Source organism: Notothenia rossii (assembly GCF_949606895.1).
Source record: "Notothenia rossii genome assembly, chromosome: 6".
Lineage (NCBI taxonomy): Eukaryota > Metazoa > Chordata > Actinopteri > Perciformes > Nototheniidae > Notothenia > Notothenia rossii.
Window position 1 is genome coordinate 3,412,666 of NC_136909.1, and position 72,089 is coordinate 3,484,754.

The following is a 72,089-nucleotide window of genomic DNA, read 5'->3' on the forward strand; positions in this document are numbered from 1 at the left end:
TGGTTTCTGTAAGAGATTTCTGCTGAGAGAGGAGGAGAACAATATCATGGAGATAAAGACATTTGAGCAAATTCCAACCTTTTAGGCAAACTGTCGAAATAATCAAATATAAAATACGACGAGTAAAGTTTAAATAATAACTAATTTGAGCAATACTCCATGTAATAATAATTAATCTGGTCAATATTCTATGTAATAATAACTAATCTGATCAATACTCTATGTAATAATAACTAATCTGATCAATACTCTATGTAATAATAACTAATCTGAGCAAGACTCAAGCTGCTCCAAGGTTGGAGATGTGTGTGCCTGCACCTCTGACTGAAGCAGATTCAATTGATGGCACAACGCTCTAAACTGCTGCTCTTTCTGTGCTGTCTCCACAGCTATTCGGGCGTCTCGTGCCTGCTGCTGATCCATATGTGCTCGTAGAATATTGGCCAGGTCATTGATGGTGAGCTCCATAGGCTCACCCATTTTTGCGGACCCGTCCCGGCTTCAGCTACTTCTGAATCAGACTGTTCCTCCAACTCCTACTGCTGATCCCACCACTGCCACCATATGCGAAGGACCAGGGTACGCAAAAATCAGGAGTGCAGGTTGAGGTGCAACAATAAGGATTTTATTCACCCAATATGTCCAGTTCTAAGATGGGTAATAAAATCAATTAGGTTTAAACAAAAATGTGTAGATAAAAAAAGACACAATCTAGCATTTAAGGGATAAACAAAACGTCAAAAAAATGGGTGACATCCTGTGTGCTCTTCTGCCCAAGAGCAACTCACATACCCCCCTTTATCTTCTTCTTCTTCTTTCGTGTTTATTTAACCCCCTTTATCACCACACTGCAATACTTTATAGCACTACTGGCCACTCCATTGTTGCGTGCAGGGGGATGAGGCTCTAAAAAGGGGTGGCTTAAAATGAGTGGCCTCTTCAGACACCCCTCAAGGTTTGAGAGGAATGGCGTAGTCCAATTAGCTGACACATCTATATAAAGGCAGGGGTTTGCCATCAGCTCAGCCTTTTAAGTGGAAGCGATTCGCCATTAAAGAAAAGAAGAAGAAGAAGAAGAAGAAGAAGAAGAAGAAGAAGAAGAAGAAGAAGAAGAAGAAGAAGAAGAAGAAGAAGAAGAAGAAGAAGCTCAGCCTTTTGCCAGGAGCAAGGTGAGCTGCAAGACACTGACAATAGGATTACACACAACACAATTAACAATAGATATTTTAAACAAGATTGCGTGCACTCAATCTAACAAAAATAAAGCTGTTTGTCAATGTTTCAAATCAATGTGTATTTCTGATTTAAACAAAAGCATAACCTTTAGGATGTGTCTTCGTTTGTGAGGCTTGTAGCCCTCACACATTCCCCTCCTTCTCGAATCACGCCATGAGAGCGTGATAGGAAGTCCGCAGTAGTGTTGTCCTGGCCAGGAATGTGCTGGATGGTGTAGTTATGGCTGCATTGCCAGGTACCATCTGTTGATGCAGCTGTTGGCATCCTTCATCCCTGCCATCCACTTCAGGGCTTTATGATCAGTTTGTAGGATGAACTGTCTTCAGTAAACGCTGATTCAGGTTTAGTGTGTCCCTCTTCACCACACGAGTAACAAATGAGTCTCTTGTAGGGTTTAACATTTGAGTTCACCTCCGTTGGTTTCTCCCTTATAGGAGCCTTACCCCACGTTGAGTCCAACCTCTGTGTTGACCGAGACACACCTTGCCCTTTTGAGTCCTCAGATGTCTTCCAGGCAGTGAAGCTCCATGGCTGCTTCTTCCGCCTGGCAGCGACAAACACATCAGCCAGGTCAGCGGCATGCAGCCGTTTTAGGGTTGTGCTCCCTAATCCAAACCTGTAGCTCTGGGGAAAGCATTCTAGTGGTTTGTTTGAAAAAACTAGTGACATTTTAATACATATTGAAAAAAAGGGCTCCAAAAAAGGCATATAACCTGGCCGGCTTAGCCAGTGTGTATTTCTTCAAGCACCAAGATTCATAGTCTATAAAGTACAATTCTGGGCCATTGATTGTGTTATTTCTCCAAACACATACTGTACAGTAAAAATGCCTGTTTTGAAGCCTTACAATGGTGCAGGAAAAGGACTTTATATTGTATTATACTTAAAGACAGGGCTATTCAGTTAAGAGAAGAGAAAAAAAGGAAAGACAATTGTTATATTGTTTTAATCTCTCCAGTTTTAAACAATATTTTTGGTTTACTGTCCTATTGGAATGATTTAAAACATGTTTTTATTTATCCTAATAATTATAAAGGAGTGCCTTGGAAATATGTGTTTACATAAATTGTGGTCAAAACGTTTGAGACCCACTGAGATAACTTAGACCAAAGTGAACTATCTAAACCCTCAGAGTCCTTTACCTCACTGAGCCGTAGTTCTCAGTCTGACAGGAGAGAGCTCTCCCTCCACATTATTGTAGAAACAGCTTCTTTTATCCGTTAGCGCAACAGAAGCTAACAACAAGCAGTATAAACCAGTGCATGAAGTAAAGTAAAAATAATCCATTAGAAGTAAAATCCTCATATCATATTATTGTTTAAAACCTAAAAAGACCTCCTTACATAGATGTTCTTAGTAATTGACTGCGGGTGTCCTAGCCTCCTGCTTTACGAAGAATAGGACGTGCATTATAAACCTGAATATATATACACTACATTTAAAGTAATTCAGCCACTTTAGGGGACCATGGGACTCACATCAGTTAGCATCAGAAGTAAAAAGGCAAAAGCGTTTAAAACTACCATTTATCAAAGTATTTTACTTAAAAAAGCTGCAGTGTGACCCACATTAAGAGTCGTGTTTACAGAGTCAATGTTACCCAACACAAGATCAAAGGTTCCTGTTTAGCTACACCTCCCTTTTTTGTCCCATCTGCCAAATATTGAAAAATAACCAACATAGATTTATTGCTTTATTCCGGGATGGTGAAACTTTAGAAGATCCAACACTGGACGAATACGTAGATTATATTTCCCACTCATGGACTTAGGCATCCATAGCCGTGGGAACATGTTTCAAATGGGGGGTGCTGTGGGGATGACACCAGGGCTGGTTCTGACCAATTTGCTGCCCTATAGGCAATATTTTAATTGGCAATGAAAAACCTCTACAAAAGACCAATACACAACAAAACGAGAAACGTATTGACATGGTGGAGTGTCCAATAATATCCTTCTCAAGAAGAAAGGCTTTTTAATGCTTATTAAAAATAGCAGAAACACATGCATTCTTGTACTCAGGAGGGGACCTTGACTGAGGATTACTGGAAAACGACATAGTAAAAGTACTTCATAGTACTTGTGGGAGTAAAATAAATGTTGCCATTAGTTCTTTGTGAGTTTTAAAACTGTTGGACTCAGTACTAGTAGTATTGAGTCCAACAGTGTCAAACTCACAAAGAACTAATGGCAAAATTCATTTTTTCCCTCGTCAACTTAACAGAAGTGGCTTGATTTTGTTCTCAGGAGGGGACATTGACAGAGGGTTTGTTTTTTTTAAACAACACACTAGAAGTACTTCATTGTATTGTGGTAGTAGGTGTAAGACTACTGAATACATATTTACTGTGAATGTATGCAAAAATGTATGGCATATAGCTATCTAACAGAAGTTAAATCCATTTCTCACTTATTCTGACAATGTACTTAACCCCAAATAAAAGAACCCAATAAAAAGAGTTGTTAAATAATAGTGAAGTCACGTTGTAATAACAATAACTCATCTCTCTCGATTTTTATTTTTCAGCTTTGCCAAAAGCCACTGTGTCAAGTGTCCTTCTTGGTTTTGCCGTCCGGAGTTGTCCAATATGGCGGACCATCTCGCACATGCGCACTGCAGATCGGGCAGGGCTGCACATCGTGTAGTGACATTTGCAGCGCTTTCTAACCTGGATCGAGGAGGCGTCTCGTAGCTACGGTTCTCTCTCTCTCTGTGTGTTCCTGAACAAGTGTGTGTGAGCTCCAGCACTACTGATCCATCATCTGTGTGTCTGGGTAAACCTCTGAATGGACTCTGTGCTCTTTTTTTCTGGAGCTTTTACCTCGGACTATAGGAGCTAGCTTAGCATGCTAGCTGGAAACACGTTAGCAACACTAGTCAGATTGAGAGTTTGACGGAGAGAGAAACGGTGTGTTTAACGGAGTCTGCAGGAAAAGGTGATCTAGTAAACATGAGTAAAGCCCAAATGCACGAGGAGGAGCTGTCTCTTTCCAAAGAGGAGAACGAGAGACTCCAGAAACTACTGGACGCTGTTTTACAGCCTCAGCTTCGGATACACAGAGCAGGTATGTTCCCTTTACTCTTCATTAACACTTTAAACTCTTCAATAACACTTTATTATCACATTAATAACACTTAAAGGTGGGGTAGGTAATTCATTTAAGAAACACTTTTTGTTAAATTCCATGGAATGCTCTTAACATCCCGATAGCAATGAATACAGTAAATGCTTTGACAATAAATACATTAAAAAGAGTCATCTGTGGAAGCTGTGGGGCTGTAAAAAGCACGACAAGTTTGGGCACAAACTGCAACGTGGTTTTGCCAGATCTCGCAAAAAAAAACATTAATTTTATTTTATAATACTTTTTTTCCCTTCTCCATGTCCCCTAGGGGGCTCCGTATAAAACACCATCCACAAATGCATTTAAAATATTTGCAAACTCTCAAATACATTTGCAAATGTAAAACGGATCTGCAAATAGGGAAAATATTTTCACAAATAAAAAAAAAGATCTGTGAATACTATAATTCATTTACAAATAAACAAGAGGAATTTGTGAATATCTCTAACATTGACAATTTCGATCAGGCATTTGTGAATCCATTTTGTATTTGTCAACCAAAAATGTGCTTGTGGATCTCAAATCTCTGCTTGTGGATCTCAAATCACCAGACAGCATCTACAGTAAGACCTGCAAAAATCTAAATGTTCTAGGGGGAGGCCCCCCCATCCTTAGTGCCATTTCGTCCGCGCGCATTTTTCAGGGCAATCTCTATTGGGCTCAGGGCCATCTGTAAATTAGCTTAGATAGCCCACAGGGCCATCTCCCAAAATCCTTAATGTCATGCACTGACTATGCATTCTGGTACACTCTGAGAAGAAAATAAATAAATCTATTACTACCCGACATATTAATAATATTTTATGCCATTGTTTGTTTTTCACTTTGTTCTGACATCTTGCTGCAAGAAGAGTAAATAGGAGATAGTCTGTGTGACTCACTTTAAATTGTGGGTAAGGGTAGATAGCTCCCATTGTTCTGTGACCTGTCAATCATCAAACCGGGGGTCATATTTCATTATGTGTTCATTTTTATCTGAAGTTGTACCCATGGATGTATAAAGAAGAGTTCTACCGCAAAGTTATTCTCCGTGGGGACTTCCGGCAACAATCTTGATTCTGATTGGCCAGAAGACTCGAAAAAACATCAGCAAAGATATTTTATTGAGAAGATGATCACTACGTGACAGGAGTTTTCAAAACCGTTTATGGTCTCCGGTACTTCCAGTCCAACGCCGATGGCATGCACAGCGTTAGAAAATCTGGCCTTCAAAATAAAAGTTTGACTTTTTCCCCAAAAAAAGAAAAAGAAAAAAGAATTCCAATTTATTTTCTCACTTTTTTTTTTCTTCACTCACACATCCGCGACCCACTCAAAACGGGTCCGGGTCGCGACCCACCAGTTGAGAACCACTGCTCTAGACTGAATTATAAGATGAACCAGCACAATATTATATTGTACAATTTCATTCTTCATTTCACTTGTTTGTTCTTGCTTGTATTTGCTCGCGTGCATGCCCTGCATAGCTATAAGAAATGTTGTTGGTCAAGACACTTTCCATCTGATGAAGGCAAATGCCTTCCCAGATGTAAAAAAGTAGAAAACATTACATTCAGTTGTAACTGCCAAAACAAACATTATTTACACTATTATGGCCCCTGTTAAAAATGTTTGTAAGTTGGTCGAACGAATGCCTCCTCATCCGGAAGCTGAGCGAGCAGCAGTCGAGAGGAGCCGAGCGCATCCGCGAAGCACACAAAATGGCGATGTCAGAGTTCCCGTTTGCCGGCAAATCTAAATCTCTTCGGTCAAAATAATTTCTCTTGAGCGCAATACTGCTTCAGTTGCGCCACTTATGTGACAGACAAGAATAGTCAATTCTAATGTCTAACACTTAATGTGGAGAAAGAGATTTCCTGTATGGGTTGATTGTGCGTTGATCTGTTGGTAATGCCTCGGGGTTCCGGTGGGCATGTAAACAAATGCATAATACTTTTTGGCCTCACCCAGTTGCATAGCAACACTTATTGTTTAGGTGTCTTTTTAATAAGCAGGTAGTCATATCATTAGCTAGAACTAGCTGGATCTGATCGATATGGATATAAACGCGAGTGAAGTCTAATCTGACGGGAGAGAGAGATCAGCTGCTGCTGACGAGTCGAAACGCAGCTCCGCATGATCACATGCAGCGGTGAGCTGACAAAACATATACTTCAGGTTAGAATATCACACGTAGCTATTTTTAAGTACCTCTCAAACTACCGTAACTAGTTATAGATATATTTAGTTTTGCTGTCGGGTCACTCATTACTGGATCCGCGAGCTGCATGATACTGGCATAATAGATTTTCCAATCGGGCAACCAGCAGGTGAGGCTTCATTGCCCGAGCTAAATACTAGATGGCTTAATGTCGAGCCCTGGATACCAAGTCAAGAATTGCGATTCCGATTTTTTTTTTTGATACTTTTCTTAGAAAAAAGGGAAACAGTCTTAGATGTAATTATTTTTGCTTTATTTCACACCATAACCATAACACAAACGTTTAAACAATGAGAACAATAAATGACAAGAATTTGTATTAAAGGTCCCATGTCATGGCCATTTCCACTGATCATAATTCCATTGTAGAGTTCTACTAGAATAGATTTATATTGTGCAATTTTCCAAAATCACTTTGGTTTCTCATACAGCATCTCTGTAAACTACGTGTATTCACTGAATTTCACTCTCTGCCTTTAACAGCTCGTTGTAGCTCCAGTAGCTCCAGCCCCCACCCTCCCTGTGAGCACAGTGTTATCTGATTGGTCGGGACGTTGTTAATCGCACTGAGCTCCGTGGAGGTGTTGTTTCCTTGTTTAGCGACAGCAAAACACAGCCAAACTCACCCTGAGCACACACAAAGTCACAGCCTAAGTAAAAACAATAAGTGTGTCTTGATATTGAGTAAGAAAAAGTTTGATAAACGCTGTGAGAATGGGTCTGCAGAGAGAATGGGTCTGCAGAGAGAATTTCGCCGCGATCCCAACTGTCTGTTATCAGCCTGCAGCCAGGGAGGAGAAATCAGCAGAGCTGCCTGCACTGAGTGTGTGTGTGAGGAAGTCCGTGGATTGGTCAATTTGGACCAATCAGCGGTTCATTTGGTTCCGGGTAACGCATGACATCATGCGGTACCTGGAAGAATCAATGGACAGTGACGTATCTCCGAGGCGTTTTGGGGAGGTCTTCTCTGTGTTAGAGTTTTACTCGCTACAGGATGTACTTTGAGGGTTTTGACTCTGCAGACCGTTTACATGCATAACAACCTTCATAACACACAAGGGGACGGGTAATAACCAGAAAAGCATGACATGGGACCTTTAAATAAAATTAAGCATCATCTCAAACAACTTTTTTGTTTTGTAAACAGTTTTATAAAATATTGTTTTGATATTTTAATATTTTATTAACATGTAATAGTACAGTAATATGAATAATTATTGACAAAATGTATATTGCAGATGTTAGCCACATTGGTAAGTTAGCTAAAAAGATAGTAAGTAAGTAAAGTAAAACTTTATTTATATAGCACCCTTCTCAACACGGATGTACAAAGTGCTTTACAGTACAGTACACAATTCAAAGTACAAAAGGCATAAAACAGCAGCAGGTAATACATAGGATAAAACATACGATAAAACACCAATAAAAAAAAGACAGCCACTAACTCACCTCCTCCGACGACCCAAAGGCCTGTCGGAACAGGTGGGTCTTTAACTGCCCCTTAAAAATCTCTACTGAGGCCGAGGTTTTTATTATCTGGGGGAGTTTGTTCCAAAACCTTGGGGCCACCACCTCAAAGGCATGGTCCCCCTTAGTCTTTAGCCTGGTTCGGGACACCCTTAGGAGGCCTTGTTCTGAGGAGCTCAGGGCCCGGTTTATGGTGTGAGGGTGGATCAGGTCATTCATGTAGGCTGGGGCTTGGCCATGGACAGCTCTATATGTGAAGACCAGTACCTTGAATTGGGTTCTGAGACGGACAGGGAGCCAGTGCAGGGCAGAAAGGATCGGAGTGATGTGGCATGTTCTTTTGGACCGAGTCAGTAATCTGGCTGCAGCATTTTGGACCTGTTGTAGCCGGTTTATTGATGTTTTGTTAAGGCAGGAGAACAGAGCATTACAATAATCAAGCCATATTAGACAGTTATCATTGCCATTAATTGCCTCGTCAAACTACGAAAACGTTCGTTTGTCACAAAATAAATTACACTTGTTTGACTTAGATTTGAGGGCATGGGCTTGAGCATGATGTAATTATGTTATCACATTCGCTAATCTGTCTGTCTTTAGATTCTTTAAACAGCTCTGGATGCCGGTCGGCGAGGTGCTTAGCCAAGTTTGATGTGTTGGCTGCCTTGGTTTGCAGGGATCTAAAACATGTCTTACAGACAGGCCTCGTGGTGTCCGTAGGCTTGCCCTCACTGTCAGAGATATAGCTCAAATACTTTCAAATTTCGCTTCTGGTGTCTTTTTTGTCAACAAGCCGAGGCGCAGCGGCAGTTGCACTCCCATTTGCAGCCATGCGTTTTCTCACATGCTCTGGCAGCTAGCGCGTGAATGAGAGAGGGGAGGGACTGTAGACACGGCTGCAGTGCAGGGAGTGGAAGCAGAGCGCTGAACACACATGGCTCTTATTAAAACGGCGCTTTCTCACCGGAGTACTTTTCCCCGTCATTCTTAAAGTACCGATACTAACGGGGGGTGCTGCTAGTGGAGTATGAAGCCCTCTTTATCGGGAATGGTCAACGGGGTGGGGGGGGGGGTGGTAGTGCAGAGCTTCTTGACCACAGAGCGTGTGAACGTTGTGATCAGCTGTTTTAGCGCAGGGCTGCTGTACAGACCAACAGCAGCCCTGTCAGTTTCACTCTCTGTAGCGGCAGCTCGATTGTAATTGGCTTGAAGGGCGGTCGTGTGGTTTAAAAACAATAAAATAAAATATTAATACAAATAAAATATTAAAAGATTGGCATCAAAGGACACATAGATTGATAGATATAGAGTTATTAATAACATTAAAAAAAAAAGTTTAACTTTAAAAAAAAGAAAAAGATTCCCCTTTCCCTAAAACTTTGTGTGACCCCCCTGGCGGCCCCCCGGGGGGTCGGTCCCCTACTTTGAAAAACACTGTCTAAGGCCCCGGCTACACGAGGACGATAATGGTAAAACACATATGCAAACGCAATCGCAATCGCAAAAAAAGCTTCCGTCCACACGCAATAGACACCGGAAAGTTTCTGTCCACACCAGACAGCTCCGTTTGGCTCCAACCGCTGGAGAAGCTGCAGTACATATGCCGAGCCTGTACGTGGCGCTGCAACATCCTCCACAAAAGCAGCGAAGAAGCATGGTTGTCATGGTTGCCCTTGGTGTGTTTTACGCGCCGTTAAACTCCAACGTTATTGGTATTTTTATCTGGTACTGGAGATATTTAAAATGTATTGTATATGTATTATTGCTACAAAAACATTATCTCACAGTCTTATTGTCGCCAACTTGTTTCTAACATGCAAAAACAAAACAAAAATGCGTCTATGATGTACTTTCGACCTTTCCAATGGAGACAAGATCTCTCTCCCCCGTCTGTGTGTGAGGGGGGCGGGGCAGTTTACACACACTCAGCTGCTACATGCAGCAACACACGGCGGGGATGGCGGAGAGAAGCGCTCCAAGGTGTGGTTAAACTTTACTCGTCTCGATGTGGACAATGCTCGTTGCCAATAGAGTTTAGCATGTGAGGGCGGTAACACGAGCAATTTGTCTAAACATTTCGCAAAAGTGCTCCACATTCTGCTGTACTTTGAGGGTTTTTACTCTGCACACCGTTTTAAATGCATAAAAACCTTCATAACACACAAGGGGACGGGTAATAACCGGAAAAGCATGACATGTGACCTTTAATATCTCATTATATTGACTTAATATCTCATTATATTGACTTAATATCTCATTATATTGACTTAGTTATCTCACTATATTGACTTAATATCTCATATTGACTTAATATCTCATTATATTGACTTAATATCTCATTATATTGACTTTTTGGTAATATGAGAGGATAAATCAGGCCTTGTTTGGATACTGAATATATACCAAGGTCAAAGCGTACACTGCATTATGACTCCTAATCAAACGTATATCTTTCAATCATATATTTATTTGTTTGTGACTGTAACTGTACCCACTGGATTGTTTCTAAGTGTTTTCCGGACATCAAACACTTAAACACAGCAACATTTATCATCTGCAGATGAGCGCGTGTGGGCCTATAATGCCTCTTTAAATAGATTACACATAACATTGACCAGCTTTTGTGTTAGTTTGCTATACCATAGTGCTTCAGGTGTAGATTATACAATATATAACATGTCCAAATGGTATGAGAGAAGGCCTAGGTACAAGGAAACGTAAACAAAAGAAAGAGTCTGACTGAGAGGCCAAACAAACGTCAGGAGAGAGAAAAGAGAGATTTGTCTCAAGTCTTGAAGTAAGCAATGTGTTTCAGTATAATGCCCTACAGACCATCATACAGTTACAATCATTAATTGTCGATATACAAACTTCCTGATTTACATACAATGTACTGCGCCTCAGTTTAAAAATGTCATTAAACTAAATGTGAAATCAAATATATGGTGCAATTTATTTTTAGAGGGAGGACTCCACAAAGTTTAATGAGGTGGGCGATAATGGACATTATGAGCATTGATGATGGCCTGTTTCCTCCTGCATACGTCACACTCACTATAAAATATCTACAACAGTGCACATTTTCCTGTTCGATCAAAACACTTGTGAACAATTGGCTAAACTACATCAGCTCATTTTTTGAAGATATTTCGTGGAGAACGGAGACGGCAAACTATCCGAGTGGACCATAGTGTATCTTTACATATCCTTTAGGCCTGCATGTTTTAGGGGGTCACATCGACTGTTTACTGCGTTACATGAATGGAGGAAGTCTAATGTGGCACGGTGACTCAAATGAAAGAAAACAAAACAAAAAGGAAGCAAGGACAAACCAGCGCTCTAGCCCTCGTGGCTCCACTGGACGTAGGCACCGTTTTTACTGTTACCTTCTTAGAAGACAAGGTTGAGCTCAATAACACGTCAAGCCTATCCCACATCTCTCCGAAACATACGTTACCTAAATGTGTGTCTACTGAGGGAGGCCTGATTTGAGATATTAAGTCAATATAATGAGGTAGCTAAGTCAATATAATGAGACATTAAGTCAATATAATGAGGTAGCTAAGTCAATATAATGAGATATTAAGTCAATATAATGAGGTAGCTAAGTCAATATAATGAGATATTAAGTCAATATAATGAGATATTAAGTCAATATAATGAGGTATTAAGTCAATATAATGAGGTAGCTAAGTCAATATAATGAGATCACCAAGTCATTATAATGACTTACTTGAGAAAATGATTTATGTAAAAAATGTTTAATTACATTTTACGTTTTTTTTATTTGACGCTTTTTTTTTTATGTTTACCTTAAAATTACAAAGAAATATCTTAAAGTCTTATAATAGTAATACACTTTTATATTACGAGTTACACATTTAATTACAGATAATACTTTTTATTTTACGTACATCTGCATGTATTTTCTGAAAGTGCAAAAATACTGTAAATATTATATAGTAAATGTACTGTAAAAAAATAAACATGATTTGTTGTCAAAATACTTAAAATAATGTTTTGGGTTGTTAATTTATAGTTAATATCTGTCATTTTACAGGATTTTGCAAGTTATTTAAAAAAAACATTATAATTACTATATATACTATCTTATTAATCGGCTTAGTTTTACCTTACCAGAGCAGTGGTAAGGTTATCTGTACCGTATATATACCGTATTTAGGTTAGCCTTCATAGTAAGGCTACATTAAATTAAAGTTGTAATGTTCATTGTGTGTACTGTGTATATACACTTCCTGTGTATTGCTTTTATTTAATTGTATTATGTTTATACTTGTTTTCCACCTTTTCCCACACATTTCCGCATTGGCTGGTCATCCCCCTCTTCGGTCCCACCTTCATCACGCTCTTGCCACTTGTAAAATTGTTCTCTTAGCCGGAGTATAAAAGCACTGACCTTTTCATCGGTCCGCTGTTTACAATTAAAAACAATGAGATCTCAACTGTGCTTTTGTAGGTCGTTTAGCATACAGTGTTTGCAGAATATTCAATACTTTCTGTCCTGTGTCTTTGTCATTTGGAATAACAAGCTGTAGTTCATGCTTGGCTTCTCCCTCCAAGGCACCCAAAACAAAATCAGCCTGTTGCTGTTGACTGAGTCCTTGGGCCCTCAGCATGGCGTCCACCTGAGCCCTCCATTTAACAAATTTAGCTTTTCTCCATCACATTTAGGAATCCAGGCAGCCCCCATAAACCATGGCATCACAAATTGAGCAGTTACAGATGGAGTAGCACTAGGTCTATCCTGGGCTTCCTCCATTCTTTAACAGTGGAGCTGGTATCCTGCCGACAGCGCCAATAAATGTCACACGCTAGTGTGAGGTTCCTTTTTATATACCAACAACTAATTTCCACCGTCAAAGAATAGAGGAACAAAGGACAGATTTTAGGTAATTTATTATAATCAATAAATTACAGTTTGAATACTAAAATAGATCTATCTATAACAATTGTTAAAAAAACAAGATAATAATACAAAGGTAGACAATACTATTTAAAATAGCTAAAATAACACTCCCAGGTAAAACTGGTTGGAACCGAGACCAATCAGAATTATTGTCTTTAAGAATACTGTCAATGGCAGAGTCCAGTAATATTCCACACGGGGGGGAGGGGCTTGTCACCGAGTCAGAACGTCAGGACTCGCTGCCTCGTCCTCCTCGGCGTCTCTCCTAGGCTCCGCCTCTCGTCACTCCTCCACTCTGCAACACTGATGTGGCGGGGGTGAGAGAGAGAGAAAAAGCCCTCAGTGGCGCAGACACAGACGTTCAACAGCAATAACACCACACAGACAAACAGCTGGGTTTGCCGGGTGACTTCCCTTTACTTAGCTGTTTTCAAGCGTTGTATGTGGTCTCCCCCGGTCCGATTGCTCCCAGCGTCTCTGCCGTCTTTCCTCTGCTCTGCTTCCTGGTTTCCGCTTTCCTTTCTCTTCCTTCGTTTCTCCGTTCCTTCGTTTTTCTCGTTCGTCCTTCTCCTTGCACCTCTTCCTGTCTTTTTCCTCCTGTTCAGCTGTGTCTGATTGCTTAAAAACAAAATACCATTCACTATCGGCCAATCATGCGCCATGGGGGGGTTTGTCCAGTCAGACGCAGCCGGTTTCAATAATGCCAATCCCAAGAAATAAAATAACAAGATTCAGAGGTAAAATCATGCAATAATCACTCCATTAAAAACCACACAAGTAAAACAATTATGCAATGGTCCTTATAAAATCACAGTCAATAAAATCTATATATGTTGATTAAAACCAAACTTGAATAAATAATTAACACATGCACATTTTGGGATTTCAGGCCAATAGAACAATGCCACTCCGACATCAGCTCACTTAAAATGAATACATCTATTGATAATTCAGAACGACCATTGTCTCTCTAACTCTGTGTGACCCAACTCCGTAACACACATCATCTACACTGAACAAAAATATAAACGCAACACTTTTGTTTTTGCTCCCATTTTTCATGAGATGAACTCAAAGATCTAAAACATTTTCTACATCCACAAAATAACCATATCTGGTGTTAGGATTAGGGTTTGGTAAGAAATAAAGGTCACCTGTCACCATCTAGTGGTGACAGGGTAGAGGCACGGGCACATGTTTCTTATCTAGTTTGATAAATAGGATAAAACCAATGCTTTTATTTTTATATTAGAAAAGGGGTTGAAATTAATCCTAGGGGGTAAGAGAGTTTAAGGTTAGGTTTTGGGGAGGAAAAAAGGTTAGGATTAGGTAAGGGGCTGGGGAGTGGTTATGGTTAGGGTAAGGAAAAGGGATGGGTTAAGTTTGACAGTATAGGGTTAGGTGAGAGGGGAAGGAAAGGTTAGAGCCACACTATTTGGCTACTCCTAGTTAGTTGGGGGGGAGGGGGCAGTCAGGGTCACCATTAGCTAGAATGGCAGCCGCCGAAGGAAGGGGAGTAGGTCCACCAATAGGTAGGGGGCAAGGCTGGGGGGAACCTGGGGAATTGTGCTGTGGGAGATTTAATTGTGAGAGCCCAAAAAAATCAGGGGAATAAAGGGATTCTGGAGTCCAGGTGGAAGGGGAGGAGTAGGTGGAGGCAGAAGTATGGCTAAGAGCAAGGCTTGTTACTCTGCCACGTTTAGTGGGTCCTGCCAGGGTAGAATGGCATTGGCTAAGGGGGGGGGACAGGTGAAGTTAAAAGGGGGCACCCAGATCCAATGGTTGTTGGAGTGGTGGATGTAACTAAAAGTGGGGGGTTCGGTCCACTGATCGATGGAGAGGCCCGTATTTGGGGGATAGATGCAGTTAAGGGGGGGCAGGTAGATACCAAAATTGGCGGGGGGGTCCGTGTCCCATGAGGGGGGCTAGGGTTAAGGTTAGTGAGTTGGGGAGGGAGTGATAAAGAAAGAAGAGAGAGGATAGTATTTGTGTGTGAAGGAAAAGTAAGAATATTGGGAAGACTACGGGGGGTGGTGGAGCGAGTTTTTTGAGAGGTTTGAAGTCACTGGCAGTGGTAGGGGTGGAAAAGAGGTAGGGTTAGTGATTTCAAGAGGGGGGGGTAGGTGGGTGGGGGTGTGAGGGGTTTAACAGGGAGTGCCAGGCAGAAATGGATGAGGGGGTGAGCTTGGCCCTGTTAAAAGCCTCTATTGAAAGGGGCCAAGTCAGAACTGAGGTCCCTGAGGAGGTCCGTATATTAGGGTTAGGGTAATGTTGTGAATCGAGTGGCCCATGGTGGTGGTGGGGTTATGGTATGGGCAGGCGTATGTTATGGACGATGAACACAGGCCACTCGATTCACAACATTACCCTAACCCTAATCCTAACCCTCACACCAGATACTGACTGGTTTTCGGACCCCCCCAGGCCCCCCCAATAAAGCAAAACTACATGTTTCAGAGTGGCCTTTTATTGTGGCCAGCCTAAGGCACACCTGTGCAATAATCATGCTGTCTAATCAGCGTCTTGATATGCCACACCTGTGAGGTGGGATGGATTACCTCGGCAAAGGAGAAGTGCTCACTATCACACATTTTTTCAGATTTGTGAACAATATTTGAGAGAAATGGTTATTTTGTGTAAATAGAAAATGTTTTAGATCTTTGAGTTCATCTCATGAAAAATGGGAGCAAAAACAAAAGTGTTGCGTTAATATTTTTGTTCAGTGTAGCTTACCATGTGACATTTAATGAATATACCAGAAATACGCTGTATGAAACATTCTGCTATAACACTCCATCCTTTTATTAATTAATGTCACATAATCAAAAATAATAATTATTATTACAAGTAACCTACTGAGTTCCGCCCTCGAAAGCCCAAAATGACTTTCAGAAAAACATTTATCAATGAGTAATCATTTTACTCAAGGCAGAAGTCACAGGTCACCTGTACTGTACCTACTCACAAATAGCCCAAAAACCACCCTTTTGATTATACATAAAAGTGGAAGAAAAGACTATTGCGCTAATCTACTTTTACTTAAAATGGGACATGGTTTTAGGAATATATATAAAAAACCTCTCTATAATTAAGAGCAAAAAAATGTGCTTTGTCCATTCAAATGTATCACACATGAATACATAAAAACACACGTATATTAGTGATAACATGTTTCAACACACTTCTTATTACTTATTGTAACAAGGAAAAACCCGAAACAAAATGTTATATTGATTCAAATATAATAAAATCCTAAACTAACCTAATCATACATGTTATCACTTATTATATTGGTTTACATGGCGCGGAGATCAGATAAGCTTATCATCCAGGTAGTCTTGTAAATCCTGAAAACTGTTATTTTCATCTTTGTCTTTACATTCCTCATAGAACATTGCAGGAACTTGTACTTCAGATTGAATAGCTACAGCAGTCAAAGAGGTAGTAGCACATCTATTAATCATTGCCTTGATACAACTTACAAAACAAACAGCAAACAAACAAATCATCAGAAGTGTTACAATCACAGGAAGTACAACCTGCAATATTCTCGTTCCCCAAGACCCAACAATACTAGCGAGCCAATCCTGGTCTGCTGCATCGATTAAGCCAGACTTTTTACCTAGAGCAGATCTAAAATAGTCCAAGGCTGTAATAACATCAGTTAAATTATCTGTATTATCAGGAATCAATGTCATACAAGAACCATCAGTCAAATTTAAAGTTACACACAATCCCCCTGTTTTTGCCAGCAAATAGTCCAAGGCTAAGTGGGAATTTGAAAGTGTCCTTAATGAGAGAGAAACCTTTTGTTGTTGCATTTTCAAAACCCCACATAGTAGGGGTGTAACGGTACACGTACCCGTACCAAAGTCCCTTCGGTTCGGTACACATGTGTACCGAAGTGTACCGAACGAATATAAGGTTAAACGTAAAAAAATTGAGAACGTGAACAACTTATTGGAAGTAATCTCAGGTGCTGCGTCGCAGCATTCAGAGTAATTTGCTCCCATTGGGTTCAACGCGTCATAGAGCGACCAAGTCATTTAATTGGACGAGAGGCATACTATGAGAGCTGGTCACAGGGATGCGTTCAAATTTAGTCTGTAATTTGAGGAACTGTCGAAACGACGAACGCAAATAAAGTTGAGATCGTAAATCCTCCAGCATCATTGAAGTCTCCGGTTTGGGAACATTTTGGTTTCGCAGTTACATACAAGGATGACGGACAAAGACAGGTGGACCGAACCAAAGCTGTTTATCAGCATTTTTCAACTAAAATTGGTTACGCGGCCGGCAATACATCAAACTTGCACACATTTGAAAAGGCATTACCGGAACTTGAATAACACCGGTAGGGCTGCAACAAACGATTAATTTGATAATCGATTAATGAAACGATTAATCGACTATTCTGACTATTACTGTATGCCTTGCACAATTTCTCAAAGGCTCTTATTTAGCCATCAACTTTTAGATTGAGCTTCAGGTTGTTTTACGCATGTGAAAACTAACAATGAAGACAATAAAGATGAATACTTGATTAAAAAATACATATATTATTAAATTAACTAAACAAATGTTGAACAAAATTAACATTGCTTTTTATTTAAATTAAATAAATAATATTTCACATCAAAAGAAACAACAATGTTTTAAAAAATCATATTAAATAATGTGATGACAGAACTGGAAACAGAATAGCTGAAACTTTAACAAAATAAATAACTCAGTTACCTCTAATCAGTAACCCATGTTTGTATCATTGAGTTAACTCCGTGTGTTGCTGCTAGCATACATAACACCTGACGTGGAAACGTTACTCGTGGATGGGGCTACAGAGCTACTAGAAAGACAGTCGAACCCGGTGCATTCCTCCGTCTGGATGTGGTGCACTTTTGCTAAATGTTTAGACAAATTGCTCGTGTTACCGCCCTTACATGCTAAACTCTTATTGCACTTTTGGCAACGAGCATTGTCCACATCGAGACGGGTAAAGTTTAACCACACCTCGGAGCGCGTTCTCTCCGCCATCTCCGCAGTGTGTTGCTGCATGTAGCAGCTGCGTGTGTGTAAATTGCCCCGCCCCCTCGCACACAGACGGGAGAGAGAGATCTCGTCTGATTGAAAATACATCATAGACGCATTTGTTTGTCTTTTTGCATATTAGAAAAATTAGTTGGCGACACTAAGACTGCGATATAATGTTTTTGTAGCAATAATACATGACATATATTTTGTAAATGTCTCCAGTACCGATAAAAACACCAATAACGTTGGAGCTTAACAGAGCGTAAAACACACGTGATGACGTCACCAACGAATCGACGACTGAATTAGTTGGCAACTAATTTGGTAATTGATTTTAATCGATTAAGTCGATTAGTTGTTGCACCCCTAATCACCGGTACCAAAAGAAAACAGACTGAAGTGCAAACCCAACTCCCGCTAGCATTTAAGCCTCCACCACTCGCAAAAAGTTCAGACCGAGCCAAAGCTATTACAAACGCCAAATATCCTTATGTTGCCATGTTAGCAAAGCGCTACCTGGCTGTATCTGCTACCTCTGTCCCTAGAGAGGGTGTTCTCCACAGCAGGAGACATTGTTAGTGCCAGCAGATCTGCCCGTTCAGCAAGCAATGTGGACAAGTTCATCTTTCTTTAAAAAAACATGAAAATACAATGACAAGCAAGTCCTAATGTCAAACTGGCTGCTTAGGTACTAGTACAGTAAAGTTCAAATACAGATTATTTCAGTTCATCGAAATGCTGCACCTTAATGTTTATTTTATTATATTTTGTATTTATTTGAGTGAATATTCAGTTTAATAATAACTAAAAACCCCAAACTAATTTATGTTTTGTGAGTACTAGTACAATAAAGTTAAAGTACAGATCATTTCAGTTCATCGAAATGCTGCACCTTAATTTTTATTTTATTATATTTTGTATTTGTTTGAGTGAATACATTATTCACAGCTTAATAATAATTAAAAAAAACAAAAATATTTTATGTTTTGTGATGTTTTCTGCTGTACCGAAAACGTACCGAACCGAAAGGTTTGTGAACCGTTACACCCCTACCACATAGTATAAGATAGACTGTCGACATGGAGAGATAAGGTGAGTGTTCCTAATTGTGGGTAGAATAAACTAAGTACTTTCTCATACCAGGGAACCTTATGACCAAATTAACCTGCCGAGAATTCAGAGAGTGACCTCTTTGTTCTGATATGAGTATCATTCAATCCAAATGTATCAGGTGATGATATGTTTAGCGCTGAATCTGACATATGAATTATATTAACCTGCATTGTCAAATGAGCATAATAACAGCATCCTGACCAATATCTAGGCAAATAATAATAATAATTTGTCCCCCCACACATAAAAACAAGATCCTCCACAATACTCGTAGCCATATGTCCTAAACCCAGTCCCCCATCGTGAACAATGTCTATAGTAGGTCATTTCCCTTGAAATGTATGTTTACTAGGATAAGTGCCTACATATACTGTACAATCAGTAACTCCCATGAATACAGTTTCAATTTTTTGTCCTCCTCTTTGATATGGAGGTACTCCATCTTGATAGCAAATACAATGGGATGGCTTCTATGTCACTCGTACTTGACCAACAGGCTCTGGTTTAACCCTAAGGTCAGTTAATCTGTGAAGCGGGATGAGAGGACCATATTTACTTGGACCACATCCAGCGTCAAGGGGTTTTCATACGTGCTGTGATGCAACTCGTTCCTCATATTTGCAAAGAACAGGAAACAATTCATTTCGTCTAAGAGGCCTTGCTACCGGACTCATACAAGTACCCATGCTATTACAAGGTGGCATGACCACTGCCGTCATACCATTTTTACCTGGAAAGGTGTGTTTGACCATATAAGACATCATCTCATACCAAACATTACCTTTCAAACTTATGGGTAGCAGCTAGTCCTCCTCTTTTTCTTCCATGTCTTCACGGTTGATGATTGGCTCAATCTACACAGCTCTCTTAATTCGTTCTGAAAGTTTTGTCAGTGAGTTACGGTATGTCTTTCCAGTCCTGACCCCTCAGGGTCTGCTGGCAATTGCTCCCGGGCAATGCTGGAATTTGACATACCCCAAGTAAGTGCTAGCATCCATACTAGCATGGTCATCATGGCGAACCTATGGTCAGCCATCCCTTTCTCAAGGTATCGGTGCTTTCTTGCAATGGGACGCGTGCACCCAAGTGGTTCTCTCCTTCACTTTTACCGCAGTCGGTGTAGTAAGCAGAACCTGAAATGGGCCTCTCCAGTGTGGAGAATTCCAGTGACGTCTCCTCAAGTCCTTCACCAGAATCCAGTCAGCTGGATGGTAGGGGTGATTTATCTTTCCGTATTCCAAGGGTGTAGGGAGAGCTGCTTTGACTAGAATGGAGATAGAACTCAAAATCTGGGTTAGCTTCCTACAGTAGGCCACTATGGCCTCATCCACAAGTATCTAATCAGTACTCCTACTTTGTACAGATCTTGACCCATAGGCAGGGGTGCACATAACTGGTACGCAGGTACGCATGCGTGGCAAAAATCTGAATTGCGTAACGTCACTCGTGTCACTACGTGCCTTTGCGTACCTCAAAACATCTAAACAAAACACATATTTCGTCTACACTTGTTTCTTGTCAACAGTCTATGGAGTAAATACGAGACATGAAAAAACAAACAAAGACATTAAGCAGCTACGTTGTCGTTTCGCTCCCTGCTAAAAATCTTCGGACTTTCTGTGACTGACTGAACTGGTGCTGGCCGAGCCGCGCAGGACATAACCAACGGACCTGTGAAGCTTACAGGAGGCAGAGGCTTAGATCAGCGGACGACAGAGTTGTTCACCGTGTGCACAGAAAGGGTTAACGTCGGTATGAACAACAGAATTGTGCTAAAACTCAGCCAACTGGCTGCAGTGGGAGACTCCCCTGTGCACATTCTGTGCCGCAAACCCGCAAAGTTATGTGCACCCCTGCCCATAGGCATAGTTTTACCTTTCAAAACCTCATGTGGAGATAAACCTATGGTAGAGTGGTATCTTCCCCTCATATACATTAACACCAGGGGAAGACAGGAAACCCAATCCATTTGTGTCTCAGCAATCATCTTTGTCAGTTTGTTCTTTAACACCCCATTAGCTCTTTCAACAGCACCCCCCCAAAGCACAATGGTGTTTTAAATCAATGCCTGTCTTTTCTGCCAAAGATGATATTGTGTTGTTTACAAAATGAGGGCCATTGTCTGATGATGATTTTGTCGGGATTCCCCACCTGGGAATGAAATCCTGAAGTAAATGTTTAGCAGTTGATATTGCATCTGCATGTTTACAAGGAAAAGCTTCCACCCACTTAGAGAACATATCTACTACAACTAGACAATACTTATATCCTCTAGCTGGAGATAACTCAATGAAATCCATCATTAGATGTTGAAATGTTGAAATGCAGCTTGTGTTATGTGTTGTGACTTACCCACATTGTTTTGAGCACACACCAGACATCTCCTGCAAACGTTTTCAGCTGTAGTGCTGAAACCAATTGAGTCCCAACTCTGTGCAATGAATTTAATCATACCAGTCTTGGAGACATGATCTAAACCATGAGAGAGCTTGGCCATGTAGGGAAAAAGTTGTTTAGGCAAACAAGGTTTGTCATTTGGACCTTTCCATACTCCTTCTGAATCATACTTACCTTGTTTCCGCCATGTCGTTTTTTCCGCAGCACTAGCCATTGATTGAAGGTCTTTCAGGGACATATGGGGATCGAAAACTGTCTGTGACTCAGCAGAGCCAAGAGGCATCTGAAGTGAATAAGTCTCACAGGAAACAGCGGCAGACTTTGCTGCAGAATCAGCAAAATAATTTCCTTTAGAAACATCATCGGTAACCCGAACATGGGCTTGGCATTTACATACAGCCACCTGAGATGGGAGCAAAATGGCATCAAGAAGATTATTTACAAGAAGGTGATGCTGTATAGGTGTGCCTTGTGGTGTAAGAAAACCCCTGTTTTTCCACAGAGTTCCATAGTCATGCACATCACCAAAAGCATATCTGCTGTCAGTGTAGATGGTGACTGACTTTCCTTCTGAAAGAATACACGCTCGTGTTAAAGCAAAAAAGTTCAGCAGCTTGAGCAGATAGGTGAGAAGGAAGTCTTGCAGACTCCACTACATCATGATCACTTACAACTGCATAGCCAACAGCTCCGACACAATCAACCCTACTAGCTGACCCATCAACATAATAAATAAGATCAGAGTTAGAGAGCGGTATAGTAGCAAGATCTTGTCTCGGAGTTACTGCTTCAGTAATTGCTACCAAACAGTCTCATCATGAGGTTCACTCTCTTCCTCGGTGGGAAGGAGAGTAGCTGGGTTTAACACATCACATCTTCTCAAAGTGACATGTGGCAAGTTGAAGATGTTGTAGTGAAGAGTAGAAGCAGGAGTAAAATGGGCCATTTTGGCTTGTAGAAGAATGGCAGCTACAGCGTGTGGAACAAAAACAGCAAGAGGTCTGTAGGCTACCAAGGAGGCAGAAGCTGTGACAGACGATGCTGCTGCAGCCACTGCTCTAGAACAAGTAGGAAGACCTCTCACAACTGCTGAAAGTCTCTGTGAATAGTAAGCAACTGGTTTAAGTTTGTCACCATGTTTCTGAAGCAGGACAGCATTATAGTACCCATTATTCTCATACACTGCTAAGCTGAAATCTTTAGAAAGGTCAGGTATGCCTAAGGCAGGAGAAGAAGCTGACACTTGCTTCAGCTTTTCAAACGAGTCAGAAGTCCAAGTGACTGAGTCGTTTGCAGTCAATGTTGTCGCATGCGGATTGTCTGACAATGGTTGAGATAACTTTGCGTAATTACAAAGCCATTGTCGACAATAGCCTGTGCATCCCAAAAAAGATAGCACTTGCTTTTTTGTCAGTGGTTTAGGTATTGACAATACCGCTTTAATTATGTCTTTGCCAAGAGAAAAAAAAAAAAAAAATCCCGATCCCCGATTTTTCTCTCCCGATTCCGATCTTTTGAAAATCACGTGATCGGCTCCGATCCCCGATCACGTGATCGGATCGGGACATCTCTACATACAATAGTCAGGCGTCAGGCCTAGCGCACACAGCAGATGTCTTCCTGCCAGATGTACTGGACAATCTGGCACAATCACGAATTGGTGACGTATATTTGAAACATCAAAGTCTTTGCATTCAACTGGACATAGCTTAGTCACTCCACATGTTATAGGTGTGCCTGTAACTCCAATACAGGTCTTTATGTCCTTGGTCATCTCAAAATCCTCTGTTGTTGATCTCAATGAAGATTCAGTTGCTCCTGTATCAGCCAACATCTCGTAGGTTTTGCCGTGAATTGTTAATTTGAACATTGGAAGTTCTTCAGATTTGTAACGAAGAGAAAGGTAGAACTGATTAGTTATTTCAGAAACATTTGTTTGGGGACTTTTACTATCTTCCTGTAGAATAGCAGTATAATCTGAGGCTTGCTCGGGAAGTCATGATCTTTGAAATGGGCGGTTCTTGTTGGCAAATGGTCTATTTACTGACACATCCCCATTTGGTGGGTATGATTTTCCTTGATCATTATCCCATTCCTGTGGTAGTATTTCAGTTTGATGGCACCTGTGACAGGTATCTGTCTTTAAAGAAAGGTTTCTTTTCTGTTCCCCTCCCTCTGTATTCACCTCTTCCTCTGTTTCCACCTCTTCCTCTTCCTCTGTTTGCTGCTGTTGAATAATAAGCAAGCTGAACCATCTGAGGTTTCTCAATGTTGACTTTGGTCTTCTTTGCATTGTGATTATTATCATCCTGAACAATAGCTTCAGCATGTGAGCAGTATTTATTTACATCAGTCAACCTGGCACTCTGCCATGCAATGCAATGCCTGACAAAAAGAGCTCTTATATCTGGTAACAATCCATCCACCAAAGTCTGGACCAATTGTCTTTCCCATACTGAATCATCAACAGTGGATGGTTGTTCATTTCCACTGTGTGCATTGAACACTTTAATCTTTCTTGAGAAATAGTCATCAAACATTTCCCCTGATTTTTGTGTAAATATGTTCACAGTTGTCATATTTATCATTGGCTTGTATTTCATCTCTAGTGTCTGCCGTAAAGCTGCAAGCTGAGTCTGATAGGTGGAAGTATTGTAAGTACTCCATGCAGCAGTAGCATCCCAATTAGCAGGTCGGACTTCACCCCAACCAAGACCCATCTTAGTTGAGCAGACATGGTCCATTTCAGCAAAGTAGGTCTGTACTGAATTGTCGCGTACAGAAAAGTGCTATATAAATAAACTTGCCTTGCCTTACTGTATCACCATTTTTTCCAGAGCGTTGGCAAATACTTTCCCATTATTCTTTGGTTCTGGAAGTTTTTCAATAATAGCTTGTAATTCTGCAACTTTCCATGTACTGTAAACATGCTGTACGCCTCCCGTACCGTTTGGACATTCTATCATTGGTCCAAGCATCAAGTTGTTTACTTCAGATTGTTCTTCAGGCACAGATAAGAAATGTGGCTGTGGTGGGGCACCTGACTGATAAATAGTTAATGATCTTGTCTTTTCATTGTTTGGAGTAGTACTGGCCCGGAAAGGGAATTTTACTGTGCTTGGAGAAGCAGGCTGCTTCATAGCTTGTTCTAGCAGCCCCCTGTATGGTGGGGGTGACAAAGCCCCAAGGTTATTTGCAGCAGTCTCAGCTTTGTTTACATTATCTCCTCCTTCAGCTCCCCCTTCGTATCTTATGTCTATCAGCAGATGAGGTTGCTGTGCAGCAGGCTGAGCTCTGCTAATTTGTTTTGGAGGCTGGATTGGACAGTCCAGATCAAAGTCAACTTTGTGAACACTGATCATCGTTGTTTTCGGCCGGCTATGAATCATCTGATTCGTGTGGCTGACCTTTCGACCCATGGCGCTCCAGACCCCAAGGCACTCTGTCATGTACTCAAAATCCCAATCAGGGGGGGCAACCGGGCGAGGCTGATCAATGAGGTCTTTCAACATTGCTATGTCAGACTTTTCAAAAGATCCATCTTGAGACCATTTTGGCTCAAAATCTGCAACAACCCTACAAAATGGCGTTGTGTAATACGTTGAGCCTGTCACCTCTTCAATCAGGCCTCGAGGAGTCATTTTTATCATCTTTTCACTTGCATCATCAGTACTCAATGAGGCAAACATTCTAACGCTCTTACAAACTTGCTCAACCCTCTTCCTATTTTCAGCTTCCTTTTCCCAAAGTTTCAAACTCTCAAGCTGTTTCGACCATTTCTTGTTAACTTTTTTGCAGGCCCTTACTTTTGCTTTTTTAATCTTTTTTTCAAATCTTTTCAACATTCTTTTTCGCAGTGATATCAAGGAGGCATGGTGGAAAGTCCCACTTTGAGGAAATCCCAAATTGCCATGCCATTTTGGCAAAAATGTTATGGCTGATTTACCATATTTGTCATACATGCATTTGTCTGGACCTTGGAGGTCCTTCTGACGGCTGATATTAGTGCCCATAGCGACCCCCTAATGATTTGTAACCCTTTGATTTAGTTATTCTTATTTTTACTTATATATCATATATATATATAAAACAAAAATGTATTGTACTCTTCTTTCTATATCTATTCTAGGTGAAAATAAAAACAAAATCTGTTTATTTCAATATAGCTACTTCATATACACATCTCGTGTTACTTTCCCATAATGTTACTGTATGTAATATAACTTTTTCCCTTGAAATATAATTAGGGACAATTCTTAGTTAAATGACAAATACCATGAAATTCACAATGCAATGCAATGGTAACAATCAGTTCTCAAAGACTGTTTAAATAGCAACAAATCATTGTCTAATATTTATTTCAATATTTCTAAATCACACATTAATCGATTAATTTCAATGTATTCACTCCAACTTCAGATCACTCATTGATCTTCTACTCCTTATTTTTGAACAGGCATCAGAGAAAAGAGCAAACAGACACACTGCTGCTCTCTCGGCTGATAAAACAAATGGTCTCCTCTTTTACAGAATCGGAAAAAGGGGGGGGAAATACTTTCACAGACACACCCCGGCTGGAGCTCTCAGCCTTTTCAGGAGAAGGGGGGCTCCTTTGACCAATTAATAACAAACGATGGTATACCAAAACATTTAGCGCTTTATGCTGAGTATCTAACTCATTACGGCCTGACAAAACATGGTTTCCTCCACTTTTGTATTGTGAATTCACAGAGTCGCGAGCAGGACCGGAACAGAATGTGCACTTAGCTCGCAAAGCAAATATGTATTCCTCAGCCAATACATCTCTGAACCCTAAGACAAATCATTAGGATCTTCTCAGGCAGAATTCAAGACTATGAGCAAATACAGTGATTCCTCCAGCATAACATGTCATTACGGCTAGCAAAGATCATATTAGAGCAGAATACACGTGATCCTTTCAGCAAAGATCACATTCCCTCAGTCAACCATAAGCTTTTCAGGCAGACTACGAACAGAATACAGTGATCTCTTCAGATCAACATTTATCAACATAAAACAAGACCTTTACGAATCAACAATGACAACCAACAGACAGAACAAACAACCATCAAATGACAATCAACAAACAGATGTTCAACCATACTGTAGCTGTGCCCCAAATCCACTCCTCTGCTTTTTTTCTTACATTTTGAAAAATAACCAATACAACTTCAAAAATCAATTTCATTCCAAATAAGTTTTGCTTACTGTGAGCCGGTATTTCTTCTGTGGAAGTCTCAAGTTTGGTTTCTCAATTCCTTGAGATTTACCACAGCCGTCTCAGGGCTGCCAGGCCAAGGGAGTTGAGACCTCCAGGAAGAAACACAGCAACTCGCAGCATCGGCATCTCGGTAGGACCTCCAAAATGTTGTGGCAATTCAGCACTCACAACAGGAAAGAATAAAACGGAGAGGAATCAATCAAATACAAACACAGATATAGTCGATTAATTATTATTTCGTTGTACAGCAATCAATAATAATGAAGAAACATTACCTTGCACACAAGCAGTCAATAGTGGTAATGCTCCAACGAGTACAAGTTTTTCACATCATATATAGCAGCAGTAATGAACGCACACACCATTTTCCTTACATTAGCCAACACACCCACATATTTTCCAGATGTTGAAAGGTCATTATCTCGTGACCTCTTTAGGTGTAATTCATACCCTGTCAGGATATGAACCACCTAACTAACAAGACTTAACTGTATTATCCTGAGTAGGGCCTCTTTGCACTTCCGCTCACCCCTGATAATTGCGGAAGAGACGATAGACCTCTCTTCTCTGGAAACTGCAATTCAATAACATACCTAATTATATTGACTAGGTCCAAGACTGATATAACAGTGTGTTTCCTGTTTCCTGCAGACGTACAGCAGCTGGTGGTGGTTAAAGAAGAGCTTCTCCCTGACCAGCAGGAGTGGAGCACCAGTCTGGACCAGGAAGACCCAGAGCCCCCCACACACATTAAGCAGGAACAGGAGGAAGTCGGGATCAATCAGGAGGGAGATCAGCTTCAGGAGCTGGAGGAGGCTGATATCACCAAGTCCAATTTCACTCCTGACCCTGTGAAGAGTGAAGATGATGAAGAGAAACCTCAGTCCTTACAGCCTCATCAAAGACAAACTGAACACATGGAAACAGAAGCTGATGGAGATGACTGTCGAGGAACAGAACCAGCCAGGAACTCAGATCCAGAGAGCAGTTTACAACCAAAGACTGAGGACGACACTGGAGACTCTTCTGAACCTGATACTGGAGACTCTTCTGAACTTGACACTGAAGACAGTGCTGATTGGAAGGAGACCAGAGAACCTGCCTCAGGCTCAAGCTCACTGAAAAACGAAAAAGAATCTGTAAGTGATTCAAGCCGTAGTGCCATAAAGAAACAATTTGGCTGCTCAGTTTGTAAGAAATATTTTAAAAATACAAGAAATGTAAAGGAACACATGAGAATCCACACAGGAGAGAAACTACACCGCTGCTCAGTCTGTAAGAAAGCTTTTGCAGAGAATAGAGATGTAAGTCGACACATGAGAATCCACACAGGAGAGAAACCATTTAGCTGCTCAATTTGTACCAAATATTTTGCAGTGAGTGGAAATTTAAAGACACACATGAGAATCCACACAGGAGAGAAACCACACAGCTGCTCAGTTTGTGAGAAAGCTTTTTCACGGAGTGGACATTTAAAGGCACACATGAGAATCCACACAGGAGAGAAACCACACAGCTGCTCAGTTTGTGAGAAAGCTTTTTCACGGGCTGAACATTTAAAGGAACACATGAGAATCCACACAGGAGAGAAACCACACAGCTGCTCAGTCTGTAAGAAAGCTTTTTCAGAGAATAGAGATGTAAGTCGACACATGAGAATCCACACAGGAGAGAAACCATTCAGCTGCTCAGTTTGTGAGAAAACTTTTTCACGGAGTGGACATTTAAAACGACACATGAGAATCCACACAGGAGATAAACCACACAGCTGCTCAGTCTGTAAGAAAGCTTTTTCACGGAGTGAACATTTAAAGGCACACATGAGAGTCCACACAGGAGAGGAAATATACAGCTGCAATGTTTGTGACAAAAGATTTAAATGGTGTATTGATTTCAAAAGACACAAGTGTGTTGGTCGTCAGTCCTCACAGCTTAATGAAATTCAAACTGAGGATAACCAAGAGGCAGAGCCTCCTATCAGCAGCTCAGCTGAACACTTAGAAACAGAAGCTGATGGAGAGGACAATGAATAAGTCTTATGACAGTTCACACATGAAAAAAAAATCTGTCTGACTGGATTAACATTGTTGCACAACATTCATATAAGACTTAAATGAACTCTATCTTTATTAACACAATTGGACAATATGTTTAATGTTTTTGTCCTACTGATTTTCTGATGTATACGTTAACCATTGACTGTTGATGAACCATTTTATGTTGGATTGAGGGATCCAAGTTTCCATATAGAGATATAGGATGATTTGAGGGCGGCTTGGGGCTCAGTGGATAGAGTGCTGGACTTTGAATCAGGGGATAGCAAGTTTGAGTCCCACTGCAGTCAGCATGTCGTTGTGTCCCTGAGACACTTCACCCCAAATTGCTCCTGTGGGGATTGTCCACAGTACTGAATGTATGTAAGTCGCTTTGGATAAAAGCGTCTAACAAGTGACATGTAGTGTAATGTAATTTGACGTATTGTTCCTTATTTCTAAATGTTTTGTATCATTGCTATGCTGTTAATGAGCCCTGTTTCACATAAAATACCTGTTACAGGGGTAGACATTAAGGGTAAAATGCCACTGGCCCTCCGGGCCGGTGGAATTGTATTATCACTGGCCCCCCCATTGTAACCACTGGCCCGGAGGATTCGTACAAAAAAATCGACTTATAATGAAGAAAATGAACACATTTGTTGCAATAGTAATGTATGCTCTAACTACATTACTACTTGTACTACAACATTTGAACAGTTCTTCCTCATTTCCTCAATTGTTCATATTTGGTTTATTAAAATAATGATATTGTGGTCATTGTTAAAAAATGTCTGCTATTATTATGAGTATTATTATTTGTATAATGCGCTTTCTGCCTTCCTGTCATTAGGAGTTAGAAATGTAATGGCTATGTAATTGATTAGATTAGAACCTTCATTATCCTAAACTGCTGGGACATTTCCCTAAAGCCAATACCTTTTATATTTTCTACTCTTCACTTACTTGTCATCATAGGTCGGCATTGATGTACAGAGCTGACAGAAGACCTTGTTTATATTGGCATCATATTGAGAGGTGCAGTGATGCGTCATAAAACCAGGAAGTAAGCTGCTGGTTTCCTCGACAAAAAGCAATGGGATTTCTCCAAAGGGTTTTGGAAAATAGCTGGAAATAAGGTCTGTGGAAAACAAACCTGTTTGATAAATGCACGTTTTGTTCAGCCGGATAATCTCCACATGTCTACCCTACTTTTATAATTTTCAAATCATAAATCTAATCGATAGATTATAAAAGGGTTTTAGGACGCGTCACTGCACCACTAGAAGCCAACTCCATCGATCAAGCTGGCTGAAACGTTCTCTCCCTCTTCTTCTCATACTCCCTGTCACTCTCCTTTAACTCCTCCGGTGACTTTCTTTTATTTGAAGATTGCTTTTTGCCCGGCGCTTGGCCGGTTACCCCTGGTATTAAAAACATGAATGGCGAATGGTTAGGTGGCGCGATAGTCTGTAGTGAAGGAGCGCGCTCACGGGAGCCTGCTCGCGCTGCGCTCCGCAACAAACAGCTGTTTGCTTTTCACCCAACAATGACAACCGACTCAGGAAACGCTATGTTGTAGCGTTGATAAACGAAACAATTTAACTAAATTGATAGTCAAAATACCAATACCACAGGAAACATTTTTTTTTTAAACAATATTTTTAGTGGCCCGAGCGGGCAAGTGGAAAGTACGTTATGCTGGCCCGGGGTGTCTAAATAGTGCTTCCGGGCCAGCGGGCCAATTATAATGTCGAGCCCTGCCTGTTATCTGATTGTTTTACTTCTGTAACTGTAAGGGAATACATTTGCCTATTTTGTATCCTGATGACCTAATGCCGTTACATGTAATACGTTACTCCCTAAGAGTTTAGGGTAAAAAGGAAGCAACAGGAAACCGGATGTTCTTGGTAAGAGGTTGATTTTAATAATAAACTCAAATATCGGCTCTTTAAACAAGGAGCTGTCTAGGTATAATATAAGTAAACAAAAGGAGGCCACAGATTATCCCAATCACAGAACAACATGGGCACTTAAGGTGAAAATAGTGAGGCGTTTTAGAGAGAACACCACACCTTTATCTATTTAATATAGATAAAGTAAGAAATCATTCCAATGTGTATAGGACAGTAAAAAAAACAGTTTAAAAGGGGAGTCATTAGTAAAGTATGCATAAAGAAAAAGAAAGAATGCTAACTAGGTAACATAAGATAAGAATAAACAAGTTTAAATTATTTGTTATTGGTTGTGATCACATTCTAAAGATGTTTGGATTATTGAAAAGTATAAAGCTCCTTTTCATCTGAGTGTTGAGAGCTGTATCCATAAATTCATGTTGCGCTCAAAGTGCAGCAGATTGATGCACTTCACTTCAACATTTTAAAAAACATCTTCCCGGGTTAGCATGCCCCGGACCCCCCTAGAGGAGGTGAGGCCCGTCCACCCCCAAATAAAGCAGGTTAAAATTATTAAATTGCATACATGTTCTTTTAGTAAACACTGAAAAAGGGTCCCACAGACCCAAACAGCACACAAAGGTTAAAGGTAAGCATATAATAATGTTTAAATGTGCTAAATATATACACTGCAAAAAACAAAAAAAGAGGAGTAAAAGTAGACTACCTATGTTGCAAATGTATTATCTTTTCAATTTACACACGGCATCTATTGCACGTCTGTCCGTCCTGGGAGAGGGATCCCTCTGTTGCTCTCCCTGAGGTTTCTCCCATTTTTCCCTTTAAACTGTGGGTTTTCTCTGGAAGTTTTTCCTTGTACGATGTGAGGGTCTAAGGACAGAGGGTCTAAGGACAGAGGGTGTCGTATTGTCATACTGATATTCTGTACAAACTGTGAAGTCCACTGAGACAAATGTAACATTTGTGATATTGGGCTATATAAATAAACATTGATTGATTGATCGATTGATTTTATTTTTTGAAAGTAGCCCTCACCCTAAAAAAGGTTGGTGACCCCTGCTCTAGACTATGAGGAAGTAAAAAGAGCTATTGTTAGAAAATATGACATAAATCCAAAAACCTACAGACAAAGGTTTCGCAGTAATGAGGTTGAACCACAGGAGAGCCCAAAATAACTTTATGTCCGTTTAAAATAACTTTATGGGAAGTGGGTTCAGCCAAAAGGGAAAACTGTTCAGGAAATTGGAGAAATGATTGTCCTTGAACAGTATCTGAGAATCAATGGCGGATTTAGGATTGTAGGAGATCCGGGGCTTAGCCCAGGAGTTGTTGGGGGGGGGGGGCGCAGGGGTAAAGTGCTCTTTTTTACAAGTGGGGGGTAGACCAAACATCCTTTAGGGGGGGTCGTCGCCTCCTCTAGGGGGGTCCGGGGGTTAACTCCTCCGGGAAGATTTCTTTTTTAAATATTGAAGTTTAAAGCATCAATCTGGTGCACTTTGAGAGCAACATTAACCCTACCTTAATAATACCTTAAAGCGGACAAAAGGCACTGGAGAACACTTATTCATTAACACCCTTTAATGAAGCAAACTAATGCCTTAACTCACTCAAATACAGTCGTTTACTTATTTCGGTGAAACGAATGTGCGTAGAGTTTTAAAGGATGCGGATAGTCTCACCTTGATTCTGGCGCATTGCTTATCGTTTTATAGATCTATTCTCATCCACCATCTTTGTTTGCGACGTAAAGAGTGTAAGAGTCACGTTTCTGAATCGGACACTCTGAGTGGATGCAGTCACAGCCAATCGGAGTCTGATTCCGAGGGTTGCCTGTCAGTTCCGTTGCTATGGTTCCGTTGTTATGTGTACTGAAACGAGAGCCGGTATAATTCCACGCGCGAAAACAAAATAAAAATCGGAATACGTTATTTTAGTGTCTTAAAAGTAGACTGAGGTATGAAGGGTTATGTTCTGTATACGATTCTGGGGATAATACAAGCAACCATAAAACGCCCTTTATCTAGAGAGCCATTGAAGAATTTATCCTTCCGTGTTTTCAAATTCAAGTTAAGGCACTATCTGTGCAGAACATTACAAATATTCTTAATATGCAGTATTTTATTTTAAAAGTGTTCAGAAAGACTGCATCAATGATATGCTGTATATCTATATAATATCAATATTGTTAACTTCAACCAAAGTCAATGTAAATAGTGGGCAAAAATTGGTTAATTGCCATGCATGTGGTGTTTGATATAGTTTACGTTGAATTTCAACTACTTTAGGCAGAAAAACGTATATATTGACAACTTTTTTTACAATTTACTATAATTTAGAAAGGTTTTTGTGAGAAATCATTTCAAAGTAAACTTTTTTTTCATTTTATATAATAATAATAATAATAATAAAAATGGGTTCTATTTATAAAGCACTTCATATTTGATTTCAAATCCCGAAGTGCTAGTGTATTTAAATTTGAAATGTTGGCACCCAACATTATTAATGTATACATTTTTATCATTTAAAAAAAAATTATGAATCCATTTATTTTATTGTGTTTCCTTGAGGCTGGGGAAGATATCCAGCAGTTCAACATTACTATTACATAGTTCTATTACAAGTAAGTATAAGTATAACATGGAGAAGGAAATAAAATACGTTTCATAGGAGGATGTGGAATTGTTTTCTCTCACCTTGTAATTACAACATGCTCCCGTTTATTCACAAATAACCCTCTCTGGAAAATCCTAAATTGTAGAATAGTTTGGCCATTAAAATGCTTTTTGATTAGATTTCTAGCGAGAAGTGTATATTGTACTTTTAGAATTCAGGTCCAGTGGATGTGTAGGATCTATAGTTTGATAGATATTTACAAAGATTATCTGAGTTCTCGTCAGGATAACGTGTATGCAGCTTCCATGTAAAGTTAGCGTGGGTGAAAAACGTTTTTCCGGTCTCTAAGTTTTCATAATAAAACCGGATATATTTCCCTCACTGTCCAAGGCCGGATTAGTACCTCCAGGGGCCCCTGGGTACTGAGCGCTCATGGCCCCCCCCCAACCCACATACCAAGAAGTAACACCACGCCTACCTAATCCTACCAACATGACCAATATTTAGAATTTTCAGTCAATCTGGCATGTCAAATCGCACACCTATTTGTCAAAAGCAGGGACACAGCCACATAGTTCAACCAAAGTAGGTCTAGCCTTTTGCCCTTTTAGTCAAAAATCACAAGACAAAGATAGAATGGATAAGATCCCAAGACAGTGTATGGCTCAGGAATACCTAGGTAATATCACTCAAAACCTCAGAGTAGCACCCCACTTAATCCCAAAACATGAATGGCTGGCTGTACAAGTACACAAGGAGTTGTATTAGTTACAAACATTGAGAGTTACAAACGAAAGTAAAATAAGTGATCAGTATATGTGATGGAAGATTGTGTGTGTGTGTGTGTGTGTGTGTGTGTGTGTGTGTGTGTGTGTGTGTGTGTGTGTGTGTGTGTGTGTGTGTGTGTGTGTGTGTGTGTGTGTGTGTGTGTGTGTGTGTGTGTGTGTGTGTGTGTGTGTGTGTGTGTGTGTGTGTGTGTGTGTGAATGAGTGTTTATGAGAGACAGTGGATCTTAACTTTTAGAAGTGTTTCTTCCTTGACTTTCTCTTTGAAAAGTCTGTGATTAGGTCATCAAAATCCAGATCCCTCACAAGATCAGACTCGATGGCCATCAAAGAAAGGGCTGAAAGTCTCTTCTGAGCCATGGTTGTCATAAGTTCATTTTTGATGCGTTTAAACTATGAAAAGGACCTATCACCCTCGCAGGTGGTTACAGGCAGTGTGAGAAAAATCCTGAGCGCAACAAAAACATTGGGGAATGTTGTCCGTAGTCCATGTTTAAGCACCACCTGCAGTCTGTTTGCAGGAGTTTTATCTGGCTCTGTGCTGACAAAAGCCCTACACTGGATCAGCTCATCTCCTAATGACTTATCCAAGTCAGTAGGATATGATGAGGAGAGAATATTGGCCCGTCTGCGGAGATAAGTGTCATCACAGCACATGTCAAATGGGACTCCAAAGTGATCATGTATGTATTTGTATGCATCGAGGCATTTGCTAAGTCCTGAGAGCAACCTGTCAATAATTACATTGAATGTCTTAACCTGGAATTTTTTACTTCCAGTCAGTGCCACCTCGTGCTCCACTGTCTCGTCATCAAATACTCGTCTTTTACCAACACGGTGAGTCTCGTGCTGGTATGTCTGTGTCACTCCGGTGAGGGCCCAGGTAGATGTCTCAAAGTCCAAAAAGGTCCCTCGTAGTGATGCAACATAAGTGCACAGCGATTCCAAAAGTCGCACAGCGGTCATTAGGTCAATGTCTTTCTTTTGCAAGCCAGTCCTCGTAAGGTTGAATTGTTGCAGTACAGTGTCCCAAAATATTGTCAGCAGAGCAGTCTCTAGTTTCCCAAGTTTGCCACACAGCGCAGAGGCCTCTCGCCGTGTGTCCTGACGCTCTTCGTCATCAGCCGCCAACATTTGTAAAGCCCCTCAATACCTCATTCACACCAACGGTGTTTCAGGGCCGGTTCGGAGCTGGAGCTTGAAAAGCACCGGGTTGTCCTGTTCACACCGCAGCGGAGCAGCCTCTTAGCTCCGGAATCCGGTTAGTTTCGAGCACCAAAAAATTGTTCGGCTAGAGCAAAAGCACCGCAAACATCACGCTTACATCGAGGCGGGGGAAGGGGCGGGATCAACTCCTGAACAACAACAAAAAGCTCGCGTTTTATCCAGTTTGTACACAACGATGGAGAAACTTAACAAGCAGCAGTGGTCCACTGAAGAGACCAGCTACATACTGGGAATCTGGTCTTCTGAAGAGCTACAGAGGAAGCTGGAGCACAATCGGCCATTGTTGTTGTTTTCGGTGTGAGCTGTGAGGGGTTTCCGCGCGGTTTGGCTTTATGAAGCAGGCACGCAAACGGTTACGTCATGACGCAAAGATGACGCAATGACGCAGCACCAGTCGGACTCTGGGCTGTGTGAAAAGAGCCCGAGCTAAACCGAAGAACCGGTTCTGAACCTGAAAAGCTCTAGCACGGAGCTTGAACCGGAGTTGCGTTGGTGTGAATGAGGTATTATTGCAGTGTAATCCTCACAAAGAGCTCTTGTGGAGTCTCCTCTGTAGCTTCATCTTGTACAGGAGAGAGATTTTAGCCAGTGTGACGTTTTCAGTGAACACTTTATTCCATCGGTGGGTAAGCAGAGCAAAAAGCATAAAGTGCTTGAAGTATATAAAAAAACTGGCTTTCTTCACGACAACTATTTTCAACACAGTTGACACCAACCAAATTCAAGGAGTGTGCTGCGCGCGGAATGTAATGTATGAGTGGGTTGCTTTTCTTGCAGCCCATTATATTTTCTTGACATGTTGGATGCGTTGTCATAAGCCTGGCCATGGCAGTTTGAGAGATCCAGCCCCATATCAATGACCATCTTCATCACACAAGATGATGATTATTATTATTTTTTTCATCTTGTCACTGAGGGCCCTCTTTACTCAAGGGCCCCTGGGCACTTGCCCAGGTTGCCCATATGGTTAATCCGGCCTTGTCACTGTCAAATGATTACACAGTGACATCTGCATTACTCATCCACTAAAAAACATCAGTTTATCCTTTTTAATTACACAATATTGATTGGTTTAAATTGTGTACAATGCTTTTGTGTTTTTAACCTTCGATTCAGAGAAACAAATAGTTTTTTAGGAGTTTAGACACTACAGTTTCCGAAGACACTACACTACCCAGAATCCCCAGCTATCGTTTGGGACTACAACATCCGCCTTGCTTTACAAACCCCGTGATTAGTCATTAAGCCCTGTGATTGGATGTTGGAGTGGCAGTGCGACAAGGTTACGCGGAGCGTCAAAAGCTCTTTGAAATGGAATGGAACCACGGCAGACTTTCCAAAATTGGAATTGGACGGGTCCAGCCCCCCCCCCCAGAACTACACATGCTGGCTATTGTGTGTTTCGCAACATTATATGGCACGTCTCTTTATAAGACGTTTTCGTATTTCCCACAATTAAGTTGCCAGTAATAAACTGTGTACACCCTGGAGGTTTAGGGGATACGAAACACAGTGGTGTTATCAAATTTAAAACATATAGTTAATAAATGGGTGAATTAATATACCCACATGACACCTAAGGTCAGAAGAGCTTTATTTAACAGCTGGTCTTATGTCTGTGACCCCTTCTGTTGTTCATTGATAAGCCTGAAACTTGCACTTGTCGAGGTTCAGAGGCACATTTTGCAAATATGGCAGTAGCCATTGATCATCTTAAGATAAGAAAAGATAAGATATACTTTATTGATCCCAAGTTGGGAAATGTTTTTGTTACAGCAGCATACTACTTTGTTCTACTCCACTACAATTCAGAGGTTAACGTGTTATTTTTACTCCACTACATTTATTTGAGTTACTTTGCAGATTCTGATTAATGATGTGAAATATAAACAACCCTTAAATCAGACTTTAGTTACACCTGAGTCAAATTCAGGGAAGGTGATTGTCAAGTGCCAAAATAAATTATGAATTAAGTATTTTGTCAGACTTCATATTTATCTGTGGATAACCCCAACGTTCTTTTCTTATTCAAAAGAAGAAGACCTTAACTTAAAGTAATCTTTAATGTTTAAATAATGCCTTATTAGTTTGTCTGTTTTGTACATCCTCCTATAATAATATTGTGCAACTCAATTTTGACAGAATAACAACTGGTGACTTCTAGAATTGTGTGAGTAACATTCTGTTTTTAGACTTCCCTGTTTCAGTGTGTGTACTCTGTATAAATGCTCTGTAGTTGATCTGACTGAAATTGTGATTTTAAATCTCAAAACCGCTACAGTATCTGTCAGGCAGAAACTTGGGACAAGTAATTTGACTGAAACCTTCAAACTTAACTAACTGACTGCTAAGGTTAAACTTTGATTTAAACAATACTAAGAGCTTTATTGAGTAGGTGTAACTGTATTAAGGGTTAAACTCATAACTTTATAACTTAGGGTTTAATGTAATTGGAAAACCATTGTGAGACTGAAAATACAATAACAACTCAGGAGGGAGCCAGTCTAGATTTCCTTTTGAGGGCCACCAGCTGCAGAGAGTTAACTAATGAAAGGGGTGTGGCCCCACAGCTGTGAGAACTCAGCAATCAGGTGTCCATTTTAGGCCCCACTTTCCTGGAGCGTCAGACAGACGAAGACTGACAAAGACATTAGAGTCCTGTTGGAGTCAAAGACTGACAAAGACATTAGAGTCCTGTTGGAGTCACGAGGGAGGCAAAGAGGAGGCAAATCCTACTTTGATTGAGCTAAGTATCTCTAGTATTTTATTTTATTTAGTTTTTTAGCCCCTCATGCTATAATCATGTGTATTTTCTCCATTCCTGTTTATGTGTCTTCCTACAATTATCACTGGCCCCGTGTATCTCCTAATCGATATAACCGGCCTGCTCTTGTCTATCCCACATGCTCCACTGAGATCCAACATCTAGTTTCAGGGGGCCTGTGGAACTGCCAGTCAGCTGTTCCTAAGGCTGACTTCATCTCTGGCTTCCCTGCAGTCTCTGGATTTGCTTGCTCTCACTGAGACCTGGATCACTCCATCCAACACATCCACCCCAGCAGCTCTCTCCACAGCATATTCCTTCTCCCACACACCCAGACCCTCTGGCAGAGGAGGGGGCACTGGTCTCCTGCTCTCTCCCAACTGGAGCTTTTCCCTCTTCAAGCTACCTAACTTCACTCCTTCTACCTTTGAATTCCATGCCGTCACAGTAACCCATCCTATACAATGAACCATTGTTGTTCTCTAGCGTCCACCAGGCGCCTTGGGGGACTTCTTGGAGGAGTTAGATCATCTCCTCTCACACATCCCTGAAACTGGCCCTCCCGCTGTATTTCTCTGAGACTTCAACCTCCAGACAGGGAAGATAGACAAACTAACATCCCTGTTAACCACCTTTGCTTTCTCACTGTCTCCATCCCCACCAACTCATAACGCTGGCAATGTCCTTGATCTCATATTCTCAAGGAACTGCACTACTTCTAACCTCACTGTAAACCCGCTCCACACCTCGGATCACTTCTTCATTTCATTCTCTCTACCCCTTTCCAAACATAACAAACTAATCTCTTCTAATTCTGCACCTGTCCGCTGTAACCTCCGTTCTCTCTCCCCCTCTACCTTTGCCTCATCGGTGCTCTCAGCCCTCCCTTCCTCTGACTCGTTCCAACTCCTGCCTCCAAACTCTGCTGCAGAAACTCTCCTCTCTACTCTCTCATCCTCTCTGGACTCTCTCTGTCCTCTCACATCTCGGCAGACTCGTCAGTCCCCTCCTGCTCCCTGGCTAAATGACGCACTGCGTGCTAAAAGAACCATCCTTCGGGCAGCAGAGCGGAAATGGTGGAAATCCAAACACCATGACGACCTCTTAACCTATCAGGCTCTCCTCTCCTCTTTCCCTGCTTCCATCTCTCAGGCAAAAAGCACTTTCTTTCAAGATAAGATCCAATCTTCCTATTCCAATCCCAAAAAACTATTTTCCATCTTCTCCTCCCACTTGGTCCCCCATAAAGCCCCTTCCCCCTCCTCCCTCTTGGACCCCCCAAAGCCCCTCCCCCCTCCTACCTTCTGTCAAGCGACTTTGTTAACCACTTTGAAAAAAAGGTTGGTGATATTTGCGCTTTTCTGACTCACCTTTACTCACCAGACCCTCCTTTCACCCACACACTGACCTCCTTCTCCCCTCTCTTTCCAAGTGAAGTTCTTACCCTCGTTACCTCTGCCCGTCCTACCACCTGTCCTCTGGACCCTATCCCCTCAAACCTCCTTCAGACTATCGCTCCTGATATTCTACCGTTTCTCACCCATTTCATCAACACTTCTAACTTCTGGTCACTTTCCAAACAGTCTCAAGGAGGCAAGAGTAAACCCTCTCCTAAAGAAACCCACTCTCAACCCGTCTGATGTTATAAACTACAGGCCTGTCTCTCTCCTCCCGTTCCTGTCTAAAACACTTGAATGCGCTGTCTTTAAACAACTCTCCTGTTACCTCCATCAGAACAACCTTCTGGATCTGCACCAGTCTGGTTTCAAGGCAGGTCACTCAACAGAAACTGCTCTCCTTGCTGTCACTGAGGAACTGCACACTGCTAAAGCAGCCTCCCTCTCCTCTGTCATCATCCTTCTGGACCTGTCTGCTGCATTCGACACGGTGAACCATCAGATCCTCCTTCACACTCTCCAAGAACTTGGAGTTTCAGGCTCTGCACTTTCCCTCCTCACCTCATACCTCAAAGACCGCACCTACAGGGTAACTTGGAGAGGGTCCGAGTCCGACCCTTGTCAATTAACTACAGGGGTCCCTCAGGGCTCTGTTCTTGGTCCCCTCCTCTTCTCCTTGCACACAAACTCGCTCGGATCAGTATTAGCTCGCATGGTTTTTCATACCACTGCTACGCTGACGACACCCAATTAATTCTGTCCTTTCCCCGCTCGGAGACCCAGGTCGTCGCACGCATCTCTGCTTGTCTAGCTGACATCTCTCAGTGGATGTCTGCTCATCACCTCAAGCTCAACCTTGACAAGATTGAACTGCTTTTCCTTCCGGGAAAAGATTGTCCCACTCTTTACCAAACAATCAACATCGGCACCTCGATTGTTTCCCCGACTCAGACTGCAAGGAATCTGGGTGTGACCCTAGATAACAAACTGTCCTTCACTGCAAACATCGCTGCAACAACCCGCTGCTGCAGATACACTCTTTACAACATCATGAGAATTCATCCCCAGCTGACCCAGAAAGAGACGCAGGTTCTGGTCCAGGCTTTCGTCATCTCACGCCTAGACTACTGCAACTCCCTCCTGGCTGGTCTATCTGCATGTGCCATCCGACCTCTGCAGCTCATTTTTGGTAATTATTCTAACTCATCCAGAATGCAGCGGCTCGTTTGGTCTTCAACCTTCCTAAATTCTTCCACACCACGCCGCTCCTCCGCTCCCTTCACTGGCTTCCAGTAACTGCTAGAATCCACTTCAAGACACTGGTACTTGCGTACCATGCTGTGAATGGATCTGGCCCTTCCTACATCCAGGACATGGTTAAACTGTACACCCCAGCACGTGCACTCCACTCTGCATCAGCCAAACATCTCACTGCACCCGCACTGCGAGGGGGACCCAAGTTCCCATCAGCAAAATCACGTGGGTTTGCTATCCTGGCTCCAAAATGGTGGAACAAGCTCCCCATTGAAATCAGGACAGCAGAAAGCTTACACATCTTCTTCAGACTGAAAACTCCTCTCTTTCGACTCCACTTCGAGCGATAGAATTACTAACAAAGCGCTTATATACTAATAAAGGGCTGGCTTATCTAAAGGCCAGTTGAGTAGCACTTGAAATGTTTGGCTCTATGAAACCTGATGTACTTATATGAATTTGTTTTCTTCAAGGTTGTATCTTCGCCGGTCGAATGTACTTATTGTAAGTCGTTTTGGATAAAAGCGTCAGCAAAATGCAATGGAATGAGTGCGTGGCTTGTCAGCGCGCTAAGATGCACAGCCACACAAAGGCCCCTTTAGAGCGTTTCCTGGTGCCTGAGAGGAGGTTTGACCACGTCAACATCAACCTGGTTGGTCCATTACCCTCCTCTCAGGGCTTTTCCTACCCCCTCACCATGGTGGAAAGGACGACCCGTTAGCCGGAGGCGGTCCCTCTCGTGTCAACATCGGCGGCTGACATAGCCCGGGCTTTCATTGCGACGTGGGTGTGTCGGTTTGGCACACCGTCAGACATCTCCTCGTACCGGGGTTTCGCAGTTCACGTCCCAGCTCTGGAACACCGTGGCGAGTGGTTTGGGGGTTAAGCTTCACAGGACTACCGCTTACCGGCCTATGTGAACGGTTCCATCGCTCCATGAAGGCGGCCCTCAAGGCGGCCTGACGGACGGTAATTGGGTCGACAAGCTGCCTTGGGTGATGCTGGGCCTGAGGACCACGCCTAAGGAGGATCTGCAGTGCTCCACGGCCGAGACGGTCTACTGTCAGCCGCTGAGGGTTCCGGGGGATTTCCTCCTCAACGGATCGGCTCCCTGGTCTGCGACGGCCCAGCGCGCTTTACTGCAGGACGCCGCTGAGGTCTTTGCTCCGATCCCCACTGCTCTGCACGGAACTCAGGTGTCCCGGGTTCCTGTGGAGCTCCGCTCAGCGGGGCATGTCTTCATCCGACACAACGCGCACAGAGGCCCCCTGCAGCCCCCTTACGATGGGCCTTTCCTGGTCTTGGAACACAGGGACAAGCACTTGGTGGTCGACCTGGGTGGCAGAGCCTATTACGTCTCGGTGGACCGGGTGAAGGCTGCTCACCTGGACTTGGACCAGCCGGCGTTGCTGGCTCAAACTCCACGACGGGGCTGCCCCACGGCCTCAACCCCTGTCACAGAATTGGGGCTTGCGGTTCCGGTCCCATCTCTTCCAGCGGCCGCCCCTTCAGAGATCGCCTCCCCGGCTCCCATTCTTCGGAGTCTGGGTGGTCGGCTTGTCGTTCCTCCCCGCCGCACATACTTTCTGTATGAGTGAATTCTGGGGGGGTTAGTGTGGTGACAGTTACGGGACATAATTTACACGATTATTAAACAAGAAATAGTCTTGTCAAGGGGTCAAAGAAATGAACATTTGTGATTATTAGCGAATCGGTTGCAGGTGGGTGAAATCAGGCTTAGAGAGTAACGTATTACATGTAACGGCATTAGGGCATCAGGATACAAAATAGGTAAATGTATTCCCTTACAGTTACAGAAGCAACAACAATCAGATAACAGGTACATTTATGAAAAACAGGGCTCATTAACAGGATAGCAATGATACAAAACATTTAGAAATAAAGAACAATACATCAAATCATCCTATATCTCTATTAGGGCTGTGCATCTTCACTGGTCTCACGATTCGATTACGATTATCCTGTCAACGATTCAATTCAATTCGATATCCCGATGCATCACGATTCATAACAATGCGTTGAATCCTCAATTTACTATATTACTGCACATGGCTTATTTTTCATCAATGCATACATGCAGTAAATACATATGAACTCTCTTTTCATTATTTAGAAAGTGCTTCAGAAATCAATAACATAAATGTCTTGACATTAATTTATAAACCAAAATAAATGAATTGTATAGGTCTAGCCTCCCTATATCTGTGTGTGAAGTTGTTCCATCCTCAAAAACAAACAAAAAATGCTTCTGCAGTCTAGCTGCAGCTTCTAGCAACAGTCTTCTGTTAAAAAAAGGACACTGAATGTGGCATCACACACAGGACTGGAGTCTGAACACACTAGACAACAGGAGTATTTACAATAGCATATACAAACAAAAATACTGCATGTGGGTGCACACTTACATTCTCTGTCTTACTGTTAAATCAATCCCATGAATGTATGAGATTAAGTTAGCTTCATTATATCTCAGTGATTAAGTGAATAATAAAGTTTCTATCAGGTTACTATCAGCCTGTCACTCATTATTTTCAGGGAGGGGGCGGGGTTTGGAGGAACGGAGAGGAGACAGTGATCGCGGAAGCTTTTTTCCTCCTGCCTTCACAAACTTTACACACCTATATATCGTCTGAAAATTGCTAGAGGACATTCATACTCTCCAATCCAAGACTTAATTAAATCTACCAAAAACCTGACATGATTGTAACGCGATTATTTTTGAAAAACATAAATCCCTGTGTGTCTGAGCCACAGCGACACGCAGTGATTCAGAGCAGGTCCTTCTGCTGTTGGTTCTGGACTGGTGTTCTTCTGTTGGTGGATAAAGCAGACTGCTCCGTGTTTGGTGTTGCTGTGCCGCTGTCACGTCTGTTCCCTGATCTCTGCGTCACCGACCGATTTGATATTAAAGTGACAGAAGAAAAAACCTTATAGTAAAGCCGCGGCCGGAAAATCAGGAAGCAACGTTACTACGCTATAATCGATTATCTTCCGTCACTGCATCGATACCGAATCGTCCACGTCTGCATCGCAATGCATCGTAGAAACGATTATTTTCAACACCCCTAATCTCTATATGGAAACTTGGTACCCTCAATCCAAAATGAAATGGTTCATCAACAGTCAGTGGTTAACGTATAAATCAGAAAATCAGAATGACAAACACATTAAACATATTGTCCACTTATGTTGATAAAGATGGAGTTCATTTAAGTCTTATATGAATGTTGTGCAACAATGTTAATCCAGTCAGTCAGATTATTCTCATGTGTGAACTGTCATAAGACTTATTCATTGTCCTCTCCATCAGCTTCTGTTTCCATGTGTTCAGTTGACCTGCTGATTGGAGGCTCTGCCTCTGTTATCCTCAGTTTGAATTTCATTAAGCTGTGAGGACTGACGACCAACACACTTGTGTCTTTTTAAATCACTACGCCATTTAAATCTTTTGTCACAAACATTGCAGCTGTATATTTCCTCTCCTGTGTGGACTCTCATGTGTGTCTTTAAATTTCCACTCTGTGAAAAAGCTTTCTTACACACTGAGCAGCTGTGTGGTTTCTCTCCTGTGTGGATTCGCATGTGTTTTTTTAAATGTCCACACAATGCAAAATATTTGGTACAAACTGAGCAGCTAAAGGGTTTTTCTCCTGTGTGTATTTTCATGTGTCTCTTTAAATCTGTATTCTGTGAAAAAGCTTTCTTACAGATTAAGCAGCTGTGTGGTTTCTCTCCTGTGTGGATTCTCATGTGTCTCTTTAAGTCTATATTCTGTGAAAAAGCTTTCTTACAGATTAAGCAGCTGTGTGGTTTCTCTCCTGTGTGGCTTCTCATGTGTGCCTGTAAATGTCCACTCCGCAAAAAAGCTTTCTCACAAACTGTGCAGCTAAATGATTTCTTTCCTGTGTGGATTCTCATGTGTGCCTTTAAATGTATATTCTGTGAAAACACTTTCTTACAGACTGAGCAGCTGTGTGGTTTCTCTTCTGTGTGGATTCTCATGTGTGCCTTTAAATGTTCACTGCGTAAAAAAGCTTTCTCACAAACTAAGCAGCTAAATGGGTTTTCTCATGTGTGCCTTTACATTCATACACTGTGAAAAAGCTTGCTTACAGACTGAGCAGCTGAATGGTTTATTTTCAGCACTACGGCTTGAATCACTTACAGATTCATGTCTATTTCTCAGTGAGCTTGAGCCTGTTGCAGGTTCTCTGGTCTTTTTCCAATCAGCACTGTCTTCATTGTCAGGTTCAGAAGAGTCTCCAGTGTTGTCCTCAGTCTTTGGTTGTAAACTGCTCTCTGAGTTCCTGGCTGGTTCTGGTCCTCGACAGTCATCTCCATCAGCTTCTGTTTCCATGTGTTCAGTTTGTCTTTGATGAGGCTGTGAGGACTGAGGTTTCTCTTTATCATCTTCACCCTTCACAGGGTCAGGAGTGAAAGTGGACTTGGTGATATCAGCCTCCTCCAGCTCCTGAAGCTGCTCTCCCTCCTGACTGATCCTGAGTTCCTCCTGTTCCTGCTTAATGTGTGGGAGGGGCTCTGGGTCCTCCTGGTCCAGACTGGTGCTCCACTCTTGCTGGTCAGGGAGAAGCTCTTCTTTAACGACCACCAGCAGCTGGACATCTGCAGGAAACAGGAAACGCCGTCGGAAAAAAACTGTTAATCTAATCACCATTACAATGGGAGACATTTTGCAGCCCTAATTAATGCCTTTGTTTTTACACTTTCATATCATCTTTCTTAGTCCCACCCAGCGCCATATAGATAGAAGAGTTACGACAACGGAAGTCCAAAAACGGTTATCGTCACGTGGTTCATGTAGACGAGGATCGTTCCCCGGAAGTTCATGGCGGGCAATGTGAATGCATTGATAACAGGAGATAGAACTACGATTTTTGGTAATTATTAGTGAATAAAGGTTTTGATTTGCAATATTTATACAACAAATCGATATGTGTATGTATTTACATCAATATGTTTTAAAAAATAAAACAGAATTTGCTAATATTAAGTGATATTAGGATTAGTGTGAACAACTAGTTTTCATGTTAGGCTAACAGTGCCTTGGTTAAAGAGCCTGTTGCTGTTTATTTATAGCTTTGAATTCTTTCAAACTAATATTATCTTCTTAAACTTGTATGGTAGTCAGGAGCATCACTTTCTAATGTTTATTGATATATTTAGAGGGAGGGGATCGAAAGGAATGCTTCAAAATTGAGATTAGATTAATTTCTACCATTTTCTTAAATTCATGGTAGTTTCAGTAATCCCATGGTAATTGAGGACACAAGTTATCTAAATGACTAATGTCATCTTTATGACTTTCAGAAAGGACAGGAGACTATCAAAGGACTAGCAGCAGCAGCAGCAGCAGCAGCAGCAGCAGCATGATGATGATGATGTTAAATGTGTTGTTTTAGGAACATCCATTGCAAATACATGGAATTCAATAAACATTGAATAGCATATCATGCAGTTTGTCTGTGCCTTTTCCTCCGTGTTGTCCTGGTTGCTGTGCTGCCTCCTAGTCTCCACCATGGTTTGCTGTGCTGCCTGGGGATGCTCAAATCGCTCAGAGAAAGGAGTACGAATGTACGGCTCCCCCACTGACACAGAGCGGAGGAAAAAATGGCTGGCTCAAGTCAGCAGGAGCAATTTCACGACCAACAGCAACAAAATATGTGAGGTAATTATATACAAACACTGCATTTGCACTTTTTCACAAAACAAAAACCACACCATTGGGAAAGCTTAATGTTTTGTTTAATACAAAAAAACAGGGAAAGGCTTGAAAAACAGAGTTGAGACTCAGGGTGCAGGGTGAGGGTCTCAGTGCAGGTATTCAGGCTCCATTGAATCCCCCTCTGGTTCTTGTGCTGAAAGAGGGAGTAACAGACAGGAGAAAGGGTTATACACACCTATATAGCACACCTATTGGATGGGAAATTGCCTTGGGGAGATAAGGTGTGGTCTTTGTTCCCAACTGAAGTTATGGAACTTTATTATTTGTGAGTTTAACAAAGTATGACAAATGGCGTCAGTAACAGATGTGATATGAATTCTATAAAGTTGTCACATTCTTGGTCATATTTTATATACAGTATGTAATGAGTATAACATGTCCAGTAAGTATAAAGGGTTTCCTAATACTGTGTATTCAACCACTATGGAATATGTATGTGGGCAGACAAAACTGAGTTGTTCTGTGTGTGAAGTAACCTCAAGTCACTCCGCAGGCACATTTTGATGCAGACCAGTTTGTCAAGACAAAAAAGGGCAAGACTAGGTTGAGAGCAGAGGCTATACCCACCATCTTCGTGCATTGCCCTGTGGTCAAAAAGAGTAGGGTCCCTGCACCACGATTCACCCCGGGACCTGTATCTACAAAGCCCATAGCTCATGATCACAGCTATAGTGTGAAAGGTGACACAGGTATAATAAGTATGAACTCTTAGTAACAAAAGTAATATTTCTTATTTTTAAGTGGTATAATATTTTAAATGTTCGAAAATTTACAGTGCCATGTCTTCTACTTACATTAGTCTCAAAGATTGAGGAAAGAAGGGATGAGGAGACTGAGAGAAAGGAAAGTGAGGGTGAAGAAAGAGAGGACATGGCTAGTGAGGAGAGACGGGGAGGGTGGACACCACCCACTCAGCCAGCAGCCAGTCAGCATACGAGGGAACCAGCAGCCAGTCAGCATACGAGGGAACCAGCAGCCAGTCAGCATACGAGGGAACCAGCAGCCAGTCAGCATACGAGGGAACCAGCAGCCAGTCAGCATACAAGGGAACCAGCAGCCAGTCAGCATACGAGGGAACCAGCAGCCAGTCAGCATACGAGGGAACCAGCAGCCAGTCAGCATACGAGGGAACCAGCAGCCAGTCAGCATACGAGGGAACCAGCAGCCAGTCAGCATACGAGGGAACCAGCAGCCAGTCAGCATACGAGGGAACCAGCAGCCAGTCAGCATACGAGGGAACCAGCAGCCAGTCAGCATATGAGGGAACCAGCAGCCAGTCAAACAGATCTATTAAAAAAATTAAAGAGCCAAGAAGGAATGACCAAAAAAGCAAAGGCTGCACTCAGAAAAATCAAGAAGGAAAATGCAGCTCTCAAGAAAACAATGAAAATTAGGGACAAGAAATATAAGAGAACGTTTTCAAAAGACCAACTTAAGGCATTAGGCAGACTCACCACAAAGGGGATGAAATGGAGCAATGAGACGATTAAGAAGGCTTTAAAAATTCGCTTTGCGTGCGGACCAACGGGTTACAAAACTCTGCAGGAATTGCAGATTCCCCTTCCAGGAATAAGGACACTGCAAAGAAGGATGCAATGTGTTAAGTTTGAACCTGGTGTGTAACAGCTAACATCACTGCCCCTCCACCCGTAACATCACTGCCCCTCCACCCGTAACATCACTGCCCTCCAACTGCCAACATCACTGCCCCTCAACCCGTAACATCACTGCCCCTCCACCTGCCAACATCACTGCCCTCCACCTGCCAACATCACTGCCCTCCACCTGCCAGCACCCAGCCAGAGGAGCGCAAACAACAAAAACAAGCAAGGTGTCCCGTCATGTACCTGGAAGTTTGGGTTGGCAAAATGAAGTAAGAGAGGGACTTGAAAAACCTTGGTGGCTCTCTACTCATGTTGTTACAGTTGTCTTGGTTACAGCTCTCAAGTTTTTTTTTTTTTTTGCCATTTCCACATCTTTAGAAAATGTGAAATAAAAAATTGAAGTGAAATCAACCTCTTCTCTGGAGAACAAACTTTGATTTCTCTGTCTTTTGAGTTTGCAGTCTTGCAGTTTTGCTCCTCCACCTGTAACATCACTGCCCCTCCACCTGCCATACAGTAGGTTACTAACAAGATGACTTATATAATACAGTGATAGAATACATGTTTAGTATGCTTACTTATATAAAACAGTAGTATTAAACTTACCTTGTGTTTTCACTCTCACTTAAGTCCCTCTCCCTTTCCCATCAATCCAAAATCCGCTGAGCTGCAACATTATACAGACAGGTAATAATCAACATAATCACAAGGACACAATATGGCTCTGCTAAAAACACTCACTCTTACACGCACCAAAGTTATATTTATCTAATATTTAACTCCCTCCACCCCCGCATACAATCCCGTTTAGAAGCCCCTCTTCCCTAATTCAACAACGTTGGACGAAATGACATTAAGAGAACGGAATTTACAATTAAAAGGCTGTTTAACGTGTGCTGCTAACTTGATCCGGTATCCTAGCTTTATCTGTTATCTGTAAACGTTCCCTAAATCTACTAATTTAGGGATAATCCACTGACATCCTTTAATACACATGTTAATTTGAATCAGATGTACTGATAATATCCGCAATATAAATCTTTAAACTTCTTCTTACCTTTAAAAGTCCGTCACGAACGGTCTATTATGCTGCAACTCTACAGCTCTGCTAGCCTTGGCGCTAACTTCCGGGGAACGATTGAGAGGCTCCACGATCCGCCATTGCTGTAACAAAGTGGTCCATTGGAGTGAACGGAGATGACGTAACTCTCAGTCTATATGGCGCTGGTCCCACCTATTGTATATTTTTGTTGTCTCTATTCACCTCATGTAGCCCAACCCCTTTCCACTTCCAGTTAAAAATGAAAAAGGTGGTTTTCTTCTGGCTGCAATGTAAACAATGAATTGTATTTGGCATCGTTAACAGATATACTACGCCTATAGAATGGTAATACTCTATTACTAATACAAATCCTGCATTCAAACCTTATTTAAGTAAAAGTATGCAAGTATTAACAGAAAAATGTACAGCACCTTCTTATGTAAAAGTAATGATACTGCAATAACATGTTCCCCGTCAGTGTTTTATTTATGATGTTTCTTGATTATTTGTCAAAAGTATTAATTAAAAACAAAAAGTTATCATATAATAAAAAAGATAATAAAAAAAATTATAAAAAGTTAAGACAATTTACAAAATACACATCCTGTAACAGTTTTTAGAGTTTAGCAGCCAGGTATATATTGCACAGCTATTAACGGCATAAATATATAATGCACATATAACACATAGTTGGTTGGTATTCAACCTGTTAAGCCCGGGGGCCCTGGGGGTGGGGAGATCTCTCTCTCCCACGTCTGTTGGGGAGGGGGCGGGGGCGGTTTACACATACGCGGCTGCTACATGCATGCAACACACACACACGGCGGAGATGGCGGAGAGAACTAAGTGCTCCAAGGTGTGGTTAAACTTTACACATCTTGAGGTGGACAATGCTTGTTGCCAAAAGTGCAATAAGAGTTTAGCATTTAAGGGGGGTAACACGAGCATTTATCTAAACATTTTGTAAAAGTGCACCACATTCTGACGGAGAAATGAACCGTTTGACTGTCTTTCTGGTAGCTCCATAGCCCCATCCACGAGTAACGTTTCCACGTCAGTTGTGTTGCTAGCAGAAACACACAGAGTGCATACCTTAATCTTCCTCCAGAAGAACCGTTAGGCCTTTTGCAGCATACCTGTATGCCCCACCTGTGTTGCTCTGTACTACTGTATTTTTGTACAGTTCTGTGAGTTCACATTATTTAGAATTTGTTTAGTTCATTACCTTTTTTTCTCAAAAGAACCGATAAGAGTATCGTTAACGGACCGGATCGATAAGCGGTATCGGTAGACATTAGAGGTGCACCGAATGGGAAATTCTTGGCCGAAACCGATACCGAAAATAGGAAACAGTTGGCCGAAAACCTAATGCCGAAAGGCCGAAATTGATTAATAGTAGGGATGCACCGAATATTCGGCCGCCGAAAATTATCGGCCGAAAATGGTTAAAAAGGCCCTTTTGGCTTTCGGCCGAAAGGGTTCTAGCACCGAAAAAATATCACCGAATGTCAGGGGACAGGATTACGTTGGTAAGCTAACGTGTTGTTGTGATGACGTAATCAAAACGCGGTGACAAGCACGGCGCGCGACCATGCTCGCGGCTGGCTCACAGCCAACATGTCTGCCGCTTGGAGATATTTAAAAATATCAGAGAAAGAGGCGCGGATTGCGATTTGTAAAACGTGTTCAGCTGACATTTCTCGAGGGGGTGTAACTGCAAAGACTTTCACCACTTCGGGATTACTCCATCACTTGAAATCAAAACACCCGGACAAATATGCGGAGTAAGATCAAATCACAAGCACTGACAGCGAGAGACTGTTCAGCGCTGCCTCTCATGTGCTTGATGAGAAGAGGAGCAGACTTATGGCTGATAAAGCAGAGAAGCTACTATTCATTAAAAAGAACCTCCCACTTTTCCTTAATAAGTAGACAAGGCTGGCTTATCATAAGCTTATCTAGTTCTACATGTCTACTCTATACCCACTTTCCTGAACAATGTTCATTGTGAGTTATAATTCACCATCTCAGGTTATCATTAGGGGGAAATGACAGCAGCACAGTGTTCAATATATTGTACTTTCGGTATCTAAATGATACAATGTGGTTTACATTGCTCATGAGGACAGACCACCTTATTTGCAGATTCTTGAAATTGTAATTTAATTTGTAATTGATTGTGGATTTTGTATCCAGGTTTCACTTTATGTATCTTTATACAATGTTTACTACTTTGCTTATGAGGACAGAAAGCCTTATTTACAGATTCTTGAAATTGAATTGTAATTTCATTTGTAAATAGTTACATTCATGTGGATTTATCCAGTTTGCACATTTGTATGCATGCACTTATAGGTGCATTTGTTGTTGTTGAAGGCCTGGCTGTTACAGTCTTTATTTACACTATTTTGTTGTCGGCCTACTGGCCTAGATGTTTATGCAGTTTTAAAGCACCTTGGCTTTGTTCTGAATGCACTTTGTTATAGTTATCCTACAGAGAAAAGAAAATGCATTGACTTGGAATTAATGTACTGTATGCATTCAAAAGTGCTGAATACATGTTTTATGGACCCATAATAGTGATTATTATTTAAGTTAAGTGTAGCCATAATCATTTATTTTTCCATAATCAGGCAGCTGAACAACATTGGTAAAAAATGTATACATTATATATATATATATTTCTATTAATCATTTTCGGTCTTTCGGCATTCGGTTTTCGGCCAACTGTTTCCTATTTTTGGTATCGGTTTCGGCCAAGAATTTCCCATTCGGTGCACCCCTAATTAATAGAAATATATATATAATGTATATATTTTTTAACAGGCCTTATTAAAATGTTTAATCGTTGCCCAGCAATAATAAGAAGTGTTACCAAAGACTTTAACGTTTTACCAATGAGTTTAAAGCAGGGGTGTCCAAACTTTTTTCACCGAGGGCCACATACAGAAAAATATACGAAGGGCCACTCATAGAGGTGAGGTACAGTGGGGCAAAACAAATATTTATTCAGCCACCAATTGTGCAAGTTCTCCTTTAATTTTCATCCTAGGTATACCTCAACTATGAGAGACAAAATGAGAAAAAAAAAAAATCCAGAAAATCACATTGTCTGATTTTTAAAGACCTTATTTGCAAATTATGGTGGAAAATAGGTATTTGGTCACCTACAAAAAAACAAGATTTCTGGCTCTCACAGACCTGTAACTTCTTCTTCAAGAGCCTCCTCTGTCCTCCACTTGTTAACTGTATTAATGGCACCTGTTTGAACTCGTTATCAGTATAAAAGACACCTTTCCACAACCTCAAACAGTCACACTCCAAACTCCACTATGGCCAAGACCAAAGAGCTGTCAAAGGACACCAGAAACAAAATTGTAGACCTGCACCAGGCTGGGAAGACTGAATCTGCAATAGGTAAGCAGCTTGGTGTGAAGAAATCAACTGTGGGAGCAATTATTAGAAAATGGAAGACATACAAGACCACTGATAATCTCCCTCGATCTGAGGCTCCACGCAAGATCTCACCCCGTGGGGTCAAAATGAGAAACAAGAACGGTGAGCAAAAATCCCAGAACCACACGGGGGGACCTAGTCAATGACCTGCAGAGAGCTGGGACCAAAGTAACAAAGGCTACCATCAGTAACACACTACGCCACCAGGGACTCAAATCCTGCAGTGCCAGACGTGTCCCCCTGCTTAAGCCAGTACATGTCCAGGCCCGTCTGAAGTTTGCTAGAGAGCATTTAGATGATCCAGAAGAGGATTGGGAGAATGTCATCTGGTCAGATGAAACCAAAATAGAACTTTTTGGTAAAAACTCAACTAGACGTGTTTGGAGGAGAAAGAATGCTGAGTTGCATCCAAAGAACACCTACTGTGAAACATGGGGGTGGAAACATCATGCTTTGGGGCTGTTTCTCTGCAAAGGGACCAGGACGACTGATCCGTGTAAAGGAAAGAATGAATGGGGCCATGTATCGTGAGATTTTTAGTGACAACCTCCTTCCATCAGCAAGGGCATTGAAGATGAAACGTGGCTGGGTCTTTCAGCATGACAATGATCCCAAACACACCGCCCGGGCAACGAAGGAGTGGCTTCGTAAGAAGCATTTCAAGGTCCTGGAGTGGCCTAGCCTGTCTCCAGATCTCAACCCCATAGAAAATCTTTGGAGGGAGTTGAAAGTCCGTGTTGCCCAGCGACAGCCCCAAAACATCACTGCTCTAGAGGAGATCTGCATGGAGGAATGGGCCAAAATACCAGCAACAGTGTGTGAAAACCTTGTGAAGACTTACAGAAAACGTTTGGCCTCTGTCATTGCCAACAAAGGGTATATAACAAAGTATTGAGATGAACTTTTGTTATTGACCAAATACTTATTTTCCACCATCATTTGCAAATAAATTCTTTAAAAATGTGATTTTTTTTCTTCTCATTTTGTCTCTCATAGTTGAGGTATACCTAGGATGAAAATTACAGGCCTCTCTCATCTTTTTAAGTGGGAAAACTTGCGTAATTGGTGGCTGACTAAATACTTTTTTGCCCCATCAGCTCATCAGTTAAGTTATAAGTTAGCAATATGTGGGTAAATTAGGCTCGATACATTAATATGCTTTAAGAAAAAACCCGCCTACTATACATCACAGCTCTCTATAGGGTTTAATTTATCTTGTTGGCAGCTCATCCCTTAAAAACAGAAGTCTCAGAGTGATTATAATGACATGAAATATGAAGGGTCTATTTCAAGCTTGTTATGTAAATAAGTTATTAGGCTTTTATGTATCAACTGTAGAGCTGATGAAAGGGAGTCAGAGGCAGTGTATTCAGTATGGGACTCCACATTTAATTTTCCATTAGCATGAAGACAAGGTAAGTACATCTGCTTGCTACTACATGTCAAGCTAGTATGACAACCTACACACGGTACCTTCACTCACCGGGCTGTGTTGCAACACACAATAATACCATGGTGAATTAGCCTATGTCCCATAATGTGCCCCCACACAACTAAGATTTGTTAGAAAATGTTATCGACATGAATTGACTGAATTAATTAATTTAAGTGGGATAATTAACACACTAATACTACTGTGTAATATATGTGTACATATATATTTAAGAAGTACAATATAAGAAATGCACACGTTTTATTTGTGGGCCATATTTCATTATACTTTTTGAATTAGCTGAGGGCCAATTCAAAATGGCCAGCGGGCCACATTTGGCCCCCTGGCCGTAGTTTGGACACCCCTGGTTTAAAATGTTAATTAAGAGTAAAGGGAACAGACCTGCTCTGTGTATCCGAAGCTGAGGCTGTAAAACAGCGTCCAGTAGTTTCTGGAGTCTCTCGTTCTCCTCTTTGGAAAGAGACAGCTCCTCCTCGAGCTCTGCTATCGTTTTTTCAAACAGAGCAAATATCTCTTCAGCAGCAGCAGTGAGTCGCTGCTTCTTCAACAACAGCAGCATTTGGACTTTACTCATGTTTACTAAATCACCTTTTCCTGCAAACTCCGTTAAACACACCGTTTCTCTCTCCATCAAACTCTCAGTCTGACTAGTGTTGCTAACGTGTTTCCAGCTAGCATGCTAAGCTAGCTCCTATAGTCCGAGGTAAACGCTCCAGAAAAAAGAGCACAGAGTCCATTCAGAGGTTTATCCAGACACACAGATGATGGATCAGTAGTGCTGGAGCTCACACACTTTCTCAGGAACACACAGAGAGAGAACCGTTGCGACGAGACGCCTCCTCGATCCAGGTTAGAAAGAGATTATTATTATTCTTCTCTTTTTTAATGGCGGATCGCAAACAGCTTTTAGTTGCATACCGCCACCTACTGTACATGAGTGTGAATCATCCTGTCTTTCCATCTTTAATAAAAAAAAATAAGACAAATAAAAATAAGAAACCATTAAATAAATAAAACAAAACAAAACAATCATCCATGATCTATTCTAATGTTAAATAATTTGTTCTACCCCAGTTTCCCTCAGAAAGGTAAACAGTGCCTTCCTGGTAGCTCTTACTCCCTCTCCTTCTGTTCCCAACATACCAACCACATTCCACTCCCTCTCTGCCTCTAAAACTGTATCCCTTAGTTTTTCTCTTTCAGCTTTATAGATGTCACAATGTAATAAGATATGTTCTACTTTTTCTTTAACTCCACAGTTCCTACACTAGTCACTGTCACTTTTCCCCATGACATACAGCGCACCATTCAATACTGTGTGATTTAGTCTGAGTCTAGCTATCATGATTTCCTCCCTTATGTTTCTTTCTTGATAAATATTAATTGTGATTGTCTTTTGAACTTGATGATACTCTTTGCCTCTCTGGTCTTTCTCCCACCTTTTCGGCCAGATCTCCATCCCTTTTTTCTTAAGTACTGCTTTTCCTTCTCCTTCTCCAAGTTGAACTGGTAATGTTATTTCCTTTTGTAGTACACTTTTTCCTAATTTATCAGCACACTCGTTCCCTTTCACCCCCTCATGTGCAGGCATCCAGTAGAACTGAAGATCTATACCGCCTCTGTGAAGTCAATCAATCAATCAATCAATCAATCAATGTTTAGTTATATAGCCCAATATCACAAATGTTACATTTGTCTCAGTGGACTTCACAGTTTGTAAAGAATATCAGTATAATAATAATAATAATAATTTCAATTTATATAGCGCCTTTCACAAAACCCAAGGACGCTTTACAATGGGAAGTAACAACAAAAAAAAGTAATAATAATCATACAGATACATAGGCTGAAGAAAACAAAACAGGAACAGGTTGCTGGGTACTGTATATTAGTTGAGGCCAAAGGCCTGAGTGAACAGATGGTGTTTGAGGTGTTTTTTGAAGGTTTCCAGATAGTCTGCATTCCTGATTGCAGAGGGGAGAGAATTCCAGAGGGTGGGGGCTGCAACACTGAAGGCTCTGTTGCCAAATGTTTTCAGCTTGGAGCGCTGGATGGAGAGCAGCGCTTTGTCGGAGGACCGCAGGTGACGAGAGGGGGTGTAGGGCTGAAGGAGGTCAGAGATGTATGGAGGGGCTAGGGAGTGGAGAGATTTGTAATTTAGCAGCAGGAGTTTGTACTGGATGCGTGACTTGACCGGGAGACACTGAAGGTGGGTGAGGATAGGGGTGATGTGTTGGCAGGGCTTAGTGCGGGTTAGGAGCCTGGCTGCAGAGTTCTGGACGTACTGGAGCCTGCCCAGGGCTTTGCTGGTGACCCCGAACAGAACTCCATTGCAGTAGTCCAGACGAGAGGAGATGAAGGTATGACAATACAATGAAGTCTTAACAGGCTATGATTAAGGTCTATGAGAATGTCTTCTCTGACAGTTGTTGTTGACTGTATGCTTTTTTAATATGGATAATGAATCTGTGCATATCACCACCCTATCTGGTCTGACCTCTTCAACCCACTGTAATCCTATTGTTACTGCCAGCATTTCTGCTACACTGATAATTGATCAGACGTTCTTTTTGAGATCGATGAGTAAAGAAGGTCTTCCTGGTTGAACTGAGCTTCATTTGTATGACCACTTCTCCACTTTCTTTATAGCTTTGCATATCTTCTCAAACACATGTGGAAAATATCTTCTCTTTCATTTGCAGGGTCTATTTCACCTTGTTGCTTACTCTAACCCAGGGGTGTCAAACTCAAATACACAGTGGGCCAAATAAAAAAATGGGTACTAGTCGAGGGTCGGACTGGTTCAATGTTTATTGCAAAACGTATTGAAATGAACTTATTGTACATATTAAACATGGAACTAACAAAGATTAAATTATTGCCTATAAAAACAACATTAAATAATCAGTTGATTCATTTCTTATGGCTCTATCTGCAGTTTTCTTGAGTCATTTCTTATGATTACATTTTTCCACAGGCCAACAACAGCTTCAAAAAAACTATTTCCCTCAAAGAAAATACCAAGCATGCCCTGCTGTCGTGAGAGGGAAACATCCATGTAAACTCAGTGTGCTGCTCTGTGATGCTAGTTCAGATACTTGGCATCTCATCTTGGGTGCAAGTTCATCAATGTTTGGGCTCACGCTCTGAGCTGAGGAGACCCTCAGGATGGAGTGAAGGTGTGTGTGCAATATCTGGCGGGCCAGATCTAATAGGGATTAGAAATTATTCTGCGGGCCGAAATTAAATCTGATTTGGCCCCCGGGCCTTGACTTTGACATATGTGCTCTAACCAAAGCATCTATTGTGCATTTTCCTTTCCGAGAACCACTCTGGAAATTACTCATTAACCCTCTTTGTTCTAAGACGTGTGATAGTCTATGCGCTATCATCCTTCTCCATCCATTCACATAAGTGTGATGTTAATACTATGGGCCTGTAGTTATTGGAATTAGAAGGATCCTTCCCTGGCCTATTAAATGGCAAAATGACCGCCGTTTTCCAACTACTTGGCAAGACTCAGTTTCTCCAGATTTTATAAATAGTCTCAGGACTAATTAGAATGTTTCCACAGGTAACTGCCGGAACATGGCATAGCATAACTGGTCTTGTCCTGGTGCTGACTATCCTGTATCTTGTAAAGCTATTTTAAGTTCTGCTATTTTTTGTTTAGGCTAGCCTTGTCTGCTTCACCCGACCAATCCGACCAATTTTGCGCTTTTGCTGAGCTATCTCTTTCTCTCAAAGCCCTTTTCTTCCTCACGGCTTTGGATACCTTCCATTCCATATTGGTTCTTTGGTTACCATCTGAGCTGGTTCACATGATGATACAGTCAATGTACAGTTTATGCAAATCCGCCAAAATAACAGTCCAATGCTACCGTTTCTGTATGTTTTCAATGTTTTCCGATTCTCTCTGAGTTTTCTACAACGTGTCTCCGACTTCACTTTCTTCTTCCGGCCCGTCCTCCTCGATCCTTGTCACTACCCGATATGTCCGCCTGCCCGATCTGTACTGCGCATGTGCGAGATGGTCCGCCATATTGGACAACTCTGGACGGCAACCCAAGAAGGACACTTGACACAGTGGCTTTTGGCAAAGCTCAAAAATAGAACTCGAGGGAGATGAGTTATTGTTATTACAACATGACTTCACTATTATTTAACAACTCTTTTTATTGGGTTCTTTTATTTGGGGTTAAGCACATTGTCAGAATAAGTCAGAAATGGATTTTAATTCTGTTAGACAGCCATCATACTGAATAAATATTTACTGTGAATGTATGCAAAAATCGCTCGAAATGTCCCTTATAGCAGGGGTTCCCAACCTTTTTTCCCAAGCGCCCCCCCCAAATGACTCCTGTTGGAAGTTGCGCCCCCCCCCCCGCCCCACACACACACACACACACACACACACACACACACACACACACACACACACACACACACACACACACACACACAAGGAGGGGCGCAACAGCGGTAATTAAAGTTTAAAAGTCTCAAAAATGCTACAACTCCTGTCACAAACTGGATGAATGTGAAGTATTTTGTTAAAGGAGGATGAAAGCGTAATTAAGGAGAGCTACTGGAGTGACTTTGATGGTTATTGGACTCAGGATTTATTCATTTGGATTCCCGCTGTCTGAAGAAATAAAAGGATGGCGCAAGTGGAAACAATTCACCAAGGGATTAAACTGTTTATCAAATCAAAGTGAGCCGGATTTTGCCGATGTGTCTATGTGGATTCAAAAGTCGTAAATAATCTACAAAATGGAGGAGACCGATCTGATCGGAGCAACTTTGACAAATAATCCAACTGAAACCGGCATGGACAATGACTATGTTTTAAAAATGCGCTTATCCAGACAAGCCAGGTTTGGACACTTTACGGGCAGAAGAAACATTTATATTAAAGAAAGAATTATACATTTCTGTCTTTTTATGCCTTTAATAGCTACTAGCTTGAATTTCTATTACAATTAATCAATCAATCAATTATATTTTTTATTTAATGTAACTACAAAGCTTTTAGTGACAATCATGTATTGCCTTACTATATGTAAAAAAAAAACCCGCCAGGTTGGGAACCACTGCCTTATAGGCCTAAGTCTGTTTCCAGTGACTTCATTTACGGCTAAAAAGCATGCTAAAAAGCCCAAGATTATAGAATTAAACGAATAAATAAAGACAAGGATAATTGTGTGCTATTGTTGAGTAAATAACACTGTGTTATTTAGAAAAGAATAACAAATTAGAAGGAAAAAAAGATTACAAAATATACAGATTTCAGTATTTTGAGACTCTGAGCCCCATTTCTTTTCCTCACAGACGACAACAAAAGTCCGACATTATACGATTTAAAATAAAAACAAATAAATAAAAAGATAAAACACTGGCATTTAATTTACGTTAGAATAAATAGAATGGTTTTTTGAATAATATTAATATATTCCCCACTTTTGAGGAAACCAACGCTGTCATTTGAACGGCGATCAAGCCTGAAGCCACAGAGATCTTCTGTTACTGTCCTTTGTTCTTAGAGGAAGTTCAGAAACACGTAACTCTGGATTTGTTTTAATGTTTGAGGTGCAATAAACGACAGCAGCTTTTTGGCATGTTAAAACTATTATGTTCTGCCTCGCTCATGAGAGTAACAGCTGGCGAAATTACAGCCTCGCCTACTGATTTCAAATGTGTGCTCTAAAATGATATTTATAAATGACTATTATCATTATTATAAGCAAGACAATAAATGGCAAAGATATGTAGAAAATAAACGTATTTGAGATACGTTCATAAGAAACGTAATGTGGGAGAAAATATGTTTCTAGAAGATGTGTAGAAAATAAACGTATTTGAGATACGTTCATAACGAACGTGACGTAGGAGAAAATACGTTTCTAGCTAAACGTAATTGAGAATGCAGTTTAGTTCTGTGGGAATGTAATTTTTAGGAGACAGGGTTGCAAGTTAACTGATTTAATGTTCAACCAATAGTTTGTTTTCTTGGATAAATAAAATGCTTTCTCTAACAGTCGGAAATAAAATAAATAACCACTAACTTTGATGATGAATTCCTTCACTGTCACTGTACATTGTTAACTAGGTTATAAAACATATGAACGAACCATAGCTGTGTGTTTACCTGATGAAGCTGGCAATGTAGACGTTAACAAATGTGGCCATGAGGTAGGCTACTGGCCGTCGAACCGGCTGATGTTAAACGGTGCTTCGGTTCTGGTAATGTGTACTCTAGAAACAACATTTAGATATATTTTAACTTTACTGAATGAGTAAAACAGGATTAAAACTAAATAACACAGCTGACACAATTAAAGTGTTTGAAAGGTTGCGACACAAATACATGATTCTGCAAATACTACGGATCCCTCTTGTTTTTTGGCATACTGGATTTGCAATATAGTGATTTTATTGTTTCATAGTTACATGAATGTTCATATGACTTGTGATGCCAGAAAACGGGAAGAACAGATGAAGGTCAGGAGAGTCTTACCCATTCAGTGAAGGACTCCAGGACGGAGGGCAGGGTGTAGTCCTGCAGCTGGAAAAGCTCTGACGGCTCGCAGTCCACCTGGAACCGGTTGGAGTCGCTGTTGAACTCCACCGGGCAGACGAAGTAACGCCAGCCGGACATCACGTAGGAGAGCTGGGGGAGAACAAGCTTCAAACACTATCACAGTTTCTTTTTTGTTAATTTACAACTTGAGTTATTTCCCAGACTAATACACCCTTCCGCTGGCTTTTAACCGACATAGGCCCCAAAACACTGTGATATCCTTCTCTATGTGAACATAGAGCCTGGATTACGACCAAACATCACAGGATTGATGTGTCTTGTACGCTGAGTTGATCTTATCCGCCTCACAAATGTTGTTTTAGATGATTGCTTTCCCTTTGATTCAACAGGCACTGATTTCTCTGCTTGAATATTTCTGGCTGTGAAAAACTTGAGCTGTGTTTATAAGTGTTTAAATCTGCAGTGTAACTTCCTGCAGTCTCATAAATGTCAGACTTGCAGTGTCTAGGCAAAATAAATCAATAAAATGCAAAGCGTTAAATGTGTGCAGCGGGCGACACCATCTGGTCACAACTCAAAATATTTTACCATGTTTATGTGCAAATGAAGAACGCTCACTTGTTCAGAACCTTTTTCCTTAAGTGAGTCCCTTTTCTTTTCTGACTTGTTTTATGGGTATTTCACTTTATATAAAATACATAACAATAACAGTGCGGAACATCTAATACACTTCACTCTGAATCCAGAACAATACAACTGCAGGAGTATGGATAATAGTTATGGAGGAAGTTCTAATACCTTAAGAGAAGAGCTTGAATATTACAAAATAAAAAATACAAACTCTTGGCTCCTTCCTGTCTTTCTACTGGGTCTTTCTTGTCTTTGTACTGGCTATCTTCTAGCTCTATTCAGGCTTTTGGAGTTTTTTCTAGCTCTATCCCTGATATTTTTCAGAGACCAAAGGCTCTATACGGACTATATTCTGGTTCTCCTCTGGATCCATCCACTATCTCTTGTTTCTGTCCAGTGAATTAAACTTTTGTTACTGGAGCATACAACAGATACTTTCAGCATTATCGGAGCACGAAGTGGAAGCTTGGATGAAACACAGTGGACTTCTAAACAATGAACACCCGCAACTTAGAAGAAATAAAGTTGGGCTTTATGCGTTCTAATTTTGCAATGCAAACCCATGATGTAATGACAGTAATTAAGAATAATTTAGTAATTGAATGCTCATTTCAGTAGATTTAATCAAACAAAACATAAACATATTGGACATGGCCTCAAGACTGTAACCTCTTCACATTCTGTTACATTACATGTCACTTATTAGACGCTTTTATCCAAAGCGACTTACATACATTCAGTACTGTGGACAATCCCCACAAGAGCAATTTGGGGTGAAGTGTCTCAGGGACACAACGACATGCTGACTGCAGTGGGACTCGAACTTGCTATCCCCTGATTATTAAACAAGAAATAGTCGAGTCAAGGGGTCAAAGAAATGAACATTTGTGATCGGTTGCAGAAGGGTGAAATCAGGCTTAGGGAGTAACGTATTACATGTAACGGCATTAGGTCAGAATACAAAATAGGAAAATGTATTCCCTTACAGTTACAGAAGCAAAAACGATCAGATAACAGGTACATTTATGTAAAACAGGGCTCATTAACAGGATAGCAATGATACTAAACATGTAGAAATAAAGAACAATACATCAAATCATCCTTTATCTCTATATGGAAACTTGGAGCCCTCAATCTAAAATAAAATGGTTCATCAACAGTCAGTGGTTAAGGTATAAATCAGAAAATCAGTATGCCAAAAACATTAAACATATTGTCCACTTATGTTGATAAAGATGGAGTTCATTTAAGTCTTATATGAATGTTGTGCAACAATGGTAATCCAGTCAGAAAGATTTTTCTCATGTGTGAACTGTCAAAATACTTATGCATTGTCCTCTCCATCAGCTTCTGTTTCCATGTGTTCAGCTGAGCTGCTGATTGGAGGCTCTGCCTCACCGTTATCCTCAGTTTGAATTTCATTAAGCTGTGAGGACTGACGACCAACACACTTGTGTCTTTTGAAATCACTACACCATTTAAATCTTTTGTCACAAACATTGCAGCTGTATATTTCCTCTCCTGTGTGGACTCTCATGTGTTCCTTTAAACTTCTATTCCGTGAAAAAGCTTTCTTACAGACTGAGCAGCTGTATATTTCCTCTCCTGTGTGGATTCTCATGTGTGCCTTTAAATCTATATTCCGTCGAAAAGCTTTCTTACAGACTGAGCAGCTGTGTGGTTTCTCTCCTGTGTGGATTTTCACGTGTTCCTTTAAATGTTCACTCCGTGAAAAAGATTTCTCACAAACTGAGCAGCTGTGTGGTTTCTCTCCTGTGTGGATTCTCATGTGTCGATTTATACTTTGTTTCTGCGAAAAAGATTTCGTACACACAGAGCAGCTAAATTGTTTCTTTACAGCACTACGGCTTGAATCACTGATAAATTCCTGTCTATTTTTCAGTGAGTTTGAGCCTGACTCAGGTTCTCTGGTCTCCTTCCAATCAGCACTGTCTTCAGTGTCAGGTTCAGAAGAATCTCCAGTGTCAATTTCAGAAGAGTCTCCAGTGTCAGGTTCAGAAGAGTCTCCAGTGACATCCTCAGTCTTTGGTTGTAAACCGCTCTCTGGATCTGAGTTCCTGGCTGGTTCTGGTCCTCGACAGTCATCTCCATCAGCTCCTGTTTCCATGTGTTCAGTTTGTCTTTGATGAGGCTGTGAGGACTGAGGTTTCTCCTTATCATCTTCACTCTTCACAGGGTCAGGAGTGAAAGTGGACTTGGTGATATCAGCCTCCTCCAGCTCCTGAAGCTGCTCTCCCTCCTGACTGATCCTGAGTTCCTCCTGTTCCTTCTTAATGTGTGGGGGGGGCTCTGGGTCCTCCTGCTCCAGACTGGTGCTCCACTCCTGCTGGTCAGGGAGAACCTCTTCTTTAACCACCACCAGCTGCTGGACATCTGCAGGAAACAGGAAGCACACAGTCAGAAAAAACTGTTAAGTGTTAGCATTTAAAAATCTAATCACCATTACAATGGGAGACTTTTTACAGCCCTAATTAATGCCTTTGTTTTTATACTTTCATATTATCTTTCTTAGTCCCACCTATTGTGTATTTGTGTTGTCTGAATTCACCTCATATAGCCCAGTCCCTTTCCACTTCCAGTTAAAAATGAAAAAGGTTTTTTTCTTCTGGTTTAGCACTAGCTGCAATGTAAACAATTCATTGTATTTGGGATCGTTCACAGATACACTACGCCTACAGTATAGAATGAAAATACTATGTTAAAAATCAAAATCCTGCATTCAAACCTTATTTAAGTAAAAGTATACAAGTATCATCAGAACATTTTACGGCACCTTCTTATGTCATAGTAATGATGGTGCAGTAAAATGTTCCCTGTCAGTGATTCATTTATGATGTTTCTTGATTCTTTTGTATGTTGCATTTTACTGCTGTACATGTTCAAAGTTCCGCTTGTATAAATGATTATAGATGAGGGAACCTGCTAAATGTTAAAATATGTGTTTTTTATATACAGTACCAGTGAAAAGTTTGGACACACCTTCTCATTCAATGGTTTTTGTTTATTTTAATTTTGTTCTACTTTGTAGATTAATACTGAAGATATCAAAACTATAAACATATGGAATTATCTAGTTCACAAAAAATGGTATTGTCTCTGTGCATTGTAATTGCCTTGACAGCTTTCCTCTCTCTTGGCTTCTCTCAGTCAGCTTCATGAGGTAGACACCTGGAATGGTTTTCAATTAACACGTGTGCCTTGCCAAGAGTCAATGTGTGGAATGAATTGTCTTCTTAATGTGTTTGAGACCATCAGTTGTGTTGTGCAGAGCTAGACTTAGTGCACAATGGAAAGCCCTATTTGACTACTGTTGTAATCCATATTATACGGAGCCCCCTAGGGGACATGGAGAAGAAAATATATCGCAAAACCTTTGCGAGATATTGCAAAACCCCTTTACGAGATCTCGCAATTCTTTTGCGAGATCTCGCAAAACCCCGTTGCAGTTTGTAGACGGTCCCTAAGCACTCCTCTCCCTTCTCCAGCTGCAGATTGTGGCTAATTCTTGAAGTTTAGCTCGGATGACGCCGCGTATCGAACTTTTCTGATAAAAATTACTACGTAGCTCGTTGTCTACCTTTGTAAAGTCATCCTGTTTTTATTTTTACAATGTTATGTTCATGAGTTATTGCTCCGCGAAATTAGAATCTGTCAATAACTCAGCTCAGAGTGTGCTTTGCGACGTGCATGTCCCCTCGCTCTGAGTGTTCTCTTGAGGTGTCTTTCACTTGTGTGAAACCCGTGCCTATTGCCAAGCACTGATGTTATATCTTTATTAGGGCTGTCAGTCGATTAAAATATTTAATCTTATGATTTAACTCTGGACAATCATGCGATTAATCGCAAATTAATCGCACATTTTGTATCTGTTCTAAATGTACCTTAAAGGAATATTTTTCAAGTTTGTAATACTCTTATCAACATATGAGTGGACAAATATGCTTTATGTTTATTATCATTTGAACAATGACAAATATTCTCATGAATATTAAACACAATAACCTCTGAACATTACAAAATATTCGCCTCAATTCAATCTGTACAGTGTGTGTGTGTGTGTGTGTGTGTGTGTGTGTGTGTGTGTGTGTGTGTGTGTGTGTGTGTGTGTGTGTGTGTGATGGATCGTTGGAGCTATGTGCAACTCAAGGCATATGCTCGAACGGGAGCTGCCTGGACGCTGCAATCATGTTGCGCGCACTATCCGTGCTGAGTGTGCTGACCTTTCCCACAATGTCACACACACTGTCTGGCTACCTGCATAAACTCAAGTGCTCGGCCCAGTTGTCGGCGAAATGTCCCTCCTCTGTTTTCATTTAAACAGCTCCTTATATCCGTTAGCGCAGCTAGCTAGCACCAGATGCTAACAACAATACACGTAAGGTCTCTCTCGCGCCACACATACACACACCCTCCCGGTCCTCCCGATGGCCAGTCGGTGCCTGCCGGTGAGCGTGGAAGTGTGGTCTGCCGCAAGCGGACGGCAGGAGCGGGGCTGTCAGCATCAGCTTGTAGATGGTATTTTAAACTTGATGCTCTCTGAAACTACGGGGCGGCCGAGGACAAAAAATACACATGCGTTAATCGCGTTAAAATAATTAGTGGTGTTAAAAAAAAATTACGTTAACGCGTTATCTTGACAGCCCTAAAATATACACAACTTTATAATATAATAAACATTTACCTTTTTTTTCTAAGTTAAAAAAATATGAGGTTATCATGAGGTTGTTAACATCGCAATCTATCAGTATCGCTTAGTGGTTTTGCAAAGAATTAACCACTCTCTGTTTTTGTACCATTCTGCGTTGAAGTACCTTTCTCTTTGTCCAAATAATCTAGTGGTCTCCTTTTTTTCGACAGTTAGCTGTACAGCTTTACCCGTCTCAATATCCCGGCAACAAACCTCCATGCAGTCGGAACCAGCCTGTTTCGGTTCAACGGCGGCGGTGGTGGCGGCGGTTTTGACAGTTTCTGCGGCCGCAGAGCTGCGGCTTTTGGGTTCATCTCGCTTCGATGTTTCTATGATTGATGAAGGTCCAGGCTCCGGAGATGTGGATGTCAGGGATGTGACCTTCCAGTTGTTACATTTTGTTTTCTTCTGTGCTGGTTCTTCTGACATGTTTGCAAGTGTATATATTCTTTCTAGGTTAACGGCTGACACACACAGAACAACGTAACAAATAAACAAATCTAAGCTTTTTTATTGGTTGTAATTTACATGGATACATTTGAATGGTTTGACAATGTCCTATTTTTGATTGGGTTAAAATGTACATATTCTTCCTTATATGTGTGCCTGCTTTATTTTACGTTATTCTAAGTGACCTGCTCCATCGAAATCAGTCGAATTGACCCGAAGACACATTTTTAGTTGTATACACTGTTGGAAAGAGGAGATTCCTAGCCTTCTAATGATATCAGGATTGTTTTTGTACTCCAAATATTAAGCAAAAATATGTCACATTCAGAGGTCGCGATTTTTTTTAACAATGACGGAAAGATCTGAAATCCTGTCATTTTGACGGATTAGAACAAACTCAGAACAGCGCCAAAGTTTCCCCGCAGCAGGGCTCCGGTGTTATGCCTTGTTATTGATTGCCGCCAAAAAGGAAATGATATAGTTTCTATACCTAACTTTGCCGTACAAATCATTGAAATGTCTGGGAGTTTATGCTTTACGCTGTGGCGCGCTCCCGCAAGGTGCAGTGGGCATGCATAACACCGGTGCTAACAGTTCACGAGTGTGCTCTCCCCCCCGTCAGTTGTGTACAGACCGACGGGTAATAATGGATTTTGACGGAAATGTTACGATCATGTCCGTCAAAATGACAGGCAGCGAAAAAGTCCAGCGCAACCTCTGGTCACATTATATAATGACTGTTACAGAGTCATCATTTTGAGAAAAAGGCCTTTAAAGTTTTCTCTTCTGTGGATCGATCTGATTGATTATTAGCAGAGCAAATGATCAAAATAGTATAGAGGGAAGATATTTTCGTTTGGATTACTGGTCTGGGGGAAGCCCGCGAGTGTGTGTGTGTATATACGTGTGTGTGTGTTTGTGTATTTTTTAGGGATGTAACGATACCCAAAACTCACGGTACGATAATATCGCGATAACAAGTCAACGGTACGGTATTTATCGCGATATTGAATAATAAAGGGGGGAAAACATTTTTAATTTTCTTTTTGCAATAACTTTTTTTTTTGGTATTACTTTTTTTTTTTTTTTTTTTAATCGCGGTAGATTTTGTCAGTCTCACGACGGTATTGGGACGTTTATTTACCGCGATATTCGTTATATCGTTACATCCCTAGTATTTTTGCGTTTGTGTGTATTGTGTTTGTTTCCGGGGAAAACACTCACGAGAAACACCGGCCGTTGTTATGCCTGTTGTGACGTTAAGTTACTCCGTTCCCCGTTTGTAATTATGCCGTTACAAGCTTCAAAGTTGTATTTATCATCTGAATTTGCCAAAACAAGTTTCATATTCTGAAAGCCAAGACTTTGTTTATTTGAAATCAGATAAAAACAAACTGTAACGACTGTAAATGACTTAGGGGGGTCCAATCTGAAGCTAAGGGGGGACGAAACCCCCCCCCCCCCCCCCCCCCCCTCGGGATTGACGCCCCTGGTGGAACCGCCCGTTGCCTTAGTAGTGTGAGATTTATTAAAGGCACATGTTGTATGTCAGCAGGGGGCTGCTTCCCTGAGCCTGCTGTAGCTGCATAGAATACAAACAATATAGAATATGATGTTTATTTCAATTATTTGGGTAAGGCAATGCAATGCATGACAACATTAAGACTCACCAGACTTTAACTGTCATGGCCAAAATTCAACACACTACCACATAGTTGTTGTTTTTTTGTCATTTGGCAAGTAGCTTCATGTCTCATTTAGTATCACCAAAGCACTTAGTGTGGTTAAAATAAATTGTGGGCCTCTCAATAAAATTATATTATTATTATTTATTATTATTATTATTATTACTACTATTATTATCACAGTTCAAACCTGAGCATGAAAGGGCTCTAGACAGACAGTTTGTCCCTTAGCATGACTCTGGTATTGACTCTGACCTTTCTTCTTCATCTTCATCATTGATGATGGGTAAGGGTTCATCAGGCACATCTGCATCCTCATCTTCCTTGCTGGTAGGCTCAGGCTGCTTTACCCAGGAGAGCAGAGAGCTGCTTCCCCGTGCTGCCTGCTGTAGCTCTCTTTGTTTTTCTTTTCTTATCCTGTCTCTTCTTGGCATTATTCTACAAGTGGTAAATGCAAATGAGCTAAATCATTGTACTGCTCTGCTGTGCATGATCATTAATCTCCTAGAAACATTTAACAGCAGCATTCATGTAAACCTATAAGGTTACTACTACTTATATTGTACTTTTTGAGGCATTTTTACTTTACTTGAGTATTTCCCATTTTCAATACATTTACTTCTACTCCACTACATATCAGATGCAAATATTCTACTTTTACTCCACTACAATTATTTGAAAAATGTAGTTACTAGTTACTTTGTAGATTTAGATTAAGATTATTACAAAACATACATTTGATCACTTCAGCCCTATATACAGCCATTTGAAAATAGCGGATCTACAAGCCCATAATTACGCATTGTGAGCTTGTAGATCTGCTATTTTCAAAAGTGCACAACGAGACTAAATGGATGGATGCAAGAAAATAAGTGAAGTTATAGTTTAGTTTGGCATCTGATTTAGGGGATTAAACAATACACTCGTTGTATTTGTTACCTGGTGGTTACTTACTTGGTCGTCACTAGGGAACTTTTAATCATGTTGCTGCGTGCTGCTGCACCACACACCCGCCGTGGCCTGTCTGACTGAGTGACTGTCTGTCTGCTCTGCGCGCTCACGTTGAGAGCAGGGAAGGGAGGGGCTGCAGCCAGTGCACGTACGGGAGTGCCGCGGGGCATGTGTGGGGATGTCTGACAAAATTAAAACGCGCATTTGGGGCATTGTTGTATATATTAGAAGCTTTTAATCCAGAATTGATCGATGTTACCATGAGCCACATACAGTACACTGTAAAAAAAAAAAAAAAAAAACTGTAAAAAACGAACTTTCAAAAGGGCACATTGCTGTCCAGGAGGCAAAACGGGCAGGTGCTCAAGCACTACCTAGAGTCTACGTACGCATGTCTCTGGTTCCGCGGCATCTGCTGCTGCAAAAATGTGGGGTATGGCTGAAAAGTGGGGAGGCCAATGGCCCCCCCGCTTCCGGCGCCCTTGGTACTGACAGTGCAGTGTCATACTTCCTGAATGAAAAGTCAACTATAATATTAGACATATAAAGAAGTTAAACTTTAAACATCCATGACTTAAACACTTTATCCAGGATGAAAGCCACATAGCTGCAGCTGCAAGGTGAATACAGCTGGTAAAAGAAAAAGTGTTTGAACGCGTACATTAACAGGTTTATGATATCACTGCCCCGTCTAAGACACGAGTGGACCTGACTTTAATTACATTTGACTTGATTGTTTCTGTTTTTCAGGTCTCAGGCTCGAAAATGACATTTCCAGAACAAATGACCATAACTACACTTCTAAAAGGGGGAAATTAATAATCTTTTTTCTCAAAGTAATGATAAACCTGTGAGTTGGATGTAGAAAAGTCAGAATCAATATAGGTTTTTTTTTTATTTTAAAGAAAATTCAGATTGAAAATAGTAAAGAACTGTAAATGATAGTGTCCGTCCGAAAAATCTTTTTTACTTATAATGAAAACTACTCTTGGATGATGGGTTAGTAGACTAAAAGCTTTAGGAATCCAAAGTACAACATATAATAAGTGTCAAGTTTGATGCAAAACAAGTGACATTTGACCTTTTTAAGAGAGATTTAGCACCAAAAAAAACACTTCTGGGGTCATTTGGGAGGATTTTCCATATCTCTGGCCCCCCTTGGTCGATTTTGATGATTGACATCTCTTCCTAACCGTCAGAGCAAAAGGAATCGAGGGAAGGTTCCACATACACACACAGGTTACCAAATAAGGAGTGATAGTGACGCGTAGAAAACCGGAAGCTGTGCTAGCCTCTGGTGGCTACCATTAGCAGCTCATTTTTCTTCTCCGATTTTTGCATTAAAATGGAATTATGGATTATCAATACTTTTTTCAAAGAGACAGACACATTGCTATAACCTATGGATTAACTTTCAGCCGCGTTTTTTTCTAGTTTTAATGCCATTGAACACGACTTTTGATCAGAATAACTGCTAAAGTGAGCATATCTCGGTGTTTTGCTACCTAAAGCTACGTCGTGTGTTGTCTGTATTTGCTTCCCCTGTCACGAGGTCTGATCGCTCAGTGATGATACTTATATTTCTATAATCTGTGGAATCTCAGGATGTTAACTACGCTTGTTTGTGCAGATCCAATAAGTATATCGATCGGTATAGCTAGAGTTCTGTGCTAACGGGCTTAATATTTATTTGCCTGTGGCTAATTCAGAGGCTCAGCGTTAGCTTTGAGGTTTTAGAAAAAGATCAGTTAGCTGAGTTTCTTCCCATTACATATATATGAAACATTCATAGTTTATTAAATCTTAAGAAGCCCTCAGACACTTTTGCTTGCAGATGTTGTGATTTCGGCCCCTTTGGCGGGTCCGCGGGGCTTAAGAGGTTTTAATGTGTTAAAATAAAATAATACTTCTGCATACAGTATGTGACACTGTCAGTGTTGCACGGCCAGATACGGCTCAAGAAGCTGATTCAGATAAAGAAATATATGATACATTATGATGTGATTGATAATGGGACACATCGACGTCTGCACTCACAGTGCCGCGGACTGTACGTAATGTTACTTTGATCCAGTTACTTATGTTGTGGCAGATATTTAAGTAAGCTTTCAGTAACACTTTATATTAAGGTACACAAATTAACCATCAACTAGTTGTTAATTAACATGCATATTAGCAGTATATTGGCTCTTTAGTAGTCATTATAAAACACTTATTAATGCCTTATTCTACATGGCCATATTCTACACGTAATAAGCCATTAGTTGAGAGTTTTTATGCAAGCTGAAGAGTAAAAGGGTCAAGTCCGTCAGAAAGCAATGACTGTAACTGTAAGTGAGAGCCTTACACTTACACTGTAAGGATTAGTAACATGTATTGTGTTTATGTGATGACATTCTGAGATGTTTAAACACAATGAGAAAATGCGTTGAGATCATTAACCTGTTAAGCCCTGAGCCTGTTTTTCAGGTTTTAGGCTCAAAAATCTTATGCCCAAAACAAATGACTATAACTTAACTTCTAAAAGGGTTATATGAATAATTTATTTTATCAAAGCAAGGTTACATCTTTGAGTTGGATGTAGAGGTTTCAGAATCAATATATATATATATATGTTATATCTCTCACAGGCTCCGCCTTCTACTGGACTCTATGGGTACTACCTTACTCTGCGAGCATTCTCCTACTGAGACTTCTATAGACGTAGCCGGCCTTGGGCGGGCATTCCTGAATGCGCGCGCATCACACCGGATAAAAGGAGGCCTCGCCTCCTGACTATCATCCTTTTCTCTTCAGCAGCGGAAATGATCCCACGAGAGACTGAGACGTTTGAAAGAAGAAGAAAGAGTTATCATACTTCCAGGGAGTCGCCACTACTAGAGACCCGGTCCTGTCCTTCGTGCCCTGGCTGAAATAGCGGGCGCCGATCCCCACCACCTTTGCTTCGAGTGTTTGGTGGACCAGGGTATGGCCGAGGCGGTGCCATTCACGTTCGCCATTCCGGCGTCCATGGAAGTCCACCGCCCAGGGCTGTACTCTCCCTGGATGATGATCATGGTCGGCGGGTGTGTGGGCTAC

General features: G+C 41.2%; 3 protein-coding genes across 6 annotated transcripts in view; 1 reads left to right on the forward strand and 2 right to left on the reverse strand.

The window, feature by feature from the left end:
* The first annotated feature begins 3,842 nt into the window (after positions 1–3,842).
* On the forward strand, positions 3,843–31,691 carry LOC307044025 (uncharacterized protein). Its single transcript, XM_079689038.1, has 2 exons — positions 3,843–4,301; positions 27,390–31,691. The coding sequence occupies exons 1-2, from the start codon at positions 4,187–4,189 to the stop codon at positions 28,769–28,771; spliced, it is 1,497 nt and encodes a 498-aa protein (XP_079545164.1). The 5' UTR covers positions 3,843–4,186; the 3' UTR covers positions 28,772–31,691.
* A 10,865-nt stretch (positions 31,692–42,556) lies between these two features.
* Positions 42,557–54,935, reverse strand: LOC307044050 (uncharacterized protein). Of its 4 annotated transcripts, none has more exons than XR_013809504.1 (5): positions 54,428–54,935; positions 49,153–49,259; positions 48,702–48,762; positions 47,946–48,069; positions 46,495–47,778 (listed from the first exon to the last, which is right to left on the reverse strand). XR_013809504.1 is itself a non-coding variant. In XM_079689078.1 (2 exons), exons 1-2 carry the CDS (start codon positions 54,675–54,677, stop codon positions 44,803–44,805), a joined length of 819 nt encoding a protein of 272 aa, XP_079545204.1. In that variant the 5' UTR covers positions 54,678–54,935; the 3' UTR covers positions 42,557–44,802. The 4 variants fall into 4 exon arrangements, 1 of the variants encoding a protein (XP_079545204.1); XR_013809505.1 differs by having other exon boundaries at positions 48,339–48,762; XR_013809503.1 differs by lacking the exon at positions 47,946–48,069.
* Positions 54,936–61,822: 6,887 nt separating this feature from the next.
* Positions 61,823–72,089, reverse strand: part of LOC307044939 (uncharacterized protein) — a 15,317-nt gene continuing 5,050 nt past the window's right edge. Inside the window, exon 2 of the mRNA XM_079690397.1 lies at positions 61,823–63,611. Within this exon, the coding sequence (XP_079546523.1) occupies positions 62,542–63,611 (1,070 nt within the window). The 3' untranslated portion in view covers positions 61,823–62,541. The remainder of the gene's footprint in view (positions 63,612–72,089) is intronic.

Bases quoted from the DNA above. Each gene is read 5' to 3' on its own strand.
- LOC307044025 (XM_079689038.1), top strand. From the start codon at position 4,187: ATGAGTAAAGCCCAAATGCACGAGGAGGAGCTGTCTCTTTCCAAAGAG. The intron at 4,302-27,389 runs GTATGTTCCCTT...TGTTTCCTGCAG, and splicing joins GCTTCGGATACACAGAGCAG to ACGTACAGCAGCTGGTGGTG.
- LOC307044050 (XM_079689078.1), bottom strand. From the start codon at position 54,677: ATGGAGAGAGAAACGGTGTGTTTAACGGAGTTTGCAGGAAAAGGTGAT. The intron at 45,372-54,427 runs GTCTGTTCCCTT...TGTTTCCTGCAG, and splicing joins GCTTCGGATACACAGAGCAG to ATGTCCAGCTGCTGGTGGTC.